Source organism: Lytechinus pictus, chromosome 8, assembly GCF_037042905.1.
Source record: "Lytechinus pictus isolate F3 Inbred chromosome 8, Lp3.0, whole genome shotgun sequence".
Taxonomy (NCBI): domain Eukaryota; kingdom Metazoa; phylum Echinodermata; class Echinoidea; order Temnopleuroida; family Toxopneustidae; genus Lytechinus; species Lytechinus pictus.
Genome location: NC_087252.1, coordinates 40958552 through 41029166, shown reverse-complemented (window position 1 = coordinate 41029166; position 70615 = coordinate 40958552). Strand labels below are relative to the sequence as shown.

At 37.2% G+C, this 70615-nt stretch overlaps 2 protein-coding genes and 1 long non-coding RNA gene across 3 annotated transcripts in view; all 3 read left to right on the top strand.

Moving 5' to 3' along the window:
• Positions 1 to 12500: 12500 nt before the first annotated feature.
• On the top strand, positions 12501 to 17481 carry LOC135154949 (uncharacterized). The gene is made up of 5 exons (XM_064103194.1): positions 12501 to 13601; positions 14050 to 14187; positions 14625 to 14972; positions 16161 to 16408; positions 17102 to 17481. Exons 1-5 carry the CDS (start codon positions 12611 to 12613, stop codon positions 17354 to 17356), a joined length of 1980 nt encoding a protein of 659 aa, XP_063959264.1. The 5' UTR covers positions 12501 to 12610; the 3' UTR covers positions 17357 to 17481.
• A 9829-nt stretch (positions 17482 to 27310) lies between these two features.
• LOC135154948 (uncharacterized) lies at positions 27311 to 38806 on the top strand. Its single transcript, XM_064103192.1, has 3 exons — positions 27311 to 27492; positions 35451 to 35511; positions 36959 to 38806. The coding sequence occupies exons 1-3, from the start codon at positions 27399 to 27401 to the stop codon at positions 37251 to 37253; spliced, it is 450 nt and encodes a 149-aa protein (XP_063959262.1). The 5' UTR covers positions 27311 to 27398; the 3' UTR covers positions 37254 to 38806.
• Positions 38807 to 67756: 28950 nt separating this feature from the next.
• LOC135155202 (uncharacterized) overlaps positions 67757 to 70615 on the top strand; it is a 6309-nt gene continuing 3450 nt past the window's right edge. The window contains exons 1-2 of the long non-coding RNA XR_010294524.1: positions 67757 to 67831; positions 70253 to 70615. The exon at positions 70253 to 70615 is cut by the window's right edge and continues 3450 nt beyond it. This is a non-coding gene — a long non-coding RNA (uncharacterized LOC135155202). The remainder of the gene's footprint in view (positions 67832 to 70252) is intronic.

Below are 70615 nucleotides of genomic sequence, written 5' to 3'. Positions count from 1 at the left end.
ATTTACCTATGCTATCTGCACTTCAAACATATTTTGTTTATTTTCAGCTCCTCCTATATGTATCATTATATCAATGTGTATACTATATTTCTGACGTTTTATTTCTGTGTTGCATGGTGAATAAATGAAACAAACAAAATTTATTGAAAAAATGAAAGAATGAAGTTCATTTTTCTGTTAATTTGCGATTTTCAATTTGCACATTTCTTCACAATGTGAAATCTTAATGAATAATTAATACATGCATCATGATCTAGCTGATGAAAAACGATCTTGTCACTTTCTGTTTTTCAAAGAATATGAAATTGTGAAACGGAAATAAATAAATTAAATTAAATTAAAAAGTAAAAAAAAATCCCCATGCGTCTGATCTTTATTACATATGTCTTTAGTAGATAGACAATGAGAGAAAGAACAAAAGAGAAAGAGAAAATGAACAGAATTGACCGGCATGTTTTTCCATTTTCATATTATATACTAGTCATATTGCAATTGACCGGCATGTTTCCATTTTCATTATACACTGCTGAAATATATAGTCAATTGACCGGGCATGTTTCCATTTTCATTATACACTTAAATATATAGTCAATTGACCGGCATGTTTCCATTTTCATTATACACTTAAATATATAGTCAATTGACCGGCATGTTTCCATTTTCATTATACACTTAAATATATAGTCAATTGACCGGCATGTTTCCATTTCATTATACACTGGTCAATTCAACGGCATGTTTCCAGTTTCATTATACACTGAAACATATATGGTAAACTGACTGGCATGTTTCCATTTTCATTATACACTGAAACATTTAGTCAATTGACCGGCATGTTTCAATTTCATTATACACTGGTCAATTGACCGGCATGTTTCCATTTTCATTATACACTGAAACATATGGTAAATTGACCGGCATGTTTCCATTTTCATATACACTGAAATATTTGGTCAATTAATTAACCGGCATGTTTCCTTTTTATTATACACTGAAACATATAGTCAATTGACCGGCATGTTTCCATTTCATTATACACTGGTCAATTGACCGGCATGTTTCCAGTTTCATTATACACTGAAACATATGGTAAATTGACCGGCATGTTTCCATTTTCATTATACACTGAAACATATGGTAAACTGACCAGCATGTTTCAATTTACATATTATACTGGTCAATTAATTGACCGGCATGTTTCCATTTTCATTATACACTGAAACATATATGGTAAACTGACCAGCATGTTTCCATTTTCATATCATACTGGTAAATTGACCGGCATGTTTCCAGTTTCATTATACACTGAAACATATGGTAAACTGACCGGCATGTTTCCATTTTCATATTATATACTGGTCAATTGACTGGCATGTTTCCATTTTCATTATACACTGAAACACATACCCAATTGACCGGCATATGTTTCCATATTTATTTTCATTATACACTAGCTGGTCAATTGACCGGCATGTTTCCAGTTTCATTATACACTGTAACATTTGACCGGAATGTTTCCATTTTCATTATACACTGAAACATATGGTAAATGTTACTGACCGGCATGTTTCCAATTTCATTATACACTGAAATATCAATTGACCGGCATGTTTTCATACCGGTTGATATACTGGCATGTTTCCATTTCTATTATACAGTGAAATATATGGTAAACTGACCGGCATGTTTCAATTTTCATATTATACTGGTCAATTGACCAGCTCCTCCTATATGTATCATTATATCAATGTGTATACTATATTTCTGACGTTTTATTTCTGTGTTGCATGGTGAATAAATGAAACAAACAAAATTTATTGAAAAAATGAAAGAATGAAGTTCATTTTTCTGTTAATTTGCGATTTTCAATTTGCACATTTCTTCACAATGTGAAATCTTAATGAATAATTAATACATGCATCATGATCTAGCTGATGAAAAACGATCTTGTCACTTTCTGTTTTTCAAAGAATATGAAATTGTGAAACGGAAATAAATAAATTAAATTAAATTAAAAAGTAAAAAAAAATCCCCATGCGTCTGATCTTTATTACATATGTCTTTAGTAGATAGACAATGAGAGAAAGAACAAAAGAGAAAGAGAAAATGAACAGAATTGACCGGCATGTTTTTCCATTTTCATATTATATACTAGTCATATTGCAATCGACCGGCATGTTTCCATTTTCATTATACACTGCTGAAATATATAGTCAATTGACCGGGCATGTTTCCATTTTCATTATACACTTAAATATATAGTCAATTGACCGGCATGTTTCCATTTTCATTATACACTTAAATATATAGTCAATTGACCGGCATGTTTCCATTTTCATTATACACTTAAATATATAGTCAATTGACCGGCATGTTTCCATTTCATTATACACTGGTCAATTCAACGGCATGTTTCCAGTTTCATTATACACTGAAACATATATGGTAAACTGACTGGCATGTTTCCATTTTCATTATACACTGAAACATTTAGTCAATTGACCGGCATGTTTCAATTTCATTATACACTGGTCAATTGACCGGCATGTTTCCATTTTCATTATACACTGAAACATATGGTAAATTGACCGGCATGTTTCCATTTTCATATACACTGAAATATTTGGTCAATTAATTAACCGGCATGTTTCCTTTTTATTATACACTGAAACATATAGTCAATTGACCGGCATGTTTCCATTTCATTATACACTGGTCAATTGACCGGCATGTTTCCAGTTTCATTATACACTGAAACATATGGTAAATTGACCGGCATGTTTCCATTTTCATTATACACTGAAACATATGGTAAACTGACCAGCATGTTTCAATTTACATATTATACTGGTCAATTAATTGACCGGCATGTTTCCATTTTCATTATACACTGAAACATATATGGTAAACTGACCAGCATGTTTCCATTTTCATATCATACTGGTCAATTGACCGGCATGTTTCCAGTTTCATTATACACTGAAACATATGGTAAACTGACCGGCATGTTTCCATTTTCATATTATATACTGGTCAATTGACCGGCATGTTTCCAGTTTCATTATACACTGTAACATTTGACCGGAATGTTTCCATTTTCATTATACACTGAAACATATGGTAAATGTTACTGACCGGCATGTTTCCAATTTCATTATACACTGAAATATCAATTGACCGGCATGTTTTCATACCGGTTGATATACTGGCATGTTTCCATTTCTATTATACAGTGAAATATATGGTAAACTGACCGGCATGTTTCAATTTTCATATTATACTGGTCAATTGACCAGCATGTTTCTATTTTCATTATACACTGAAACATATAGGCCCGAATTCGGGCCAATGTCAATTGAATGGCAGGTTTCCATGTACAGTGGACATTAATACTCTCTTTGACGTAATGGGAGAATTAATACACTGAGGAAAAAATAAAAGACCCTTTCAAAAAACTTGGAATGTACGTAGCAATTATCATTTAAATATTAAGCTTGGAAAGAGGGTCAGTTAATTAAGAGCTGTAAGAAACTTCTATCCTTCACATGCACACGCAGCAACAAAATATCCCTAATCGCGTTGTTATTAATTGTAAGGTTAAAATCAATAAAACGACTGGGTATCTAGTCTATGCCCACAAATCCAGTGAACACATGTACAGCACGCTTCGCATCACACATACACACACGGAACACACAGACACCGCACTGTCTTAACTGACCAATCAGAGAACGGCCGAGAATGGAAACCCGTCGGTCGCTAGCCAGCAGTCATGTTTGGAGCTGTTTCGCTGCAGGTTTTCAGGAAAATGAGACCGTGAGGTTTCATTTCTGACTTTTGAGTTATTGGTACTTTCCGCCAAGAAAGTGAGTAAAGCATGATTTAAACAAGATCCATTTATGTAATGTACAAATGTGAAAATTTGGAACAGAAAGTGTACGAGTCAAGTGAAAGTTTTAACGCATGTTTAGAGCGCCCATTGCAAGCGGCTAGGTTCAATGTTTGTATTTCTTTTTAGTGCGGTAATGACAAAAGACAAAAAAGATTAAAAGTCAAAGTTATAAGATACACTTTCTATTCTGAATCTGCACATTTAGTTTATGAAATAATTAAGGGTTATGATACATGTAAGATGATAAACAGAAGCAAGATGGTTGGTCTGACTTTGAGCTCCTAAATTCTATCCAGAATTCAAGCTTAGCCAGTCAATGTATGGATATTCCTACAGGATAGTATCTGCTGACTGATTCAAGTAGACATCTGACACAGGGATTTGGATTTTAGGACACATTCTCAAGCTTTCTTGGATCTTTTAAACATTCCCAATATGGTCGTCACTCGTCAAAACCAGCCAACGGCAATGCAAGATAATCCGGACCAGCCTGCTGGGAAGGGTTTTGCTAGCAAGACCAAGAAAGTTTCAAGCCCCCTAAGTCCTCAAATTGAAGCAATCGACACGAAAGAAGGTGATGGGACCGCGAACATTCCGTTCATAGCTAAGGTCACTGGAGCGAGCAAAGATGAAAAGATGGACATACCATCTATTGTTGACGCCATTGTCAAGGCTTTTACCGATAAACGACTAGTCGAAGATAAACTAGCCCCGGCCCTCGCTCCGGTCCTTGCACCGGCCCTTCATAGTTGCTTCATGTTAGAATTGGAAAAGCGAGACTCTAAAATACGTCAACTTGAATCAAATCTGTCCAATGTGGAAGCACGACTGGAAGACTTGGAACAGTATTCCCGACGCAATAGCCTCGTCATCCATGGCATCAAGGAGACCACTGGAGAAACAACGGATGATATCATCTGCAACTTAGCCAAGGAGAATCTTGATGTGGAAATAAACCATGGAAATATCGACAGATCGCATAGAATGGGTGTCAGAGGCAAGCATGACAGGAATGGACGTCCACTTCATCGTCCGATTATTGTTAAGTTTTCCGGCTACGGACCAAGGTCACAGGTATATTCGGCAAGATCTAAACTCAAGTCAACTGGTATTTACATTCATGAAAACCTGACAAGCAACAGACAACGGCTCCTGAAGAAAGTGAAGATGTCATATCAACATTTTCAGGCATTGTGTTAGATGAAGAGTTTGCATGAGAATAACAAACAAATTTCCCATACTTGGTAAATATTGTGAGAAATACACTCTTTGAATTATTGATTTTTAATAACAGATATTGCTCAAACCAAAAGTAAGGTTTTGTGAAAGTAAAGGATTTCCAAATTTAGGAAAAACAGAATTATTTCTGAAAAAGGATAAATTATGCACCAAACATTGGCATGTTTTGTTATTATAAGTGCAAACTGCACAGAGAGGAAAATACAAATAGTCTTCTTTCAGACGTTTAGATTTGTCTTTGGCAGATATTTAAATGCAACAAAGATGCATCATTTTTTAACTGCTTCAGTCGTTTTTGACTATGAATAATTAATGCCGGTTGGCTCATGTTTACGGTAGGCATTTGAGATTCAATGTTAACAACCATTGTTAATTATATTTGAGGTGTTTGTTTACTCATGATGTCACAAGTAGGATATTTGGAGTTCTCAGATTGAGATATATAACTAAAACTTTAACTGAAACTATTTAAACAGGGAAGACACCTGTTCAGACATAGAGGATTTTTACCAGCAATATTCAATTTATTTGTCAAGTAATTAATGCAAACATGACATCATGAAAGTAAAAGCAAAGACTTCAGATCTTTCGTAAACAATTTCATTCAGACTGTTTTTAAGTCAAATATGCATTAGGTTTGTGATAACTTAGAAAGTTATGTAAAATGCATAATATTCAGTTATACATTTATGGTCTTGAAACTGAGGATGTTTTTCCCTCTTTTTCTTTTAACTCCATAGATTGAATAAAATTCAGTTCCATCGGTCCTCCAGAGGCCAGCTCGGTTGACCATTGAACTTATATCCAATCCAAAGCGGAATGTGCCACCTGTGAGTCCCTTTTTTGTCAACGATCCAATAGGGTATCCATATTACCATGAAACAATAAGCCCCCTCTATTTTCTCTTTCTCCCCTTTCCCCTTCTTTTCTTCGCTCCCTTCTCCTTCTCTCATTTTTTCCTATTTTCCTTCTCATTTTCCTTCCATCCCTTCCTTTTTGCCTTTTTCTTTCATTTTTCTTTATTCTTTCTTGAATAAGCGGATGTTAATTCGGGACAAGTTTTTAATTGATGCAACGAGAGCAGGAAATTGTGAGCATGGTGAGAGAAAATAATTACAAGATTGAGCGCAAGAATGTTCAATACTTGTCATCAGCGTAAAAATGGGCAGATGCGAGTTACTAAAGTATTTTTTGAGATGAAAAACTGGAAAATTTCCCAAATTTTTCTTCCCGCTTTCTCTCTTTCCTCTACTTTTTCTTAGGTCCCACTTCTTTTGTCCCCTGTACTTCTTACCTTTTCCTGCACCCTTCCTTCTCTTCCCTTCTCCGCTTTTTTACTCCATTTTATTATGTCTCCCTTCTTCATTTTATTTAATTTCCCCTCCTTATCCTTCTCTCTTTCTCATTCTGTCCTTCTTCCTTTTCTTCCTTTGTGTCTTCTTCTCCCCTTCAATTTTCAATCTATTTTCCTATTCCCTCTTTTCTTTCTGTCTCACCTTCCCTTTTTTCATCCCCTCTGTTTTCTTCTCCATTTCACCTTTTCCTTATTTCTTTTCTTTACCCCCTCTCCCTCTTTCTCCTCTTCGCCCCCCCCCCCCCCCTCTATTTTCTCTTTCTCCCCTTTCCCCTTCTCTCACCTTTTCTATTTCTCTTATCTCTTTTCTTCTCGTCTTCAATCCATCCCTTCCTTTTCGCATTTTCTTTCATTTTTGCTTTCTTCTCCCTTTTATCTGCATCTCGTAGATCCGCGCCTGAAAGGCATGTCAGGGTATATATAAAAAGATGACCATGCAGGGAAAGAAGAGTAAATAGTTCTAGGACGACCTCCGGAATGTAGAGTCAACATCGACAAATACCTGCTCCTTTGTCAGAAACTCATTAACGATCACGACTAACCATGTCAGTGAATGAAATAACGGACACCACGGGAAGAATATTCATAGGAAAAGACCCTTTACGCTGGTGCCAGTGTGTAATCGAACACAATAAGTCATTCGGTGAAAAAGCCTAAAATCCCAGTTATCAACCAAAAACTTTGTAAGTTTCATAACAGATTTTATCCACGATAAATGATCGAAAACTTATGATTGATATGAGATAAAAATCACATGCAGTCTTGAACGAATGTGTCAAATCAGACCTACTCTTTCGACCAAGAATGCACGGCCGAAAATCCTAGGGAACCACCCTCGCATAGACGCGGGCAGCGGACGAGGGCGTCTTCCCTCGTCCGCTCCCCTCAAATGTCCGCTACGGGCTACCGCGTTCGCCCTAGGGGGCACTCCCGACCTTTCGTTTGAGGACGCGCACGCTTATTTACGACGTTAGTTGATTTTGGAAGAGACTTTTTGGGCCCGTCATCATGGTCGTTAAACTCTGTCCTGCAATGCAAATTGTGTGACATGAGATTTTTTTTTCGTTTCGCATCTGCGACGGAAACATTCAATATGCGTTTCGTGTGCAAAATTCTGGTTGCTACTATGGTAACAGCGATATATCCGATTGAGGACGACTTTCCAAAGCCACATTTGACTCATCCTAGAGCTCGAGAGGCCGCCCGGGGGGCCCACTTTCATTGATTAATGGATACCAGGAGCGACCACGCGTAAAAGGGGACAGAGTGGGCAGGTACGTTACATGTAGGCCTATGTAACGTTATAAGGGTGTCAAAACGATGTTTAAAATGCTGACAAAAAGGGATATATATCCAATACTTGTAGGGTTTCACAAGCAAAATTCTTGTTAAGAGATGCATTTTCATAATCTGGAAAAGAATTACTTCCCAGCTTGTTTAGGGTACTTTTCGAAACACCATGGTCGTGCCTGGTATCCACTCATCAATGGAAGTGGTCCCCCGGAATTTGAATCTAATCCCCCATTTCTGGGGGAAGTAAAACATAATGCCCATTACATCGTGTGCGAGAGGCATATCGTTTGTGTAGAAGGAGTAAACAAAAGAAACAAAAGAAACAAAAGAAACAAAAAGAAACGATCGAGTTCAAACGTATTGCATATGGTATGCACTCACGCGAAATGTTCGGCTGGAAAGGTTGATCTGACCCATGAATTCAATTGCCAGTGATACACCAATAATCCACATTAAATCTAATATCGATTCGATGGACTGTAATGGTCTATATCTAAGCCTTCATTCAGTAAGTTTTTCCTCACTCAATATGTACTCGATTTGTTTGAAAAACCACTTTCTTATCCATGTCATAATCTATTTTAGGTCTGCATTTCGAATATCTACAGCCATCAGTCGTAATATACATGCATGTATGGTGCGGGTGTCGCGGAAAAGGATTTTGCACACGAAAAGCAGATCTGTAGGGCCTGTAACCCCCCTGTAACACAAAGCTTAGCATTGATTGTAGAGCAGTTTTCTACGTTTGATTCTATTGACTATAATGCACAATCAATCTTAAAAATCAATTGTATGATTAAGCGTTAACTTTTGTGTTAGGGGACCCTAATATTAGCGTCCGTGAGGATTGCGAAAGGTCCCAACTGTGACGTTTCCCGCGGTCGGCGCTGTACATTGCGCGCACTTGCGCAATCAGCGCGTAAATGCGCGAATTGTCTAAAACTTTCGATTATATCGCGCGGATATTTATGGTGTCCGCAATCACCGCAGAAAGCAACATTTTGCATGCAATCAAATGGGGATTTCATCCAAATTTTGCTATGCCCGTTGTTAAGGGGTGGGTCAGGGGGCAACGGGCAGAAATCTTGTTAATTATGCCCGTTGCCCTTGGTTACCACCTTAGTTTGTTGTTTTGAAGGCATGGTCGTTTACATGACCTCAGTTTTGACCAATCAGAGGAACGGATCATTCAACATTCTGAAAGAGAGGTTTATAATACAACATATATCTCATGCATGGAAAACATGTTTTTGGACATTATTTCACTCGGTGATCATAATTACATGCATCCTATAGTTCTTACTCTAGTGAAAATTAATTTCTCCAATCGCATTGTACATAATGTATAACTGGCCTATGGCGGCCATTTTGAATGTCAAAATACAGCATTTATCACATAAATTGCATTCATATTTCGTTAGAAATTATGTTTTTAGCCAGTATTCAACTCGCTTATCTTAATACTAGTAATATACGTTTTAGTACTCATTCTTGTGGTTTTTTATTGTCCCCATTAACATTGTACATAATACTGTCAGGGCATTTGGTGGCTTTTTGAATATTAAAATGCTTCCTTTATTACATACATGACATACACAACCGATACATTTTCTTAGCAGTCATGTTTTCAACCCTTATTTCACTAAAAATCACAATGACTTGCATTTAGTGCTTACTTTTGTGAATTTTAGTTGTCCTCATTCTTATTGTACATAATATAAAAGGCTTACTGACGGATGGGCTATTATCACTTGGTCTAATCATCAGATGGGCTAACAACATTCAGGCTAAACCCACTTAGTCCAATTCTCTTTTGGTCTAATGACCACTTGGTCTAATAGCCAATTAGTCTAATGACCACTTCGTCTAATAGCCACTTGGTCTAATGAACACTTGGTCTAATAGTCACTTGGTCTAATGACCACTTGGTCTAATAGCCACTTGATCTAATTTTCATTTGGTCTATATTGCAGTTGGTCTAATGTGCAGTTGGTCTAATTTCCATTTCGTCTAATGTATTTTATTGTCACTTAGTCTAATTGCATTTGGTCTAATACCAATTGGTCTAATGACCACTTGGTCTAATAGCCACTTGGTCTAAAACCAGTTGGTCTAATCCTCACTTGGTCCATTATTCATTTGGTCTATATTGCAGTTGGTCTAATGTGCAGTTGGTCTAATTTCCATTTCGGCCAATTTCCACTTGGTCTAATTTCCAGATAGTCTAACATTCATTTCGTCTACATGCCATTTGGTCTAATTTGTAAAGTTACTTTCTGCGCGCCGGCTTCGAATCTTCACACGCGCGCCCCTCGATATTGGAGAACAGTTAGAGTGATGTATATTTTGAAAATATTGGGATTGTCGAAAGCCTTTAGGAACGAAAAAATATGGGGATTAAACAAACTTTGGGGATTTTTTTGTCTGTTTCAGGGGATTTTTGAAGGTTTTTGTGAAAAGCAATCGATTATTTTCAGTAAAATAACGCTAATATAGAGGTGGAAAAATATGATATTTATTTATCCACCTCTATAGTATATACGATCTACTGTAGGTAGTTAACGCTGGCTTAACCCAATCATGGTTCCCAACTTTTCAAGAAAACAAAAATCCCTGATTTTTATCTGATAAAGTTAAAAAATTACCGAATTATTTGAACCTATTCCCAGTTTCTCATGTTTTATAAGTTGTTGCTGTGAATTACATGTATTATTATTTTTTTAGTTATGCATGTATAATGTACCACTAGGCCTATACTTGTATTTTAGTTAAAGAGGCTACACTGAAAAAAAAAACACCATAACATGTCATTCAATAAATGTTGTTTAATATACAACAAAATATAACAGAGTCTGACTGACTTGCGTGCTTTCGACTTTTGGGCCGATCAAAATTTCCTGATTTTGCCCTCAACTGACGCATTTTCCCCGGATTTAAGGCAATCCCTGACTGGAGAAGCGTCTAAGAAATTCCTGCTTTCCTTGATTTCCCTGATAGGGTGGGAACCTTGCCAATCCATTTTAAAGAGGAAGCTAAGAAGTTGAACAAAAAAACAGAATGAGAAGATATATAAGATGAATGACTACTGTGGTAATAACTGATAAAGGTCTGCAAGCGTAGACTATACCGTGTTATTATAAGGTCATGATGTGGCTGCTACCAAGATGGTTGCAGTGATGTTGTTGCAGCTAACTCGATAGACCTGTATAGTGTTATCAAACTATATCTAACTGGTCTGTTATTTGCCTCCAAACTATTGAAATAACTAAACAAATTAACAAAATTACATGATCTAATGGCTTTGTAGTTTTGGAATCCCCCAAACTGCATAACTAGACCATCAAGTTCAAGTATCGTCCGTAATGGTGCATCACAATGATTTAAAAGAGGCATAAACATGTTTCCGAAATAAGTATCCACACAATCAATATATTTTCGTTCCTTTCTCCATAATAATTTTATTCTGATGAAACCCCGCCATTCGACCATTATAAGCTACAAGGTCCCGAACTTATTGTTCTGTAAATGTGCATGCGGTGATGTAATCATCATGAGTAGGCCTATGATTGAATTTTTATCATCATCTTATAATCGATATACAGGCCTAATTGTAAGAATTATTTGATTATAATAATTTATTAGATGAGCGACTATCTCATCATTGATGAGGTTTTGCGCCCACCAGCCCTACCCCGGTTCTACCCCTCCGGATCCTGGCGATATGTATTAACTGATGCATGGTATTTATCCCTTTCGTACTATATTTGCTAATTCTAGATAAATTAATAATAATGAATGATGCTATGTTAGAATAAATGGACATTAGACCAAGTGTGAATTAGACCAAATGAAAATTAGACCAAATGATGATTAGCCCAACTGGTCATTAGACTATTTGGCTATTAGACCAAGTGGTCATTAGACCAATTGGATATTAGACCAAGTGGAAATTAGACTAAATGGAAATTAGACCAAGTGGAAATTAGACCAAACTGTCATTAGACCATGTGGCAATTAGACAAAATGATAATCAGACCAAGTGGAAATTAGCCGAAGTGGAAATTATACCGAGTGGTGTTAGACCAACTGGAAATTAGACTAAATTGTTTTAGCCCAACTGCTCATTAGACAAATTGGATATTAGACCAAGTGGGAATTAGACGAATTTGATATTAGACTAAGTGGAAATTAGCCCAACTGGTTATTAGCCCAAATGGAAATTAGACGAATTGGATATTAGACCAAGTGGGTATTAGTCAAATTGGATATTAGACGAACTGGTTGTAGACGAAATGAGTTTAGACTAGGTAAAGTTGGACGAACTGATAAGTAGACCATGTGGTATTAGACCATCCGATAATTCACCATATAAAATTAAGGGGTCTATGGCGGCCATTTTGAATATCAAGAAAATATATTTTTGTCAAATCGTTTGTTTTCAGAGAGTATTTCACTCCTGCAATACAAATACTACATTATATAACCAATGTGTGATCAATTGCATGATTTTCATGGGTAATTTGCATATTTTGGCGGCCATATTGGATTTTGCCGATTTGCGGGAAATGCTCAAGGTTACACGAGTGGCATCATTCAGATTCGTATTCAGCACCCTCGAATTGACAAGAAACTTCCAGAAAATATTGTATATATGAAAAAAAAAAGGTTTCAAAGGAGATACTCCTGATAAATCCTATTTCATGAATTTCTTTTCAGCCGAGGTTTCTGTTATTAGATATGGAAAAGAATATCGTCGGCGTATATCTTGGAATAACGATGACGATGGAGCTTGGATAGTATTTGAAGATGAATTACCACTATATCTCCCAGAAATGATCTCTGCACTGGCTCCATTATGTCAAAAAGTGGATCATATTACCATTGGCTTTGACCACGATCTAGATATTCGTACACATGGATCACAACCTGTCATTCCAATGAGATCTGTCATCGCCGTTTGCCTTTACCCATTTTTGGCACAACTCCATGACTCATTACAGACCATCAGTAGGTGTTTTCCAAATGCAAGGGGTCTTGTGCTGGATTATGAATTCGCAATAGAAATTGGTTTCACTTCTAGAAACTTTTCCGGCATTCTGCTGTCTTCATTGAGAAGATTGGAATTACGAATCGTACGTAACTTTAACACTCTTGACAACCTCATTTTCTCGCTTTCTTATTCCTGTCAAAACATTGAATCCCTCACCGTCACAAGCGATACAACTCTCAAATGGGATAAGTCAAGCAGAGCCAATAGAAGATGTAAATTGCATCATCTGACTGATATCCATCTTCAATCTCATCGGCCTGGAGAGCACTATACACTTCAATTGTTAGCAGACTTACTAAATGAATGTCGTGTGATGGGTTCTAGTTTGAAATTCGTCAAAGTAGAACGTGTACAGCTAGGAGATGTAGTATTGAAGAGTGTTGAATGGTCCCGAACATCTTCAGATTGTGGGTTGCAAATTAAAGGTGCATCAGCGGCTGTACCCATAACTGACTTAATTGGTCTTACAACTAGTGACCTTAAAGCGGTTACCGTCTTTACATTTGTCAGTTGCAAGATTGATTTCGGTCAGTCTGACAGTAAGTCCCTGCAAAGCCCGAAGGAGCTTGGTACACTGCGGGAAATCAGGTTCGTTGGTTCAGAAAATCCACTTTCCGAATCTGACAGGAACAAGCTTTCGGAGTTGTATCCTAATGTCAAAGTGACTGAAAAACAGGAGAGTCAGGAATCATCTGAAGAATCTCAGGAGGGTGCAGGGATACCTTCCAAGCTGGACAAAGCCTCCTCTCAATCACTCAAGACATCTGCCATAGGTGGGTTGATATTGATTGTTCTTCATCATGATTACCAGATGAATAGTGATTCATTCAAATTTACCTTCATGGAAATCATTTATAATTACAATGCTTTATAATATGTATAGAAAAGAGTTAAATCTTACAATAGGCATAATGGGGTTATTTGGAATTTACTTCTGCAGACATGGAATTTTTTGCAAGAATTTCCTCATGCAAATTACGCATATTTATTGAGGTAGGCTAAGTTATCCCCCGTGCACAATCTGATATTTCCCCATAAATACCATGATTCCGATGTTTCGTTAATATCTTCCCTTGTCTAAATAGATGATTCATTGTTGAAAGACAGGTAGATATAATGATCTATTAAGGGCACCTAACGCATATCGGAAATAAATGAAATTCATAATCCAAATTTTAAAGAAAGTAATATTCCTTTAAACTAAATTTTTTTGATATACAGATAAACTTTCTGAGGTAAAGGTTGAATTTCATGAAGACGCAAGCTCACAGAACCCTGAAGGTGGAGAAGAAGAAACATCATGGCAAGAAAAAGAAGAGGAATTTGACGTCAACAAAGGAAGCCTGTCAAATGAATCAGGTTCTGTATGAGTAGTAATTAGGAAATAATTTTCTAGTGGTACACAACAAGGATTTGTTTGGTATTGAAACATGTTTTCTAGTTTGCATGTCATTGAGGATTTCTGGACGTACATAATGTTTACAGCGCGAAAGATAAAGAGGGAAGATAATATATAATTGTGGATTTTTCCACATTAGCATGTTACTCCAATAGAGCGGTTTTTTTTTATTTGATTGTAATAAATACATTGCACCAATGGGGAAATAGATTTTTCAAAAATTGCCAAAGTTGGAAAAAAATCTTGTTCAAAGACTATATTCCTCTTATCATTTACAATGGATATTTCAGAATGTCCCCCAGTCGTGGCAGTGTTTAGCGACAATGATTTATTACAATTTTGAAGTAAAAGTTTTGCAACAAAGAAGTGCAATATAAATATTTTTAATAATTTTCAGTACCCGATGAAGGAGATGTCGAACCAACCAAGAAAGAGTGCTACAAGAGAGTTGGAGCTGATGGGGGCAAACTTCAGCTAGAATCCTTTGGAATTGAACTTGAGATACCTCCTGGTGCAATCAAAAGCAAAGAGCCACAGGAAATCTGTCTACGTGTCCTGACCGATACTCCTAATCTTGGTGACTCCAAAGACGAGATGTCAATCTGCTTTGGTGTACAATGCTTAGCTCCTGATGACTTAATTCTGAGGTCACCGGTGACTTACACATTACCTCATTGCGCTGTTGCAGCACTTTACTCCAGTTTACAGGCAGTCCTATACTCAGGAGAGGGGAAATACTCGCCACGTAAGAACTTTACCGTGCAAAGCTTATTTTATTATTTTGTCTATCATGGAGGTTATAGGTGTCATCCAGATGTTAACTTCGTTATGTCTGTAACCCTCCGAAAAAATGACGATGATGACGAGATCTTGCATAATTCATTTCATTTGATTTTCATAAAAATCGCGATGTCTAATGATTAACTATCTACAAAATATTCAAAAGTTATGCAAACGAGAAGAAGGTTCAAGGCCACGGCCTCATTCTTTGCCTTATCGAATGATTTTGTGTGTGTGCGCATGAGTGTTACTGTAAAACCATGTGCGAAGTTTCATTAAAGAAAACCTGTTGGCAGAAGTAACCAATATCGTCCATGAAACAAACCCTTACTTCACTTTTGTTAAAATTTTGATTTACTCTCATAATGACATTGTGTACATTGGGAGTGCATAAGTTTAATAATAAGTGAACCTTTATTCAATATGGTGGAACTTTTTTTTTCCAAAACTGTCTTTAGCAATGTCATTAGGCAGTAATGTTTATCAACCTATGGGCAGGATTCTGTCCAAACATGAAATCGATTTGCTTAGTTATGGATTAGTGAGCACGCATCAAGGAGGGGGGGGGGGGGGTGGCATTTCTTATGGCACAGACTTACTTTGAGGGGTTATAAAGAAATAATGGGAACGGATTTAGTTTCAAATATGACCGAATTGATGCTGTTTTTTACCATCCATCAACCTTTGCCCAAATTTGTAGTTACACAACTTGAAAAAACTTCAAAAATTGTCACTTTTAATTCAATCTTTGATTAATCATGCATGACGCAACCCATCAATCTCATTTTTCCCACTCCCATGAGTGTAGAAAAACCAGCTAAATATAATATATCCAAATTATTCCGTTCGAAAGCTACAGTATTTTGATTTAGGGGGACTTTGTCTTTGTTTAGTATTTATCACACGACATTATGTGGAGGAGCTCCCTGTTTGTTACGTCACAAATAATAACTTCAACATTATACATTGTTATTTATGTTGATCTTTGAAGGATTTTCATCAAACCCTCACCAACATTTGTGTTTTATTGTTATTAAAACGAATTCACTATCCCTTTAAATGATATCTTGTCATTGATTCTCTTTCGCAAATATCATGCCCTTCCATCAAAAATTCCATAACAATCTTATTATTTTTCAATATGTATTTGCAGATGCAGTTATTAAAGAACGGAAAGTACTGTCACAATCAGGAATCCCCAGCTGCAAAATCAGGAAGGACGTACTCGAACTCAAGATGGATCATTTTTCGTGGGCGAAGATTAAGATCATGATCAAGAACCTCTTCTTTCGCGGAAAAAGGATGTGCTTCGTGCCGTTTAAAGAGAAGAACTTGACCTTGACAAAGACACCTCTTATCTTACATGCCAACTTTTATGATGATGTACAAGGGAACAAGGAGGTAAGCTTTATGGTTTCCATGTTTCAATGAAAAATACTCTTTTGATGATCTATCCGGGCACGGTGGCTCAGTGGTTGAGTGTCCGCCTCGTAAACGCAGGTCGTGGGTTCGACCCTCGACCGAGTCATACCAAAGACATAAAAAATGATATCTTCTAACTTCTTGCTCATCGCTCAACATATTATGTTATGCATATGGCCCGCCAATAGAGCAGTTTCCTAACTGAAGTGACTTCCCAGGATAAATGAAATGCAATGAATGAAGCACTACATCTTTTTAAACGGTCATGAAGTGTGATTTTCGCTTCCACTACGCACAACGTATTAAACAAAGAGTAAGGGTATTGGAAATGCCCGTCACATGTTATTGAACAGCTAAGAAGTTATTGTCGAGAATTGGTGAACAAGAACAGCAGTTTCGTCGTCCAGCTTCCGCGCTGACAAACGATTTCGAATGTATCGTTTGTCCAGAGTTCAGGACTAAACTGCTATTTTGATTCACCAATTTTCGACAAAAACTTCTTGGTTGTATATTGTCATGAATGATATTTGACAAAATATTTCGTATGTTATTGAATCCGTTGTGCGTTTTGGAAGCAGGTACTGTCTAATATTGGATAACGAAGAGGGAAATCTTTGCATATTATATTATTTGATCTTTGTGTAGCAGTATGATTTTATATTTTGGTGACAGACGGTTAAGAGCGATCAAGAGGAACTAGGATACAAACCGGCTTATGATGAACAACATGTGCTTATTAAGAAGGCAGAAGTTGATCTTAAGGTGACATATTGTGTGGACGGCAACGAAGAACGAAGTGCGGTAAGGCCTATTTGTCTCGCCCACCGAGGCGAGACTTGGGGATCCAAATGTCGTCCGTCGTCCGTCCGTCACAAAAATCCCGACTGTTTGCTGTGCAACGCATACGGACTTTACGACGTATATTGATTTTGGAAGAGATCTTTGGGCCCCTCGTAAAACACTGTCCTGCAATTAAAGTTGTGTGACATTATATTATTTTTTTTTCGTTTCGCATCTGGAACGGTAACATTCAATTTGCGTTTCGTGTGCAGAATAAAAATTCAAAAGTTGCAAAATATTGAAAGTCACTGTTCTTTTTTCCGTGGTGATGAGTGAGTTTCTCAGCGGTTTCTTTTGTTTTCATGCACCTTAACATCAACATTAACATGCAATTAAACACACCTTTACACAAGCAAACACATAAGAAACAAACAAACATGCATGGCAGAGGCGTACCTGGCATATTTCGTCAGGGGGGGGGGGGCAAGTGACAAGAATGAGCAACGTGGGGGGGGGGGGTAGTAGGCATGGACGTATATAGGCACAATTTTTCAAGGGGGGGGGGCTGATAATAATTGCACAAATATCAACTTCACAGTTTTTAATTTTCGAGCGAGCGAAACGAGCGAACATTTTTTAAATTAGTAATTTGCCTGTTTACATGATGTGAAACGTGCAGAAATTATACATTCGGTTATAAAATTACCAATACACGAGGATAGTTGGGCACCTCGCAGTCCTCATTGCCCTGCATTTTGCAGCCCACCCCCCATACACGTTTGGATGTGTAGGTCTGGCAGTGGCACTGAAGATGGGAAAGGTTACCCAGGGTGCTCAACAGTTTGGATCTTGCTTCTACTGATATTTGCTATCGGGCGATTGCACTTTATTGTCGAAATTAATTCTTTTTTGTATATCATTACAGGAATGAAATGTTTTGGATCGTGATCGATATATTTCTAATCAAGTGCTAATTGTAATGTTTATGTAAACATACTTCTTTTATTCCTCTTTGAATGTGTTTACATTATGTTCCCAATTCTGCTGATTTGGAGACGCTATAAAAAAGGTATTTGACATTGAAATCAGTTAAAAATAATAATATAAAAATAATCATTGCGAGCGCGAAGCGCAAGCTGCTTTTTTTTTAAATAAAGACCTAAAACTAAACATTTTGTGCCCTTAATTATTAATACGATGGGTATCTACCTTAGTAAATCATGCGAGCGCAGAAGCGCGAGCTAAAAAATTTGATATTCCTAACTGGACACTTGACATTCTAAGTAGTTTTACATGATGGGTATCTAAACAGTCGTGCGGGCGCGAAGCGTGAGCTAAATCTGTTGATATTCCGACTTAAGAACTTGATATTCTAAGCACTTTTAGAAACCATAAACAAATTGGTTTCTAACTGAATAATTAATAGATGCGAGCTGAAAATTTGAGATATTCCCCCTGAAAAGTGGGCATTCTAAGCACCTTTTTTTTTTCTTTTTTTTAAACTGTGAACAAGATGGTAGTTAAAAACAATTTATTGGTGTGAGCGCGAAGCGCGAGCTGAAATTTTTTGATATTTCGACCTGAAAACTTTACATTCTGAGCACTTCATCTAAAGGTCAAGTCCACCTCGTAAAAATGTTGTTTCGAATCAATAGAGAAAAATTAGACAAGCATTATGCTGAAAATTTCATCAAAATCGGATGCAAAACAAAAAAGTTATGACATTTTAAAGTTTCGCTTATATTTCACAAAATATTTATATGCACAATTTAGTCACATGCAAACGAGAGAATCGATGATGCCCCTCACTCACTATTTCTTTTTGTTTTTCATTGTTCGAATTATACATTATTTCAATTTTTGCGAATTTGACAATAAGGACCAACTTGACTGAACCATAAATGTTAAGCAATGGTAATTCAACATGTTCAGGGAGAAATTCATATTTCATATAATAAAATACAAAAGAATTAGTGAGTGAGTGATGTCATCAGTTCCCTCATTTGCATACCGACCGGGATGTGCATATAACTTTTTTGTGAAATTAAGCGCAACTTTAAAATATCATAACTTTCATATTTTACATCCGATTTTGATGAATTTTTCATTGTTATGCTTGTTGGATTTTTCACTTTTCATTCATATCAAAATTTTGTTGGGGTAGACTTGTCCTTTTAATTATGAACAGGATGGAATTTTATGCGTTTGCGAAGCTAGAGCTGATTTTTTTTTTATTCCGACCTGAAAACCGGACATTCTAAACACTTCATCTAACTATGAACAGGATGGAGATACCTAAACAGTTATATGTGAGCACGTAGTGCAAGCTGAAATTTGTGATATTCCGGCATAAGAACTGGATATTATAAGCACTTTTTGTAACCGTGAACAAATTGGTTTCTAACTAATCAATTGACGCGAGCGCAAAGTGCGAGCTGAAAAGTTTGGACATTTTAACCTGAAAACCAGACATTTATTTTGAGGTGTCCAACTAAAAAGTTGATGCGAGCGCTTAGCGCGAGCGAAATTTTTACTGTTTTAATTGCATTAACTAAAAGTTGTTCTGTACCTTTTTCCTGTCCCTGGTCAACCCAGTCCGTACTCACTATCGGTACAGAGAGCTCTTAAAGTCGCATTGCGTAAAAATCACAATTTACCGATAAAAGTGTACAGTTTAATTGACATTTACCGACAAAGATGGTTGAACTAAAAAAAACGAATCAGTTGGAACAGCCCCTTGTGCCCGACAGTTTAGCACAGTCTGCAGTTCAGTTTTTGTTTTCCCCTTTCTCTTAAACTGTTTCTTTTTTCCCCTTCCCCCTTTTTTCTCTCTTTCCTTTTTCCTCTTTTCCTTTTTCTTTCCCTTTTTCGCTTCCTTTTTTTTTTGCTTGTGACTCGTCAGGGGAGGGGGGGGGGGAGACTGCACCCCCCTTAGGTACGCTAGTGATGCATGGGTATTTCAAACAACGACTCAAACCATGTTATCTCACAGAACCATCACTACATAAACCACAACAATTGACACAGACAAAAGAATCATGTTCTGTATTAACCCTTCATGACTATTTCTGCTCGTTTTGCAAATTTTCAATTCATACCACATCCAACATTTTTTAATCCTGCTCTTTTCTTGATGGCATTATCATAACAAACATGGTATCATTTTAAAGGGAATTAAATGATCTTTTGAAAAATATCAAACATGCATTGTGTAAATTGGGAGTTTGGAGAAATAAATGGCCAAACTCAGATTTTCAAACTTGTTTTGCTCGTTTTGCAGCTTTTCAATTCAGACCTCATCCTACACTTTTGAATCCGGCTCTTTTCGTGATGGCATGATCATAACAAGCATGGTATCATTTTAAACATGTTAAAGAGAATTAAATGATCTTTTGAATGATGTCAAATATGCATTGTGTAAAATTGGGGGTTGGGAGAAATTAATGGCCAAACTCAGATTTCCAAACTTTTTTTGAGGGGTTTATTTCCAATACCTGTTAAGGGTAGGGTTTCACAAGCCAAATACTTGTTAAGGGATGCATTTTCATAATCTGGAAAAGACTTGCTTCCCTTGTTAAGGGTGCTTTTCGAAACCCCAAGGTCGCGCCTGGTATCCACTCGTCAATGGAAGCGGGCCCCAGGAAGTTTAATCTAATCCCCCGTTTCGGGGGAAAGTAAAACATAATGCCCATTGCATTGTGTGCTAAATGGCTTACCGTTTGTGTAGGAGGAGCAAAAGAAAAAAAAACGCAAATTCGGATGTTTTTCAGACGGATAGGCCTATTGCATATATGCTGTGTATATACCAACGCATGCGAAATGGTTTAGCTGGAGAGATGATCTGACCCATGGAATCAATTGATCTACCAATAATCCACATTAGATGCAACATCGATTCGATGGACTGTAATGATTTATATCTAAGCCTGAATTCTGTAAGTTTTTCTCCACTCAATATGTACTCGATTTGTTCATTTAGAGGTCAACATTAAAGTTTACATGCAAGACTCTTATGAGAAATGCTACTCCATCCCAGTTATTTCACAATGAAGTATTTATACAATTTTGTTGTGTGCCCTCGCAAATCACGATATTTTTTGTTATTTTTATAAGACGTCGAGACACAAAATCGCTTATGCCTTGTTTATGTTTGAAATACTGATCTAAGCTAAAGAAAACTAAACAAATTATTGTATTATTTTTATTGAACATATTTCGAGTCAAAATTGAAAATTGTGGTCTTTAATTTATGTTCAAGATTTAAAACATAACATGATATCCAAAGTCCGATGTTCTTTAACTCTGTGTACATCAAGCTTCACCCATTTCACAACTTGAAGCTAACAACTCAACTCTAGCGAAAGGGGCAGTGTGTCCTCCCCTTTTTAACTGTCTAGAGTTTGCTGACCGGAATCTCGGAATATTCTAGTGGAAAACGTATGAAATAAAAATAAATTATCATCTATAAAGAGCGTTTTAGCCACACATTAAAAACGCTTATTTTGGTCTGTATCAATTGCCTGTGCAGTATCAGAGCGTATTCCTTAAATGACCGAATTCCGACAAATAGGCCTATCCGATAGGCTCCTGTACAAAAGTTACCGGTCAGTATGAGACCATAACCGTGTTTACATGTGACGGCTTTTGGTTCAGAACCAAACGCTGATGCAGAATCGGCTTTTGGTTTATCTTGCACCGCGTTTACACCCTGTCACAGTTCGCAAGTCCAAAATGCGCGCTGTTGATTGGTTGAAAATGAAGTTGCGCATGATTTTTAGAGATGCGTTTGATTGCAACTGTTTCTGCAACGGGCCCCCAAAGGTTCGTAATTCCAAAGGTTCTTTATTCCGGAGGTTTGTAATTCCGAAACACGTAAATTGCCTATACCTCGATGTTCGTTAATCCGAAACGTAAAAGGGTTCGTTAATCCGAACATTTGTGGCGTTATTCCGAAGGTTCGTTAATCCGAAAACGAAATAAGGTTCGTTGTTTCGAAGGTTCGTTAATCCGAAAACCAAATAAGGTTCGTTGTTCCGAAGGTTTGTTAGTACGAAAACGAAATAAGGTTAGTTAATCATTTAGTTTTCGGACTATCGAACCTTCGGAATTACGAACCTCATTTCTTTTTCGGATTAACGAACCTTCGAAATTACGAACCTCACTTCGTTTTCGGACTAATGAGCCTTCGGAATTACGAACCTTTGGAAATACGAACCTTCGGAATAACGAACCTTCGGAATATCCGAACCTTCGGAATAACGAAGCTTCGGAATTACGAATGTATGCGATGAACGACATGTAAGTCGCATGTCAATGACCAAATTGATCCTTAAGTGATGATGCCATAATGTGATAAGTGATATGACTTGTTAAATCAAAATTCTCCCGGTTTTTTTTTTTGGGGGGGGGGTTGTATAGGTGATAATTATATTGGATGGCTTTATTTCATAAAATACCAGAAATATTCCACTCGTTAGGACAGTGGGCCTACCTGGCATATTTCGTCAGGGGGGGGGGGGGGGAGGGGGGCAAGCGACAAGGATGAGCAAGGTGGGCGGGGGTAGTAGGCATGGACGTATGGTCACACTTTTTTCAAGGGGGGCTGATTATCATTGCCCAACTATAAACTTCACAGTTTTTTTTCGAGCGAGCGAAGCGAGCGAATGTTTCTATTTTTTTCCAATTATTATTCAGCCTTTTTACATGATGTGAAACATACATAAATTATATATTCGGTCATAAAACTATCAATACACGAGGATATTTGGGCACCTCGCAGTCCTCGTTGCTCTGCATTTTGCAGCCCACCCCCTCCCCCATACACGTTTGGATGCGTAGGTCTGGAAGTGGCACTGATGGTGGGAAAGGTTACCCAAGGGTGCCCAATAAAACAGTTGGGATATTGCTACTACTGATATTGCGCCTTATGCACTCTGCAGATAAGAGTGGATTTGGCGCATTACAAATCACATTTATCATTATTATTAGGTGATATGTCAATCGACAGATCAACTATTAATTTCGTACGAATTTTCTTTTTTATTTCTTTATTATCTATTTTTATTTTTCCGCCCTTTTCTTGTTAGCGCAAAATCTCAAAATCCACATCAGCAGTTTTCTTTACAAAATCATCAGGTATGGGGACTTATCATGTCATCTGTATGAAACAAGTTCAAGGTCAAAAGGTCATCGTGACGTCATCTAGACGCCATTTTGTAAAATCACATTATCAATCATATCTTCATTATCAATTATAAAAAATTAACCATATTTACATCACATTAACTTCAGGTCAAGGGTCAACTGTCCGTGTCATCAAAGGTCATGTAAAGGTCACGACGTGCGCGTACGCGCGTGTCAAAATTTTAAAAGGCTCAAAATAACTTTTTACCAAAGTAGAGTATAAATCAGGTCATTTTAAGCATTTCAAAAATTTGCGCGCGCGCACGGTTACGCGCGCGTTCTCACGCGTAACGGCACTATGCAACATAAGATCGCCATTTTTGTTATATCAATGCACCGATAATATAATTCTTAACAATTTGATACCTTGATCAACCTTCTACGACAAGTAATAACGGAATTAGCCTCCATCAAAGTGTACAGCACGCGCGCGCGCGCGCACTAACCATAGACCATATACGTGCAAAAACATGCCTATACAAAATTCATTTTAGCTCTTCAGGAAGTCCGTTGACCACCAATTTTTTTCATATTCGAATAGGGTATGAATGGGAGATATGATTTCATGTCACATTTGATCCGAAATTTTATCATGACGTCATCAAAATGGCGTCGGAACGCAAAATTCCCATTTTGCTACTTATGACGTCATCATAATTATGCTTATTTGACTTTGACTCCGTAAATATTGGCCAATTTTCGCTCAGTTTTCAATATGTTGTAGCTGAGGACATACTCTTTCTCATTTGATGACTGTATTTTCATTTAAAGGAACGAATCACCCCGAAAAATGGCAAGTTATAGAGACATCATTTTCGCTCATTTTGTGTGCAATCTCTATGGGAAATGACTTTTTCTCAAAACTGGATTTTACATTCCTCTATTTCGCGAGCCATATCTCCATTTATATTTGACGGTTTTCTCTGAGCTTGGAGTATGTTGTAGCTGAGACTGTAAGCTATCGCAAATGTAGTCTCAATTTTCCAATCAGATGCCGGGATCATGCTTGTATTTCACTTGCAAAATTGGATTTGAGATCCTCTTGTTTTGCTTATGTGTAAAGTCTATGGGAAGTGCGTAGCTCAATGGGTAAGGAATGAGACTTGCTTCCTGAAGGTCGAGGGTTCGAGCCCAGCGGGCAGGGGTGAAAATCAGATTTTTTTTTTTTTTTTTTTTCAACATTTCACAAATGGTCCTTTATGACCATTACAATGTATATAAGATAAAACATTGGACAATAAAAGAGATTAAAATCCCTTTTAATGTACAATGTTCCTGTACAATATGTGTATGACCTACACTTTTTCACACAACTTTTTAATTTCCCTCTTTTTCAAGATTATTCAACACGTTCTTTTCATAAGAGAAGTTCAGTTTTCATCATGATGATCATCATACTGATCTCAATGAACATGCTGATTGTCTCCCTGATCATGAAATCACAGACAGACACCTAATTCGTCCTCATGACGAAATAAAATTCTAGTTATTAATATTATTACTTTTACTATCGGGCGATTGCTCATTTGGAGACGTTATAAAAGAGGTATTTGACATTGAAATCAGTTGTATTCATTTATTGATTTGCACTTTGTTTCATTTCCACATACACAATTAAAACAAAAAATAAATGCATCCATTCACTCATGAAAAATAAATATGTGACAGTAACATGATATATCACTAGGAATGTCAGAAGGTTGAGGGATTTGAAATTGGAGAAAGATACATGGGCGGACGAAGGGATCGGGTACATAGGATAGAAAGAGAGACGGTAATAACCAGAGGAATGTGTAAGCAGGCCTTTTACAGTGGTGGGGGGAGGGGGTGGACAGATATCAGTACCGATTACCGACGTCCGACGACCAATACTCATTTATATCCAATCCAGGGGCAGATCGAGGATTTTATAGGGGGACATTATTGTTTACAACAATTTTGACAAGCCCCACCCCCAAAAAGTCTTCACTTTCACTTGCACGTGCCTGCACTTTACATTAAAATAGTATAAAAATAATTATTGCGAGCGCGAGTTGTTTTATTTTATAATCTAGACCTAAAACGATACATTTTGTGCACTTAATTATGAATGGGATGGGTATCTTAATTAATAAATAATGCGAGCGCAAAGCGCAGGCTAAAAATTCTGAAATTCTTAACTGGACACTAGACATTCTAAACAGTTTTACAGGATAGGTATTTAAACAGTCGTGCGGGCGCGAAGCGCGAGCGAAAACCTTTGATATTACGGCTTTAGAACTGGATATTCTCAGCACTTTTAGTAACCGTGAAAAAATTGGTTTCTAACTGAATAATTAATTGGTGAGTGCGAAGCGCAAGCTCAAAATGCTTGATATTTCGACCTGACAACTTTACATTACAATTATGAACAGGATGGAATTTTATGCGAGTGCGAAGCTCGAGCTGAAATTTTTGATATTCCGACCTAAGAACTTGATATTTTTAGCAAATTTGTAACCGTTAACAAATTGGTTTCTGATGATATATTTTTTATTTTTTTAATATTCCGACCTGCACACCGGACATTATAATCACTTCATTTATAACCAGGATGGATGTGCCTAAACAATTATATGCGAGCACGAAGCGCGAGCTGAAATTCTTGATATTCCGGCCTAAGAACTGGTTATTAGGTAACCGCGTACAAATTGGTTTCTAACTAATCAATTGACGCGAGCGCGAAGTGCGAGCTGAAATTTTTTGATATTTTGACGTGAAAACTAGACATTAAGTTTTATCTTATGCATCCAGCTAAAACCTTGATGAGATCACGTAGCGCGAGCGAATTTTTTATTGTTATAATTATATTACGTAAAAGTTGTTCTCTACCCTTTTTCTGTCCCTAGTCAGCCTAGTCCGTCTGTACTATCGGTACAGAGAGCTCTAAAAGTCGCTTTGCGTAAAAATCACAATTCACCGATAAAACTGTAAAGCTTAAATAACATATACGTACAAAGATGGTGGAACTAAAAAAAACCCGAATCAGTTGGAACAGCCCCTTGTGCCCGACAGTTTATCGCAGTCTGCAGTTCAGTTTTTGTTTTCCCCTTACTCTTAAACTGTTTCTTCTTTTTTCCCTTCCCTCCTTTTTTCTCTCTTTGGTTCTTCCGCTTTTCTTTTTTGCTTTCCTTTTTACGTTTCTTTTATTTTTTGCTTGTGACTCGTCAGGGGGGGACTGTCTGCCCGCCCTGCCCCCCTTGGAATATTTTCCCAAACTCTTGGAATATTCTGGTATTCCATTCTGAGCCATCCAATATAATATAAATATTTGGTTTATTAAGGCCTGTCCCACTGGCCGATGGACAGAAAACGTATGCATAAGGGAGTAAGGGACGAACTGACTGAGCAATACATGTACTTCGGGGTGGCTCTATACGTTCTCATAATAATAGGCTATTTTTATATAGTGCTTTTCCCAGAACGACCCAAACCGCTTTGCATCTTATTATTATCCCGATCATTGGATTCATTGCAATCCCGCACGAGATGTGCGCATTTTCCACTTCCCTGGGAGCATTCCTTGCATTATTCGCAGCTTCATATTGGCGCTGGCGAATTCAAACATACGGTACAATCAAGGAAGCTCCTTGGTACAATAACTTTCGCATCCTACCGGGTACCCATTTAGCACCTGGGTCGAGAGTGGCAAAGTGTGGCTTGACGCCTTGCCAAAGGTCGCTACACCGCGGTGGGATTCGAACACACGACCCTCTGTTTACAAAGCGAGAGTCAGAATCACTAAACCACGGCTCTTCATTGACCCGTGATTGTAATAACTTAGCTTGTTGATGATACCCATGCCCCTTTCTTAACCAAATAGCTTACATAAACACAAATTGAAAATAATTTAAACTATAATAATAACAGTGGTAGTGATTTTTTGTTTATGCAGATCATTTCTTTCTGTAGACTAATACACGGACCCAAGATTTGTGAACCCGTCAAATTTGATGTCCCAAAACAGCCAGATAATGTTCAAATATCCATGAGAGCCGGACAAACCAAGGAACTGGAGGTCAATTGTTCATTCAGGTTGGATTTCCCAATTCCTCGTAGAAAAGAGAACGTTCCTCCACAAGGTAATTATCTGAGTATGAATTGTTCAACCCATACCATGTCAACATGCGTACAGACCCGGTTATAGTGTATACACTACTAGTCAACATGTATCTTTTGAGGAATGGATAATGGCAACATTTCGGCTCGGTTTTTACTACTATTATGCTTGATATGAGATTAGTGGAGCGGCGTAACAGTGGTCGGTGGCCAGGGGGGGGGGGGGGGGAATGGGGGTTGGGGGCAAGAGCAAAAAAAATCCCGGGCATATCATGGTATGAACAGGCGTAATGGTGTAATGAGGCGACGATTTTGAGAGGGCCAGATATTGCGTATCGGGCAGAATTTATCTTAAAAATGTTGCGAGTGAGCGAAGCAAGCGATCAAAAATTTTGATACAAAAATTCCATGTTGTGATAGATTTATACATGGTATCCAGAGAATAATATATATCACTCTTCTCTCTTTCCATTCCTTATTTTTTGTGGTCTGTACGCCACTGTGAACATGGTTCTTTGCGGCAGTGGCGTGAATAGTACAAAAGAAACGAGGGGCGTAGTATGGCGCATGTGCTAAAAAGCTGCTTAATATACAGTAAGATCTGCGCGAGCGAAGCGAGCAAGAAAAAAATCACCTTTTCATGAGAATCTGACTTTGAGATATTTTTTGACACTATATTCAGTAAATAGAATCATATCCTAAACTTTTCATTTGCTTTTCTTTCCTCCTTTTTTGCACTTGGTTGTAGAACTTTTGGGGCCATGGCCCAACCAAAAAGCGCAACCATTATACGGCAGTGCAATGCGGTTGGCGTCTTGGTATCAAAGCCATTTAAACCTCGCAGATTGCCGCTATTTTTAATCAAATCGCGGGTATGTACAAAATATACATCTTTAAACAATACATTTATTCAACCCTATTGCGTACTGAACAAAATATTTTGAGGGGGCAAAACATAGCAATGTGGGAAAATTTGTAACGAGTCGCCAGTGTGCAAAGCGAGCTGCAAATAAGTGCCAATTGAAATTAAATTCTAATTATGTGATAAATTTTCCTTTTCATTGTTTCCATTAAGTTCATCATACGTTGTCTCCTCTAATTTCTTTTATTTCATATTGGGTGTGGAACCAATACCCCCTCCCTACAGGGGGGGGGGGGCGTTATAGAGCAATTTGAAGGTTATAGATGAAGAGCCCCTACTGCGTGAAGTCTGTTGCAAAGCCCCGGTTGCTTATTTGCATAAAATTTAGCAAACTTATAGCACAATGTTGTATGTTGTCTATCTTTCTTACCGCTCTTTACTTTCGATCCTCGGCAGCCCGGTCGTGTTATTACTTTTTTCTCGTCCCTTTTCTTTGTTATTACATTCGTTTCCCGCTATTGTTTGCCACTTTGTCATCTTTTAATTAATATTCCACCGTGCTATTACATGACATAGGCCTATTACAGAATAAATTGTTCTTTCTCAAATGTTTATCTTTCGTTCCTTTTCCAGCTTTCCTTCCTTTTTCATTAAAAATATATTTTTTTCCTCGTTTTCTATTCACTTTTCCCTTTCCTTCCCATTTCCCTTTCTTTCTTTCTCCCTCCCTTTTATATTTTCTCCGTTTTTTTATTCCCCAGGTGAAATCCGCCAGGGGGGGGGGGGACATCTTCCCCCCGCCTGTTACGCCATCGGTTCAGTGTTAGACATGGTAGATCAATTGCAGATCACACTTTCATAATTTAAAGGCTTAACTTATTAGGTATCAAGGGAAGACCGCCCTCGATTGCTTTATTTCATGTATATCTGAATGATCACAATATGCAGGCCTTCTGATTTCCGGCTTAACTACTCGGAAGTTTGGCACACCCACGGTTCCGTAGGATGCCCACTTCTCCTTCCCATCTAAACTCCTCAAAAAAGTTTGGAAATCTGACTTTGATCGACAATCCGTCCTCGGTTTTAGTGAATATTAATTTGTGATTGATAATAATGAATAAACCATTTAATTGTCTTAAAATTATAGTTACACTTCGTAATTACGAAGATTCGTTATTTCGAAGTTTCGTAATTCCGAAAAACGTAAATTGCCTATATCTCGATGTTCGTTAATCCGAAAACGAAATAAGGTTCGTTGTTCCAAACGTTCGATAACCAAAAAACGAAATAAAGTTTGTTGTTCCGAAGGTTCGATAATCCGAAAACGAAATAAGGTTCGTTGTTCCGAAGGTTTGTTAATCCGAAATCGAAATAAGGTTCGTTATTACGAAGGTTCGTTCATCCGAAAACAAAATAAGGTTCATTGTTCCGAAGGTACGATAATCCGAAAACAAAATAAGGTTCCTTATTCCTAAGGTTCGTTAATCCGAAAAATGAAATAATCGGTGGCGTAGCCGGGAGAACCGGAATGGGAAGCAAAATGAAGGGGGCGGAGCAAAGTAGAATCAAGTAGAGCAAAATATTTTTGAAGTGATTTCTGATTATGGTAAGATATATATTTAGGCTTTATTTTTCGTGAGTAAGTGCAACGGGCGAGCGGGTCGGAAAAATTTTCAAATCTGATGTAAAACCCGTTTTTTGGGGGGTCAAATACTATTAAACGGGCATGCTTGGGAGCTGTTGCGAGTGTGAATCGCAAGCTCAAAATTTTGGAGATGTCAATAAGAAATATAAAAAAATATTCTGAGCAGTAATTCCAATCATTAAAGGGGAATCCAACCCAAATAAAAACTTGTTTTTATAAGAAAAAGAAAAGTCAGACAAGGTGATTGGTGAAAGTTTGAACAATATTGGACAAACAACAAGAAAGTTACGAATTTTTCAAAGTTGTAAATATTGGAAATCACTATACTCATGGAGACTTCAAATTGGCCGCATATGGGATGTCAGTGATGTAAGGCAAGGACTACTCTTCCATGTACTCCACTACATATTATGGCTAAAATGTCATTTTTCCTCAAAGTTTTATTTCAAATTATATTTTTCTTTCACTAGGACATTAAACAATATACTACCTGGGTTATATTTAGATTACTGCCCCAGGGGAATGGGTACTTAGGAGAAAACCACAAATCCCTGATAATAAAGTACATGGCCTATGGGAAAGTTGTCCTTGCCCCTTGTCATAATTCACTTACCGAGTTGCCAATTTGAAATCTACATACTATTAGTGATCCCACTTTTAAAGCAGCTATAACTTTCTTATTTCTTGTCCGATTTCTTTCAAATTTTCACCATTCTGTTTAATTTATTTTTCTCCTTCCCAGCACAACATTTTATGGCCAAGGCTGGATTCCCCTTTAAACAGTTGTGCATCTAACTGAAGAATTAACACGAGTGCGAAGTATGAGCTGAAGTATATTGACCAGAAAAGGAACTATTTAAGGACTGTGTTTAGTGACTCATGAATAGGATATATGCATGTAAGCGCGAGCTAAATAGATATTTCAGCCTGAAAAATTGATATTCTAAGTCTTTTTATAACCAATAGCGGCGAGTACCTTACTAAACTAATAACAATAGCCAAACAAATTTTGGATTTTCTAATCTAAAATATATACTTTAAGAAGGGTAACGAACCTGTGGATTAACGAACCTCATTTCGTTTCCGGACTAACGAACCTTCGGAATTACGAACCTCATTTCGTTTTCGGACTAATCAACCTTCGGAATTACGAACCCTATTTCGTTTTTGGACTAACGAACCTTCGAAATTACGGACCTGATTTTATTTTCGGACTAACGAACCTTCGGAATTACGCACCTTATTCCGTTTTCGGACTAACGAACCTTCGGAATTACGAACCTTATTCGTGTTCGGAATAACGAACCCTCGGAATATTCGAACCTTCGGAATAACGAAGCGTTGGAATTACGAATGTATGCGAAAATTATACTCTACATGATATGATTATGATTCACATAGAGTGCAGTGCCTTGAAATGTGAGGCATTCAAAAGTTGCAAAATAACACAATATTGAAAGTCACTGTTCTTTTTTCCGTGGTGATGAGTGAGTTTCTCAGCGGTTTCTTTTGTTTTCATGCACTTTAATATCAACATTAACATGGAGATCCGTGAGATATCATGGTTTGATACCGGTGTGTTGGCTCAATTGGTAGAGCGTTCGTCTCACAACCGGGAGTTCAAACCCCGGCCGCGTCAGACCAAAAGACGTCAAGAAATGGGAGTTGCTGCTACCCTGTTTGGCGTTCAACGATTAAAGAGATAAAGCCACGTCGAACTGGCGCTGCACAGCGGCTGCCGGGCCCACGATTAATTGAGCGAAGCAAATTTTTGGAGTATTTCATTTCATGTCTATTTCGAATGGTAAAATATGGATTTTCATCTTTTCTTTTGAATTGTGGTTTGAAATTCCCATGCATGTTTGTTTGTTTGCTTGTGCAGAGGTGTGTTTGATTTCCTGTTAATGCTGATATTAGGAGCATGAAAACAAAAGAAACCGCTGAGAAGCTCACTCATCACCACGGAAATAAAAGAACAGTGACTTTCAATATTGTATAATTTAGCAACTTTTGAATTTTGACCTTGCCAAACATTTCAACGCAATGCACCTCCATGTGAACCATAATCATATCATGTCTCCATGTGAACCATAATCATATCATGTAGGGTATAATTCTAAGGAGAATTAAATGATGTTTTTAATAATATCAAATATGCATTGCTTGAAATTAGGAGTTTAGAGAAATTAATGGCCAAACTCAGATTTCCAAACGTTTTTGAGGAGTTTATATGCAACCAATCAGTAAATATTTCTTAAATGCGGCGTAGGTTACCATTGTTATTGCTGATGACACACATATCTCTTTGTCCTTTCAACCTAAAATTCCGTTACTGTTCTTGGCTATCACACAACTTGAAACATTGTCTACGAAACCGTAAGACTTGGTTTGTACCTAATAGCCTGAAACTGAATGATGATAAATCTAAAATTTTATTATTGTACCAAACTTTTGTTATAAAGGAAAAATTGATTATCAGTCGTGTCACATCCATATTGGTAGTACTTGTATCACTCGGTCAAAAAGAAGTATTTAATTTCTTTAAGCACGAAGGGTTAACCTATGCGCGATTAAGTAGGCACTTTTATATAAATTTAGCGTACATTTCTATAATCTGCGCCCACTTCAAAAAGTCATACAACCACAGTGGAAAAAATAAGTAATAAATCACTCATATCACATAGATATTAGTAGCACTTCTATCGATCCGTCACAAACAACCCGTAATTTGGGAGTTATATTCGATCATGAAATGACTGATCACAATACATCTGAATTGTAATGACAATTAGAAAAAAAACTCCACATAAGTACATACGTTATATCGGGGCTCCAAGTTTAGCGATTATTCCTAAATGGAATGACCTATCACGATCATCATTGCATGCGCATTTTGTTCAGTAGACTGAAGAGGAACCAATCAGAACTATTCTTTTAAAGCAACAATTAATCGCCAACCTTTGTCATGTTTGTATTACGGGGCAATGAAAACCAATTACAGATCAGAAACCTTTACGCTTCATTTTTTGTCTCACCTGCATAGCAGAGTGAGACTATAGGCGCCGCTTTTCCGACGGCGGCGGCGGCGTCAACACCAAATCTTAACCTGAGGTTAAGTTTTTGAAATGACAGCATAACTTAAAAGGTATATAGACCTAGTTCATGAAACTTGGCCATAAGGTTAATCAAGTATTACTAAACATCCTGCCTGAGTTTCATGTCACATGACCAAAGTCAAAGGTCATTTAGGGTCAATGAACTTAGACCATGTTGGGGGAATCAACATCAAAATCTTAACCTAAGGTTAAGTTTTTGAAATGTCATCATAACTTAGAAAATATATGGACCTAGTTCATGAAACTTATACATACGGTTAATCGAGTATCATTGAACATTCTGCATGAGTTTCACGTCACATGACCAAGGTCAAAGGTCATTTTTAGGGTCAATGAACTTTGGCCGAATTGGGGGTATCTGTTGAATTACAGCCATAAATTTGAAAGTGTGTTGGTCTAGTTCATAAAACTTGGACATAAGAGTAATCAAGTATCACTGAACATCCTGTGCACATTTTAGGTCACATGACCAAGGTCAAAGGTCAATGAACTTTGGCCATAATGGGGGTATCTGTTGAATTATTATCATAACTTTGAAAGTGTGTTGGTCTAGTTCATAAAACTTGGACATAAGAGTAATCAAGTATCACTGAACATCCTGTGCGAGTTTCAGGTCACATGATCAAGGTCAAAGGTCATGTAAGGTCAAAGAACTTTGGCCATGTTGGGGGTATTTGTTGAATTGCCATCATATCTCTATAAGTGTATTGGTCTAGTTCATAAAACGTGGAAATAAGAGTAACCAAGTATCACTGAACATCTTGTGCGAGTTATAGTAGTTTTCAAAATCAGCACTGCTGCTATATTGAATCGCGTGATGCAGGTGAGACGGCCAGAGGCATTCCACTTGTTTTAATTTAATCTTTCCTTAGCTTTAATGTTGTCGTCTGTCCATTGTTATGTATATTCTTGATAAGACAAGTGTATTCAAAATATTAAAAAACCCAAGTCTTTATTTAATGCCTTTTTGAGATTTTGTAGTATTATTATTATTATTACTTATTATTTGTACTGCGCTTTTCCCATTAGGCCCAAAGCGCTTACAATGAATTAATTAAATGTAATATTTTAAAAAACTACAAAGTACGAAAGAGATGAGTTTTTAATGACTTTTTGAAAATTGCTAATGTTGGAGACTGTCTAATTATTAGTGGCAGGTCGTTCCAGGATTTTGAAGCCGACACTGTAAAAGTTCTGTCACCAGCTAATGTACGAGTTAATGAATATGTGAGGCGAAGGTGATCACTGGCCGACCTAAGTGCTCTCGTTGGTGTATACAGATTCAAGCAGTTACTTAAATACTGTGGAGCCTGTTTATTCAGTGTTTTGTAGACAATCAAGAGTAATTTGAACGTAATTCTCTGTTTAAAAGGAAGCCAGTGAAGAGAATTAAAGAGTGGTTGGGAAGGAGGATCTCGGGAAACCTGTAAAATTAATCGTGCTGCCCAATTTTGTAGTCGTTGAATACGAATTAATTGATTAATGGGAATTGTAGAAAGGAGCCCATTGCAATAATCAATACGAGACAGAACCAATGAACGAACAGCATTGTGACAGGCAGACTGGTCAATGAACCTTCTGATTCTAGAAATGTTCCTTAAATAAAAAGTGACTGTGCTACAGATATGAGAGATATGGTACGACATTGACATGCGGGAATCAAATATGACACCAAGGTTTCTTATTTTTTCTGATGGTCTAAAGAGTGTACCATGAACATCAAGTTGAACATTTGGAAGATTGCGCAAGTTATAAGTAGAGGCCGCAACAAAAAATTCAGTTTTTTTGTCATTTAATTTTAGCTTATTCACTATCATCCACTGTCTTATATCTGATATACAATTCTGGAGTTTAACCAGTGCATTATTGAGAGCTCCAGGAGTACCAACATGAATTTAGATCAACATGAATTTAGATCTAAATAATTACGTCATTTGTTTATTCAACTATTATTCTTTAGATATATGAAATGAATTAGAAATTTAAAATGGAAGATACGAAATAAATCCCACATCGTGTTTGATATCAAAATTGATATTTTGAACTAATGCATAATGTCATCTAGTCACTTGTTATAATAACCCATATTCATGTTGACTTTGAATGGTAAATTTTATTCCCAATTAATCCGTTCATTAAGACATAAGTAACTTATTTTAGAAGTGAATAAAGATATATGATTTAAACGAGACGAAACCTATTGTTTCACAAGCAAATGTTCACACTTGGTTTGAATGGATATGTTTTTTTTTATGTTTCGTTTTCTTTCTCTTCAATCCCTTCTTAGAATTTGAAAAAATATGATTATGCACATGAGAGAATCAAAGTTATCGAAATTACTTTTTCTGATTTTTTTAGTAGGAGTACAACACGGTGCAACAAGTTTACCGGCGCAGCAGACATCAGATGAAACCTTACGGTACGTTTTAATCATTAAAATACTTCTAATAATTGCTAACATTGCCAATTGATTTACGCAGAAAAGAGTACCTTTGGTATTACTTTTCAGAAAGATGGATGGGAGCTTTTATAATCTCAATAAGTTGTTGAAAAGGGGAAAAAAAGGGGAAAATAATACAAATTAAGTAATTGATAGCTTCTGAAAGATACATATATTGGTTTGCTCTTATTAATCCCCTGTTGAATTAAAAACACGAACAATATCCAAGACAGCAGGACATAAAAAGAACGAAATATTCATTTTGAGGGTAGAAACGTGAAACGTGCGTGACGCACTTAAAGGACAAGTTCAGCCTGTGAAAGAGTTGATTTAGTCCAGGATAGGTCCCATAGAAAATTGACCAAACCTTGTTTTTTTATATATACAATATTTTTTTATGGTTTCTTGTCATTACTGTTTGGGCCAGTGGCGGCTATTTTAGATATCAAAATAGAGCAATGTTCCCTTATATGACATAATAAATGATATATCTCGTTAGTAATGGTGATTTGCATATATTACTTCGTTCATACATCGCGATTTTTTTGCAGTTTAGTGCTCATTCTTGTGAAAATTAGTTTTCCCTATTCATATTGTACACAATAGAGTATACAAGGGCCTATGGCGGCCATTTTGAATATCAGGAAAATAAATATTTTGTCAAAAATTATATTTTCAGAGAGTATTTCACTCCTGCCACACAATTTCATGCATTTCACAGCCAATGTGCAGACAATTTTATGATTTTCATGGGTAATTTGCATATTTTGGCGGCCATATTGGATTTTGCCAATTTGCGGAAAATGCTGAAGGTTACACGAGTGGCATCATTCAGATTCGTAATCAGCGCCCTCGAATTGACAAGAAACCATCAAAAAATATTGTATATATGAAAAAACAAGGTTATGCCTCTTCTATCCTGGACTAATTTGAATAAAAAAATGCAAAACCAATAGGCATAACGCTCAAAATCACGACATTTAAAATTGCGCCTGATTTTGCGCCGGAAATGCACATCCTTGTCAGTATCCAAATGATGATGGCGTCACCCACTCACTATTTCATGTTCACCTTATTATTATGTGAAACAAAGCGTTGCTCCTCCATTAACATGTTGTTTCAACATTTTGTGGTTCAGTCAAGTTGGTCCTTTAAATCAGTAAAATTTGAAATATTGTATAATTCAAACAATAACAAACAAATGAAAGAGTGAGTGGGGGACATCATCGACTCTCTAATTTGCATTTCACTTAGCTCTGTTGATTCAAATCAATGTTTTTCAGGGGTGGACGTGATTGTTAAGAAGTGAAAAAAGCGTAGAATAATCTGATTAGAGATAATCTGGGAGATTAATGGCAGTAATAGTGGAAATCAGCAGTGTTAAAAGGTTTACACTTTGTAATAATTTATCAAATCAACAATCTAGGATCAATCCAGCTCGAGAGAGGGACTTTGATGACATTCTAGAAACCGTTGCAGAAAAGGTTGCCTCACGTCAAGATATACATGATTTGGGAAAGGCTCTTGGCTTTGGACCAGAGGATATCGACCGTTATGTTGAGGAGAACAAGAAAGAGACAGGCGTGTCGTGCATGGGAACTCTTTCAATGCTCCGTAAGTGGAGAAAAAAGCAAACAAAGAATACAGAGCTGAAAGCCTTGCAGACTGCTCTAGAAGAGGCTGGTGAAACCCGTCTCGCTGATGAACTATTTGGTGAATGATTGAATGGACCTCATGATTTTTGTGAACTATGAACTATGTTGTTCAATGGAGGATTAGATAGAGGCAGTCAGTTGGCAGGTCCTCAAAAAGTAGCTTCTTTTATCCTAGTGATATTCATGATTAGAGGGTGTTTGCATTATGTTCATGCATTATTTTAATTATTTCAAGTTGTTGTTTTACACTTAATTTCTGTTTGAGCCAGAATGATCTTTAGATTATGATAAAGCTAAAGATCTTAGCTTTAATATGATATTAGTTTTATAAGAAGAAGTATTTTAGATGGGTCACCAGCCAGCTTTTCATAGGCCAAGTACATTTAGCAGCTTATTAAACAAGAATACTTCACTCCGATTTGTCAAAGAGACCACACACCCACGCAAATTCCAACGTTTCCACACTGGTCATCTGCAAGGTCACACGCACAATGTGGTTACCTCTTCGAATTACCCGCGCCTGTTGTTTTAAAAACATTATTCACCCAATAAGAACTCTGGATTTTATGCTACTCAGAAATTCCAGAAATTTCCTCTCGTATCTTGATGGAAAAAGTTTGGTGCTGACCCATCTAAGAGGTGCCACATACAGAAGAAGAAAATTCCGTTTGAGGCATCTATTCAGGCCTGAAATTCACTTATCAAATCATTTTATTCAAAAGAAACGACCAATATAAAAGAGTAACATTTACCCTTTCCTATGGTACAAGAATAATCAATATTATTTGAATAGAAAGAGGTTAAATTCTTTGAGATTTGAAGTCTCACAATTCACGAGATTGTGCAGGAATACCTTGCTCAATTGCTTACTAGCATAGGGAAAGAAACAGATAGAATGAGAGAAAGATAAACAAGATGAGTTTAATATGACGTTTGTAGCTGAGAAGGGGTGTGCGAACATGCACGGATGAGGATGTGTCTGTGTGTGTAAGATCAAATGTTATTGATTCGTTGCGTTTATTGGAGTATGTGTGTGTGAGGGTGTGTGCGGGTAAGTGTGTGTGTAATTGACGCAGCTGATTGCAAGGTGTTTATTTGCATTTTATGAATATTGTATCATAGAGTCAATGCAGTTCATTGAAATAATCTGATCTGAAGTTTTTTAATATGTATTTGGTTATGTTAACGAAATTCTTGGAAACTCATTAATTCATGATTTATGTACTGTATTTCAAAATGATGAAATACACATTTTTAATTATTTTCTTATTTGGATATGTACTAAAATTTGATACGCAGAGAGGCATTGCAAGTTGTCGTAATATATATTTTGTACTGTATTTATTGATTTTCTGTACATAGTGAAATATATCACAAAGGATGCCAATCATGAAAATTGATAACAAAATAGAAAAGAGAACAAATTTGAACTTTATCAAATGGTCGAACTGCCTTTGCGAACGTACACGGATGAGCGTGTGTCTGTGTGTGTAAGATCAAATGATATTGATTCGTTGTGTTTATGGGAGTAGGGGTATGTGAAGGTATGTGAGTGTGTGTGTGTAAGGGCAGGCATGTTTTAATTTAAATTTAATTTAAAGCTGATTGAAAGGTTTTTATTTGCATTTGATGTATTGTATCATAGGGTCAATGCAGTTCATTGATAAAATCTGAGCTTAAGTTTATTTACATGTATTTGATTATGTTAACGAAATTCTTGGAATCTCATTAATTCATGATTTATGTACTGTATTTGAATTAATAAATATAAATTTGTTATTATTATCTGATTTGGATATGTACTAAATTCGATAAAAGTAATAATATATCGTTATTGATATAAACGACTTGTTATCAAAAGTACTACGCAGAGAGGCATTGAAAGTTGTCATAATTAATATTTTGTACTGTATTTATTGATTTTTATGTACATAGTGAAATATACCACAAAGCATGTCAATCATGAAAATTAATAACAAAATAGAAAAGAGAACAAATTCAAACTTTGCTCAATAGATCGAACTGCCTTTGTCCAAAAATCCCAGAAAAGCTGCATGCTTGTATGAGAGGCAAGCCCTGAAACTTAGTGTTAGTGTTATAATATATAGTAAAACTTCAAATCTTTTTCAAATCAATTTATCCACCTGTTTTTAAATTGATTTCATTTCATCGTTAAAAACAAATAAAAATAGTTACTAAATGATACATGTGAAATTGACAAATAAAAATGGGAGGATAGCCGGGCTCAGCAGTATCAATCATGGTGTTGCTGGTCTACGGAGGAGTCCTCAGTGTCAATTTGACTCCATTGCAATGCCTTATCCAGAGTCACATGTATGCACGTTGAGATTGTTCAGAATTCATTGCCTGCGACCCCCCCCCCCACCATCATTTAAAGAACTAAATGTTCTATCCAAAAAATGACAAAGGGGTTCTATTTTTTATAACTTGCAGCTGTTGAAATGAAATTCTTTCACAGAAATAAAAATGTTTGGTTTGTTTAAGATGTTTCGGTATAATTTATATTATGCGTGCATTGGATGCTGTGTCTGAAATATGTAATAAACATGCTTCCATACGTTACGCATGTGAGGGAAACTTATTACATGAATAAGTAACTTGTTGCATTATGGATTATCCATTATGAATATTTCAGAATACATTTTAAAATTAAGATGTACATAAGGCTTAGTATTTTCTTTACTCAATCTGCTTTTATTTTTTTTTATACAGCAACAAGTCATTTCAGCTTTGTATTATTATTTTACATATTTTTCATGTATATTTCTCTGTTATTTACAAATTACCTCATGTTCTTGTTTTAAAATAATGATATTAATAATACATTGATATATAATCTTGTTTTTTAATAATGATATAAAACCACCATACGTCAATTAAATTCGATTTCCCTAAGAGGGATTAAGTGAAAATATATACATGTATAGGTTATATATTCTAGAATATTGTGCTCCAGTCTTTCATAGCAGTCTTTAATACAACAAAATAAAATAATATTACTTAAAGAATTTGTAAAATTATCTTAGGCATTATGATATATACACAAATGCATGTCAAATATGTACTAACCAACACTTGAAGAGAGAAGATTGGCAAGGGGTAAAAAAAATTGCCAAAAAAAAATCAATTCATCCTTTGCGTAAGACATGGTTACTTCGAAAAAAAAAATATACCAACATATTTCTTAGTTCTAAAAACATCAACAATTTCAAACAAGAACACAAGATTTGAAAATAGTCAACTGCCTTTTCCGGTTGACATACTTTTACTAGAAAAGGCAATTTACTATGGTCACCCCTCCCCTCATACAGTCACTTTTGTCATCATAAATATTGTGTACAAAATGCCAGTCTCCTCTCATTCAAGTCGTCTCTTTGTTTAAATGTTCGATTCATACCATGTTATATTCATTTATTTTTCCTAAATTTGATTAACTTTTTAAATGTGCGGTCTTAATATTGTTTTTTTTTTTTAAAGTTTTTACTGTGTCATTTTATTGTGCCTGTAGAAACCTGTAAACATAAATTTTCCATCTTCAGCTCTTTTTTCATGTGCGGCAGATATAATCATATTTCATAATCACAATAAAGACCATTTGTAATTGAATTGAATGAATTGTTAGAAGATATATAAAAATTGATAACGCAAGAATTGTATTTTAACGATGTCTCAGATATAGACATATTAAATGCCATACGCTACAGGGGGGGGGGGTGCATTTGGGCAGTTGCCATCAGAAACTTATACCTTATACTGAAAATCTAAAATTTCACAAAAAATGTTAACGAAATTCAATTTCACTATACGAAATGCAGAAGTGCCACCAACCCGAAAAGCTCGGTTGTTTTAATCCATCGCTCCCGACTTTCTTTGAAAATGTTTACGCATCTTGCCCCTCCCTCCCTGAAAACATATCTGCGTACGGCCATTGACCTTTGCCTCGTAAAGTGACTTTTTTGTTTAATTGCAAGCTGCTCCGTCAAATAAAGAACACATAAACACGTTGCATTCGGTTATGTTGATATTTAATGTAGAAATCTCGTTTGTTTGGATTTCACAGAGATTATACATAAAATGTTATGGCAGTACTTTGGAGAAGGTAGATACATGACTAGGGGATGTGACATTATTTTTAAAAGAATTTAATCCATCGTGACATTTGAACTGTGAACGTTTGATATTGTGTATAATCAAGGTGAAATTTGGAAACTGCACTTTCTGTGAACTGTTGAACTTGAAACTTATATCATCATGTGAATTTATACCTAAATGCTTACTTGTCATCTCAACTTAATGGATACTCCGGAATGGACTCTCTACCATGTTTGATTTGAAAGTGAACTGAACTTGTGTTTTTTCTGGATGCCAACTGTGCTCATGTTTACACTATATCTTGGATCAAGTAATCTGAACCTACTGTGAATCTTCATGAACATTCAATGAACCCTAACTGAAGCGATGATGTTGAACTTCGTTGAACTGAAACTATAATTGGAAGAAGATATTGGAAATCAGAAGTTTGAACTTACATCTTGAATGATTTTTCATATTATTGACTTTTGGACTCAGTGAAGCAATGCTTTTTATATTGCTTTTCTCATAACACTTGGAAGTAATATCATGTATTTCTATGTTGATTATTCATGTGAAATTTCTTATGACTATGTTTATTACGAACATACATGTATTTCAGAACATGCGTGTACCTTTTGATGAATACGTTTTACTACATGCATGCGCTATCAATACATGTCTGTTTTACTCATTTCATATATACTATGTTTTATATTATGCTTATCTTTTGCCAAAGTATGCAAAATTGCTGCACAAAGAGCGTGAAATTAAAAAAAGGAATTTCGATACGTTTTAATGCATTAACTGTGTTTGGTTAAGCGCTATATTCATTGTGATAATGTTCGTTTATATTAACAAGCAAAATTCGAGTTGCGAACATACTTATTGCAATTTCTTTGAAAAATTTTAAGCATGTTTTTATGAAAGGGAGTGTGACGAGATAATAATACAAGTTTAAGTCTGGAGTAGAGACTAGTGAAAGTATATATCTCTATGTGAACAACGGACCTGTGAGTCGGAATCGTCATGGGTATATTTGTAAATAAACTGTTTTTAAACGATTTGACACGGCGTGGCTTGTTTTCTAGTTCATGAGTGTCTGAATGGAGAACAGGATTCAGGAGGTTTACGTGGGAGTTTGTCCAGGACAGGTAACGTAACAATAGCACAAAAGTGCAAATACTTTTTTCCAGACCCGGTTAATTCAAAGATTATAATATTAGTCCAAAGTCTTTTTCCACACCCGGTTATTTTACAAATTATAATAAATTATAAGTCCAAACTAAGATACGATAATGATATTCCAGTGGAATAAAATGAGAATCGAGCTTAGTCTTTTCTCCAGACCCAGTTAATTAAAACTGGTGGAATAAATGTCTTTGTTGTTGTTTTAACTTATACGGCGCGTATTGTGAATATATGCGCTAAGAGAAAATTAAGAACCAAGCGTAGTCTTTTCTCCAGACCCAGTTATTTAAACTAAAAACTAAAACCCTATAGTAATGCTATCATATAGCACAAAAGTGCAAATACTTTTTTCCAGACCCGGTTAAAGGTCAAGTCCACCCCAGGAAAATTTTGACTTGAATAAAGAGGGAAAAATTAAACTAGCATAGTGCTGAAAATTTCATCAAAATCGGATGTAAAATAAGAAAGTTATGACATTTTAAAGTTTCGCTTATTTTTCACAAAACAGTGATATGCACAATAAGGTGAGTCAGTCGATGATGTCCATCACTCACTATTTCTTTTGTTTTTTATTGTTTGAATTATACAATATTTCATTTTTTATAGATTTGACAATAAGGACCAACTTGACTGAACCACATAGTATTAAACAATGCTAATTCCACATGTTCAGAGAGGAATCAATCGTTGTATCACTTGACAATGAGGAGAAAATTAGAATATTTCATATAATAAAATACAAAAGAAATATTGAGTGAGTGATGTCATCCGTTCCCTCATTTGCATACCAGCCAGGATGTGCATATTACTGTTTTGTGAAATTAAGCGAAACTTTAAAATGTCATAACTTCCTTATTTCACATCCGATTTTGATGAAATTTTCAGTGCTATGCTTGTTGGATTTTTCTCTTTTTATTCAAATCAACTTATTGTTAGGGTGGACTTGTCCTTTAATTCAAAGATTATAATATTAGTCCAAAGTCTTTTTCCAGACCCGGTTATTTTAAAAATTATAATATAAGTCCAAACTAAGATACGATAATGATATTCAAGTGGAATAAAAATGAGAATCGAGCTTAGTCTTTTCTCCAGACCCAGTTAATTAAAACTGGTGGAATAAATGTCTTTGTTGTTGTTTTAACTTATACGGCGCGTATTGTGAATATATGCGCTAAGAGAAAATTAAGAACCAAGCGTAGTCTTTTCTCCAGACCCAGTTATTTAAACTAAAAACTAAAACCCTATAGTAATGCTATCATATAGCAAAAAAGTGCAAATGCTTTTTTCCAGACCCGGTTAATTCAAAAATTATAATATTAGTTCAAAGTCTTTTTTCCAGACCCGGTTGTTTAAAAAATCATAATATAAGTCCAAAGTCTTTTTCCAGACCTGGTTACTTAAAACTGAAAGCTAAAACCCGATAGTAATGTGTTCATACAGAACAAAAGTGCAAAGTCTTTTTTTCAGACCCGGTTAATTCAAAAATTATAATATTAGTCCAAAGTCTTTTTTTCCAGACCCGGTTGTTTAAAAAATCATGATATAAGTCCAAAGTCTTTTTCCAGACCTGGTTACTTAAAACTGAAAGCTAAAACCCGATAGTAATGTGTTCATACAGAACAAAAGTGCAAAGTCTTTTTTCCAGACCCGGTTAATTCAAAAATTATAATATAAGTCCAAAGTCTTTTTTCCAGACCCGGTTGTTTCAAAAATTATAATATAAGTCCAAAGTGTTTTTTCCAGACCCGGTTATTTCAAAAATTATAATATTAGTCCAAACTAAGATACCATAATGACATTACAGTGGAATGAAAATGAAAATCGAGCTTAGATTTTTCTCCAAACCCTGTTTTTCCAAAATTATAAATAATAATACAACAACAACAAAAACAGTATAAAGACCCCATAATCTTATTAATGCTGGATAACATGGACATATAGCGTAGTCTTTCAGCCAGACCCAGTTATTTCTTTTCTTCAAAAATAACGCTGATAGTAATAATAAAATAATGATAAAAAAGCTCCCAATCTAAGACCAAACAATATTTCAACCTAAGAACCTGTTTTAAAAAGAGGTTTAGAGCATTGTCTTTATTCCAGACCTAATCATTAAAAACAAATAATAAAAAAAATCTTCTAACGTAAGACCCTATCATGTTCTTATTCTTGTGGAATAACACGAGTTTTAAAACGTACTCTTTCCTCCAGACCCGGTCATTCAAAAAATGAATAAAAAAACTTCAAATCCAAGACCAATCTTCAAAAGTTACACCCAGTAAAAAAAAAAATGTCTTTACCCTACACCCATTTTTTAAAAATAATACTAAGACCCCTACAAACATTGTAATAATGCATGGGTAAAGCAAACATCCTTTCTCCAGACTTGGTTATTATTTGAAATAAACAAAATAGTTTTTACAAATATTCTAAAACGAATACCCAATAATCGAATTACTGTGGAATAACATAAAGATCGATTGCAGACTTTCCTCCAGACAAAGTTATTTCAAGAATAAAAAGCAATAAAACCCAACAACGAACAAATATTGAGAAAAAAAAATCAAAGCTAAGACCAATCTTCAAAATTAAACCCAGTTAAAATGCCTGGGTTTAGAGTGTTGTCTTTACCCCACACCCAGTTCTCTTAAAAATACAAATTAAGCGAAACATTAATCTTAAAACTTAGACCCCAGCATCTTCCAAACTATAAGAACCCTGTGATAACGCGTACCACAAAAATCATAGGCGTAAATATTCATATCTGAATGATACGCGCCTTAAAACCCAAGATAACAACAACAACAACAACGTTATTCTACATCAATTATATTGTGGGGTCTTTGTTAATATTGCTTGTTTATTTTTATTGTTTCTTATAATTTACTATTTTGAAATAACTGGGTCTGGAGGAAAGACTACGCTATATTTCCATGTTATTCAACATAAATAAGATTTTGGGTCTTTGCTTTTTTTTATTATTAATTTATTATTATCATTATTATTCATTTGTTATTTGAAAGATCTGGGTCTGTATTAAAGACTACGCTATATTTACATGTTATTTAACATTAATCAGATAGTGGGGGTCTTTGTTACTTGTTGACTCTTTAAAAAATTATTTGTAATTTTGAAATAAGTGGGTCTGGAGGGAAGACTACGCTATATTTCCATGTAATTCAACATCAATAAGATTGTGGGGCCTTTGTTTTATTATTATTATATATCTTTTTTATGATTTGTTATTTTAAGATAACTGGGTCTTGAAGAAAGACTACGCTATATTGTCAAGTTATTCAACATCAATGAGATTGTGAGGTCTTTGTTAATATTGTTCTTTATGATTTGCTATTTTGAAATAACCGGGGCTGGAACAAAGACTACACCAAATTTCAATGCTATTCAATGTTGAAAAGATTGCGGGGTCTGTTTTTGGTTGTTGTTGTTGTTCTTGTCGTTGTTGTTTTGTTTTTGACTGATTTTTTTATAACTGGGCCTGGAGGAAAGACTATGTTATATATACATTTTGTTCAACATTAATAAGATCGTGGGGTCTTTTTTTATTATTATTATTTATTATTTTTCATTTGCTTTTTTAAATATTTGGGTCTGTAGGAAACACTACGCTAAACGTCTGTTATTCAACATTAAAAGGAATTAATTTTGGGATCTTTATTTGGAAGATTGTTTAAATGTTTTATATAAACGGGTCTGGAGAAAAAAGACTGTGACTTTGCGCTATATGAACGCATTACTATAGGGTTTTAGTTTAGAACAGATCCGCCAAAAATTTCTTCGAATTTATAACATTTGTTGGTAAAGTCATTATTACATTTGTGGGTGAAATTATTACATTTGTGGTTAAAGGGTTTTAGTTTTTAGTTTTAAGTAACCGGGTCTGAAGAAAAGACTACGCTTGATTCTCAATTTACTTTTAGCGCACATATTCACAATACCCGCCGTATAAGTTAAAACAACAACAAAGATATATATTCCACCAGTTTTAATTAACTGGGTCTGGAGAAAAGACTAAGCTCGATTCTTATTTTTATTCCACTGGAATATCATTATCACATCTTAGTTAAGACTGATATTATAATTTTTGAAATAACCAGGTCTGGAAAAAAGACTTTGGACTAATATAATTTTTTAATTAACCGGGTCTGGAAAAAAAGGCTTTGCACTTTTGTGCTATATGAACGCATTACTATAGGGTTTTAGTTGGAGAAAAGACTACGCTTGATTCTCAATTTACTCTTAGCGCATATATTCACAATACGCGCCGTATAAGTTAAAACAACAACAAAGACATTAATTCCACCAGTTTTAATTAACTGGGTCTGGAGAAAAGACTAAGCTCGATTCTCATTTTTATTCCACTATATACAATAGACAAATGACCTACCATTGTAATGCTTAGAATCTCCACTTTTATCTGAAATTACTTAGATTATTTCTCATTCACGCATGAGTGAGCAAAAACAATTTGAAGAGGGGATACCAAAAATTTATTTGGCGGGCTGTATCTGGGTTTCAAAAAGAAAACCACATTTTTAAAAAGTTCAACATCTGCTCTTTAATTTGATACCTCAATTTTAGAAAATGGTCAAGAAATAACAAAGTTCTAGTTATTTGAAATAAGGCTTGAATTTCATTAATTTCATAAAATAAAGAGGTTTTACAGGCTAGCGTTCAAACTCACTCGACACTCCGTTTTGTTGACGATCAGCCATGCATTAAGCCTTTTGTTAACCGTGCGATAGCTTCTGTGGGAAACCGGTGAAAACACGTTTATTTAATGAAATTATGGAAATACAAGCATTGCTTCGAGAGACCATAACTTTCTTACCTCTTGACCATTTTTTGTGATTAAGGTATCAAATAAAAGAGCAGATATTGAACTTTTAAGGCATGTGATTTTCTTTTTGAAATTCAGATACCCCCGCCAAATGAGTTTTTGGTAACCTTTCTTGAAATTGTTTTTTCTCACTCATGCGTGAATGAGGAATAATCTAAGTAATATCAGATGAAAGAGGAGATTCTAAGCTTTACATTGATAGGTTATTTGTCTATTGTATTTATGATTAAGTTATGATAAATCATGGCTAAATCTCGGTTTCGTTTTTTGTGGGACGCACTGTACATACTTTTTTTTTACCTCGCATGTGAATAAGTGTATAAATAAATGCTGGTGATATTTTTACATGATTGCTTAGAAAGCATGAATGCTTGTACGGGGGAATTAGAGGGCCTAAGGTCCTCTCTGAGGGACGTGGTAATGTGGATTAATGCGTTACCAAAGGATACTATTGCACTGGTCTACAAACGAAGATCCACATCTGCAGCGTGTGTATCACGGCTGATTAAAGGAGTCTGCATAGCAGATTGTGGTAGTACGCTCAATATAAATTAAAAACACATGTTAAAATTTGAAGATGATAGTATTGCTCGCTTTGCTCGCCCTTTTGGACTGAGCAGCACGAGCCATTTAGAGTCTGCATAGCAGACTACTAGTGCACCGAGTGGGAATCGAACCTGGGTCTCCAGAATCCGGGATCCCGGTTCTACCGACTGAGCTATCGCGAACTATTTTTGTATAAATTAATAGATATATAAGATTTGTATAGGATTAATAAAATTTAGGCTGCATGCTCTATACACACACTACACGCACTTAACGTATCACTTTGTCATTTTAACATTGCAGATGCAGTAGTCAAGGAGAGAATCCTTTAAAGAAATACAGGACTTCCAAACTGCATCACCGAGAGGGGTGTACTTAAATTGCAGATAGATCACTTGTCCTGGATTTACATCAAATTCATCAAGAATTTGTTCTTCAGAGGGAAACAAATGTGTTGCTTGCCCTTTGCAGAAAAGCCACTACCAGAAGAGAGAATGTCTGTCATCGTGCGTGTACATCTCTTTGATGACCTTACGGGGGAAAGGTATCAGTTCCCAAGAACGTCAACATTTCAAATAGCTCAAACTTGATTTTGTTGCATGTTTGTTAATCATATTGAAAAAGCAATTATGACTAATGGAATGCATCTCATATTTTTCTTTTCCAGAAATTTAGTGCAATCACATTCCGGTTTCAGATATTATAAAGAATATACGTGTAATAATAGTACTTCCATACCACTTTAACAGTGTGGGGTATTTGATTGTGTTATATGAAGAACACTGCCACCATGAGATGCTTATAATAGATCCTACAAATTCCTGATAAAATTGACCAACGCCTACTAAAATTTTCCCCAAATTTTCAATTGTTTGAAGAGAAAATGCAATGCATGTGTTAGAAGAAAAATCTGTTGAACTTTTAGTAGATCGCTTTCAGATAATAGCCAGTTCATGTTGATTTTAGTGGTCAATTTATAGATATCAGTGAATAACTTCTTCAAATTGTTCAATATTTTGATCCAGTTGTTTATGAGATGGATTCAGAGATTTCAAAGATAATTATTAAGAACAAACATATTGAGAGTGTAGGGGGCTTCACGGTACGCCATGTATTATTTTGTGTGCATGTGTTGGTCCTCAAAAGGAGCGCTGTAACTTTACGTTTTGACAATGTGTTCTTGTCTTCTTTAGAATGAGCAAAAGTTTAAGCAGGTTAATACTCTGCCACGCTATACTCTTCCAGGGCCGCACGCACAATGCCTTGCAAGTTAACGTGTCAGTATCAAGACTGCTTTTTTTCTCATTTCGTTAATTCTCTTGCCCGGGTTCTCTTGATGACGACAAGAACACACTTGTCGAAAAGTCGAGTTTGGATGGCGACTTTTGCTTTTTAATTATTTACATAGAATAAACAAAACAAATAATACATCTCACGTATCAGTTCTGAGTTATTGTAAATTATTTTTATTTGTATTTATCGAAGTTGGCTGGCAAAGGTACCTTTAATTAAAGTCCACAATGCTGGCAATGATGAAATTGATGTTGAAACACGATGAATAATACGAGTCACTGTAACGAATTCAAATGTCCGTAAAGACAAATTTGATGATGATAAGCAATCCATGGGTTGACAAATGTTCTGATTTGATATTCTGGTTGATGATCTCGATGAGAACTGAGAATTCATCTCTCAAAATATATGCAAACAGTTTATTGATGGTGTGCAAATAATTCCACAGAAGATAGATAAACTATGATCTGACATAAAGTCTGGTGCGAAAATCTGAGTTCTGATCTGATATGATGATGATGAAACTGCCAGCTTATACACGTATATCTAAATTCTAGAAGACTCTTGAATGACCTCAGTGAAATTAACAATATAAACAACATAGCTAATCCTAATGTCCTTTTCCACTACCGATAGGAGGTCCTATCGTCTGCCAAGACTCATTGTTAATTGCACAAATACCAATCATTAATCTGCCCAATGCCTACATACCGAAGCTTAACTAAAACATTCTGGAATGTTCTTATTATGCAATGAACTTCCTTAGAGAAAAAAAAAACTAAATTGATAAATATACATCTAATTTCTTTAACAATTCTTTATATATATAACAATATAAGGAACATGTATTTAGACCCACATGCACAGTACAATTTTAATGTTCGAGTCACATCCTTATTCCTAACACTTTCATCTATCATGTCTATAGTTTTCCAATATTTATCCTCATTTTCCTTCAGATGACAAGTGGACCTACTAGGTGTAGTACTCGTTTTCGCTGTTCTAGCTGTCATGGCTGTATGATCGGCACGTCCAAAACAGAAAATATATATTATCTGTTGTGTCTGTCTTTTATAGATTGTCGAATACGACGACTTATGGAGAGGAAAATATAGGATGGCGTCTTTCAAGTTAGACCTAACCAATCAACCCGATAGAGTTATTGTGGACCTGAAAGTCGGTCAGAGTGGGCAACGGCAGAGAGACCTACTTTGCTTATTAAAGTTTGCATCACACTGCAGATCCTCTAGCTGTCAACCCCACGACATAGGTATCAACTGCTTCGTTAGCCTTATGTCTAATTCTAATCTATATTCTTTGCTTGATAAAACGATTTCCATTGGAAGACTTATCACTGCAGTAGGCATTCTCATCGCATCGGTTAATTGCTCTAGAAGTAATCGCCTAACTGTAGCAAGTATAAAGACATCTGTTGTGAAAAGTGCCCATTTTAGAATAGAAAATACGGAAAGAGAGGGAGAGAGTGGGTGGGGAAGGACTCCGAAGGAGGACTGCTTTGGTATATACAATATCATATCTTTTGATATAAAGGGGAAATAAACCAAAAATTCCATTAAAATGTTAAGTGATAATCCACTTTTCTCCCATTTTTTGTAGGACAACCAGAAGGTGCTACAGGTCAAACACCACTTCAACAAACAGAAGCAACTCCAGAGTAAGTTGTGATCTAATATTTCCATTATAATAGTACCATCATACCTTTACCTTTTTCATGAGGTTTTTAGATTTCATTTTTAAAATAAACATCGATACGCTCACATAAAAATCACAAACAAGAGGGAATGAAACCACTTGAAATGATAATTTACAAGCTCAGTCAGCATATCAACAACACACGCTCATTTGACATTATACCCCATTCACAATCAATTGCCACCGCACCCTACACACAATAAGACAATAGCAAAGCTAACACGCACAGTCATCATCACACACTCCATCAGCATTACATTCCCAGGCAATGTCAATCATCATAACACCCACACACGCTCAATCATCATCACACCCTCACATGCTCAATCATCATCACATCCACACATGCTCAATCACCATCACATCCACACACTCTCAATCATCATCACACCCACACAAGCTCAATCATCACCACACCCTCACACGCTCAATCACCATCACATCCACACACGCTCAATCACCATCACACCCTCACATGCTCAATCATCATCACACCCTCACACTCTCAATCATCATCACACCCACACATGCTCAATCATCATCACACCCACACATGCTCAATCATCATCACACCCACACATGCTCAATCATCATCACATCCACTCACGCTCGATCATCATCACACCCTACACATGCTCAATCATCATCACACCCTCACATGCTCAATCATCATCACACCCTACACATGCTCAATCATCATCACACCCACACACGCTCAATCATCATCACACCCACACATGCTCAATCATCACATCCACACCCGCTCGATCATCATCACACCCTCACACTCTCAATCATCATCACACCTACACATGCTCAATCATCATCTCACCCACACATGCTCAATCATCATCACACCCTCACATGCTCAATCACACCCTCACATGCCCAATCATCATCAAACCTACACATGCTCAATCATCATCACACCCACACATACTCAACCATCATCACACCCACACATGCTCAATCATCATCACACCCTCACATGCTCAATCATCATCACACCCACACATGCTCAATCACCATCACACCCTCACATGCTCAATCATCATCACACCCACACATGCTCAATCATCATCACACCCTCACATGCTCAATCATCATCACACTCTCTCACGCTCAATCATCATCACACCCTCACATGCTCAATCATCATCACACCCTACATATGCTCAATCATCATCACACCCTACACATGTTCAATCATCATCACACCCTCACACGCTCAATCATCATCACACCCACACATGGCCAATCATCATCACACCCTCACATGCTCAATCATCATCACACCCTGACATGCTCAATCATCATCACACCTACACATGCTCAATCATCATCACACCTACACATGCTCAATCATCATCACACCCTCACATGCTCAATCATCATCACTCACTCACATGCTCAATCATCATCACACCCACACATGCTCAATCATCATCACACTCTCTCACGCTCAATCATCATCACACTCTCTCACGCTCAATCATCATCACACCCTCACATGCTCAATCATCATCACACTCTCTCACGCTCAATCATCATCACACCCTCACAAGCTCAATCATCACCACACCCTCACACGCTCAATCATCATCACACCCTCACATGCTCAATCATCATCACACCCTCACATGCTCAATCATCATCACACCCACACATGGCCAATCATCATCACACCCTCACAAGCTCAATCATCACCACACCCTCACACGCTCAATCATCATCACACCTACACATGCTCAATCATCATCACACCTACACATGCTCAATCATCATCACACCCTCACATGCTCAATCATCATCACACCCTCACATGCTCAATCATCATCACACCCACACATGCTAAATCATCATCACACCCTCACATGCTCAATCATTATTACACACTGACATGCTCAATCATCATCACACCCACACACGCTCAATCATCATCACATCCACACATGCTCAATCATCATCACACCCTCACATGCTCAATCATCATTACACCCACACATGCTCAATCATCATCACACCCACACATGCTCAATCATCACATCCACACACATGCTCAATCAATCAGGGTACTAATGGATAATTCGTTTTTCATTCCCGATCATCGCCGAGCAAAAACGGAAGTCAACCTCATGTTTCGGTCTTTGAAAACACAAAAACGAAATCACAACGAGAAAAACCTGTTGTGATTTCGTTTTTGGAGATCAAAAACAGAAGAATGAAATCAGAAATACTTTTGGGCTCGGCTCTTTCTGATACCTCATTCTATACTTGTGTTTGTTATATATCAAAAACAAAATCAGAACACGCTTTCTACCCCCTGATTCTGTTTGGAAAAACGCAGACAGCGAAAACGAAATCGGGTACTCGCTTTCCACTTCCTACTCTGTGATATTGTCTTTCGCACAGCCAACAGCCATACAGTGCGTCCCAGAAAAAACGAAACCGAGATTTAGCGATGATTTATCATAACTTAATCACTATCAAAATAGACAAATGACCTACCAATGTAAAGCTTATAATCTCTTCTTTCATCTGATATTACTTAGATTATTTCTCCTTCACGCATGAGTGAGCAAAAACAGTTTGAAGAAAGTATACCAAAAACTCATTTGGCGGGGGGTATCTGAATTTCAAAAAGAAAATCACATGTCCTAAAAGTTCAATATCTGCTCTTCAATTTGATACCTCAATTACAGAAAATGGTCAACAAATAACAAAGTTCTGGTTATTTGAAATAAGGCTTGAATTTCCATAATTTCATTAAACTGTTTTCACCGGTTTCCCAAAGAAGCTATCGCATGGTTAACAAAAAACTTACTGCATGGCTGATCGTAAACAAAACGGAGTGTCGAGTGAGTTTGGACGCTAGCCTGTAAAACCTCTTCATTTTATGAAATAATTGAAATTCAAGCCTTATTTCAAATAACCAGAACTTTGTTATTTCTCGACCATTTTCTGTAATTCCGGTATCAAATTAAAGAGCAGATAATGAACTTTTAAAAAATGTGGTTTTCCTTTTGAAAGTCAGATACAACCCGCCAAATGACTTTTTGTTATCCCCTCTTCAAATTGTTTTTGCTCACTCATGCGTGAAGGAGAAATAATGTAAGTAATATCAGATGAAAGAGGAGATTCTAAGCTTTACATTGGTAGGTCATTTGTCTATTTTATTTGTGATTAAGTTATGATAAATCATCGCTAAATCTCGGTTTCGTTTTTTCTGGGACGCACTGTATATCGAAATACACCGGCAGGAAGTTGGTTGGATGTTCGATATTCGATATTCAAACTGTGAAGTTGGTTTGATATTCAGGTTCGATATTCAAACACGTGTGAAGTTGGACCAATATTCGATATTCGATATTCAAAAATTATGGGTCTTGAAAGCTAACTAGCGGGTTAAACAGGTACAGCACGTCTCGGGCATCCATAACAACACTTGCCTGCCCTAGTAGGAGGACATTTAGGGGACAAACGTCAGTGAATAAAAGGGCAGAAAATTTTATTTTTTTTATTTTTCTTTTCGAGGGGCCCCCAGGGATATCCCGACGGCCTACCCAGGGCAACCATGAATCCTATCTTGCAGAACTCGACTTGGGCAATCAGATAAACACTAGCTTGACCCGGCGCATGCACATTTAGGGGGCTCAAATTAACAAAATTAAAGGGAATAAAGGGCTATTTATCGCATTTTTAAAATTAAAATAAAGTATTTTTTCAAAGGGCCCCCAGGGATATCCCGACGGCCTAGCCAGGGTAACCACATATCCTAACTTGTAGAACTCGACTCGGGCAACCAGATAAACACTGACTTGACCCGGCGCATGCACATTTAGGGGGCTCAAATTAACAAAATTAAAGGGAATAAAGGGATATTTATCGCATTTTTTGAATTAAAATAAAGTATTTTTTCAAGGGCCCCCCAGGGAGATTCCGACGGCCTAGCCAGGGTAACCACGTATCCTAACTTGTAGAACTTGACTCGGGCAACCAGATAGACACTAGCTTGACCCGGCGCATGCACATTTAGGGGGCTCAAATTAACAAAATTAAAGGGAATAAAGGGCTATTTATCGCATTTTTTTAAATTAAAAAAGTATTTTTTCAAGGGGCCCCCAGGGATATCTCGACGGCCTAGCCAGGGTAACCACGTATCCTAACTTGTAGAACTTGACTCCTCGGGCAACCAGATAAACACTAGTTTGACCCGGCGCATGCACATTCAGGGGGCTCAAATTAGCAAAATTAAAGGGAATAAAGGGCAATTTATCGCATTTTTAAAATTAAATAAAGTATTTTTTCAAGGGGCTCCCAGGGATATCCCGACGGCCTAGCATCCTAACTTGTAGAACTCGACTCGGGCAACCAGATACACACTAGCTTGACCCGTTGCATGCAGTGGCGTGACAGGGGTCGGTGGCCGGGGGGCGACATTATTTTTCCAACCGAGTTCTGGACCGACATATGAATATTCATGACTTGCGTCTTCGGATTGAGAGTACGCATGCGCGTGGACTTGGCCTCGACCAGTGCTGATCGTAAGCATTCACGTTGCTCAGAATGAATTAGCATCGTCAAATTACCGGTACCCTTACATAGTTACATAGGCCTTATAGGCTTAGATCTATATATACAGTACATCCAATTCTTAAACACTTATCAAACGAGCTGCCATTAATGGCAAGACATGTGCTAGGGTAGGGCTAGCTTAGGCTAGCGCATTAACTTTACCTCAAATCTGGACCTGTCTAATGCCTAATACTAATAGGAATAGCCGACTAATGCCATGGTTAACTTCGAACTTGTTAATTCCGAACTTTACGTTTGATTAGGTTTGGATCAATATTAGCGTATTTGCCATGGTTTAATATGTCTAGTCCGTATACAGAACCAGTCCTAGATCTAAAATAAATATCTTAGTTATAGTCTAGTCTCTAGATCTAGACTCTGATCTACGCGCTATCAGCATGGAACCACTAGTGTACCAAAGGGGGGGGGGGGCAGACTGCCCCCCTGACGAGTCACAACTGATCCAGGGGACGTGCCCCCCCCCCCCCATTGAGAAGCCAAATTAATAATTTGTAATTAATGTCAAAATGCAACGAAAAAAGACGTATGTCCCCTCTTTTGAACGTGAAAATCTTTTTTTTATTCTCGTCAATTTTTTTTCAGCTACGAAATCCTTAATTTTGGGTGAAGACGGGGATCAAGATCACTGACGTTAATTTGTGCCTGACGTTAGAATAGGTTCCATGCACGCACTGGTGTACCTAGGATTTTCCAAAAGGGGGGCAATTTTTTTAGAGGATATTTCGTCCGCGAAAAAATGTGACAAGCCCCCCCCCCCAAAAAAAAGGGTATTCACCCCAAATTATGGATTTCTTAGCTGAAAAAAAATTGACAAGCAAAAAAAAAAAAAAAAGATCTTCACGTTAAAAAAAGGGGACATACGTCTTTTTCATTGCATTTTTACATCACAAATTATTAATATGGCTTCTCAAAGGGGGCACGTCCCCTGAATCAGTTGTGACTCGTCAGAGGGACAGTCTTCCCCCCACCCTTGGTACACTACTGGTTCCATGCTGATACAGCGTAGATCAGAGTCTAGATATAGAGACTAGACTAGAACTATATAAGATATTTTTTTTTTAGATCTAGGACTGGTTTTGTATACGGACTAGACATATTAAACCATGGCAAATAAGCTAATATTTGTCTAAACCTAATTAAACGTGAAGTTCGGAATTAACCAGTTCGAAGTTAACCATGGCATTAGTCGGCTATTCAGTGTTGTAGTCAAGGCTCAAACCTCCAAGGCCAAGGCTTTAATACCCAAGGCCAAGGCTTCAATACCAAAGGCCAAGGCATGGAAACCCAAGGCCAAGGCCTGAAAACCTCAAGGCCAAGGCATTTCAAACTTACGATATACAGAACTATGAACTAACAATGTTTAGGCGGCAGACATCACACATGGTAAAATGTATGTGAGCGAGGGGACTGAGCGAGAAAAAAAATTAACCTTTGTACATTTAAAACAAAAATAATTTCATGATAGAGACATATTAAAATAATGATATAGTTACCTGTGTACACATAATCCATAATTTTTCTATAGGCGATTTACATTGCAATAATTATTATTACCACGGTCATCTGATCCTGGCATTCTCAACGTATGTTTTTCTCCACTCCCTGGGACAGGGGCAGCAGAAAATTATTATGGGGGGGGGGGTCAACGCCAAAAAGGCACCCATTTATCAAAATGAGTTTTTTTGTGCAAACAGATACATGTATTTTCAAAATGAGATTATGAACTGCGTGAAGTAATTGTGTGTTTTATAGAAATTAAGTTGAGCAAAGGCCTTCTAAAATGATTTTTAATTATAAGATAGATATTTTGCTTTAGGTTTTACTTCTCAGCGAGAAAGCATTGCGAGCAAGCGGTTTTGAAAAAAAATCAATTCTGATGTTGTAAAACTTGATTTATGGTCAATTATGGGGCTAATCATTGTTGAAATTTCCTTGCGCGGTGTTGCCAGTGCGAATCACCAGCTCAAACTTCTTGACATGTCGTGTAATAAGACATGGAAATTATTTTATTCTGAGCTGGTTTTGTAATCATGAAAAAGATGTGTATCTAACTAAAAAATAACTTTGCGCTCGCTAATTCTTTTTATATACTGACCAGTAAAGGAAGCAGTTAATTAAGCAGTTAATTACTGCATTTTAAATAAGATACATAACTCACCAATAAAAAATAATGCGAGCGCAAAGCGCGAGCTCAAAAATTTGTGATATTCCAACCTAAAAACTGGACATTCTAAGCATTTTTTTGTGAACGGGAAGAGAACGAGTACAATAATTGATGCGAGTGCAGGAAGCGAGCCAAATATTTGTGATATTTCAACCATAAAGCAACATTCTATACATTTTTGTAACCATTAGCAGTACTGTACTAAACAATAATTGATGCAAGCACGATTCAAAATCTCTGATTTTCGAACCTAAAATGTATTATGTTTTATTATTAAAGAAGGTATTTCTTTTTTAAAAAGGGCATATTTCATTTGGAAAACAAATCCTACAGGGATTTTTTTTTTTTGGGGGGGGGGGGCAAGAGAGCACAAAGCGCAAGCTAAAATTTTCAAATGCTTAAACTGAAAATGAGTCATTTTTAGGACTCTTGTCAGTTTTCATATTTTTTTCTGCTTACAACCACTTTTATTAAACAGTTAATTAATCATTAATTATTAATACTTATTGAAAATATTAATTATTATTAATTATTAAATTATTTTTGTAAATTATTATTTCTTGAAACCATATTGACACAAAAACAAATACGTTGTTTATTTCCTTAAAACTGTAGAGAAATGAGATTCAATGTTGAACGATATATGATTAAAAAGAAGTAAACGTTTTTTCCCCTTTGTTTTGTCAATCTGACCCAAAACAAATATAAAATTTAGAAGAGAGATAGAGAGAAGAAGTCCCACCACCAAGAATAAACTTAGACAAGGGGGGAAAGGGAAAGGAAAAGATGGAGTAAATGTGATATTATTTTTTACACAATCTATTGCAAAATTAGCTTTTCTTATAGAAAGAGGGGGACAAATTTTGTTCACTCGCTCGCTTCAATCGCTTTCTTCTTTTTTTTGACAGAAATTTTGCTCTATATATGCCATGCTTGGCCCCTCAAAGTTTCTGGCTCATCATGCCATTGACATAACCCATTTGGATATGACAAAATTGGAGACTGTGTTCAAGTTTACCAAATCTTTTCAGAATATCATTAAGACTTAAAACATTCTTGTTGGCCAAAGAAAATAATACAAGGAAAATCCTAATGGACTAGAAATCAACCTTGTTATCGTTCTTTAGAGTTAGCTATGTTTAAAGTATGAAAATTGTTGTCAAAAATTGCAGTCAGATGTAAAAATTATTCTTGTCATCAAAGCACTATTATCTTGATCATGGCCATTATTATTTATTGTCATTATCATCATATGATTACAACACATTACCAATACATAATGCTATTTATCATAACTGATGTATTCTTTGTTTGAATTTCTTGATAATGGTGACAATTACAATTGATGACACTGCTAGTACACTTACTACTGCTGCTGCTACTGTTACTGGTGATTGGTAGTATTGACCATTAGTGTTATTAAATATATATATAAAAAAACAATTGAAACATTTATAATTACTTATTTAAAACAAATGAAAGTACAAAATACAAAATGCCTTGAAAAAGCCTTGAAAATGCCTTGAAAATGCCTTAAAATTTCAAGGCCAAGGCCTTCTCGATGCCAAGGCTTTGAAAAAGTAGCAAGGCATTAAGGCGCCTTAAGGCCAAGGCCGAGCATCAAGGCACTACAACACTGATTAGTGTAGTAGGTTTCACGACACACCATGTATCTTTCTTGGGCAGATGTTGGTCCTGAAAAGGACCACCCAATCTCGACGTTTCGACAAGTGTGTTCTTGTCGTCCTCAGGAGAAAACGACAAGAACACACTTGTCGAAACGTCGAGATTGGGTGGTCCTTTTCAGGACCAACATCTGCCCAAGAAAGATACATGGTGTACCGTGAAACCTACTACACTATTCTTCTTCGCCATGGAAACCTTCATAAATTATAACACTGATTAGTACTAGGCATTAATTAGACAGGTCCAGATTTGAGGTAAAGTTAATGCGCTAGCCTAAGCTAGCCCTACCCTAGCACATGTCTTGCCATTAATAGCAGCTAGTTTATTAAGTGTTTAAGAATTGGATATATATATATATATATATCTAAGCCTATAAGACCTATGTAACTATGTAAGGGTACCGGTAATTTGACGATGCTAATTCATTCTGAGCAACGTGAATGCTTACGATCGGCACTGGTCGAGGCAAATTCCACGCGCATGCGTACTCTCAATCCGAAGACGCAAGTCATGAATATTCATATGTTGGTCCAGAACTCGGTGGGAAAAATAATTTCGCGGCCGGCGGGGGGGGGGGGGGGGGGGCCAAGAACCGATAATTTCCCGGTCACATCATAAAGCAGGCAATGGAGTCATAAGGCAAACATTTTGAGGGGGCGATATTATGGAGTATCGGACAAAAATATATACATGCGAGCGAGCGGAGCGATCGAGCAAAAGTTTTGACATTTTAATGGCAAAAATCCAATTTTGTGATAGATTTGACATAGTGTTAAAAAGATAATATGATATCTTTTGTACGCCACGGTGAAAAGGATTTTTGTTATGATTGTGCCCAATAGGGCGAAGCCCTATATGCTCGAGGGTGCCCAGTATGGCGCTTATGGCAAGAAGTAGCTTAATATAAGTCCGGAGCGAGCGAAGCGAGCGAGATAGAAAAAAAATCCTTTTCAAGAGGATCTAACATGAAGATAGATTTTGACGTCATATTCAGAAAAATATTAAACACTTTTCCTTTGCTTTTCTTTCTTTCCTCTTTTTTTGTTTGGTTGTAGAACTTCTGGGGGGCATGGTCCAAACTCATACAACAATGCTCTATGAGTGGGGTCCGGGGTGGAGCCCTGGAACCTCTTGATATTAAAGCCATTTAAAACCTTACAGATGGCCACTAATTCTAATCAAATTGCGTGTATATTTATATAGCTTTCACACTACACATAAATTCAGTGCTGCAGTTGTGTACCGTAATCATCCAAATATTTTTAGGGGGCATACCATAGCAAATGTGGGGAAATTTGTAAAAAGTCGCCAGCGAACGAAGCGAGCCAGAAGAAAAATGGCCTTTTGAAATAAAATTCAATTGTGTGATAGATTTTTACATCATAGCAAATATCATGTCTTATATTTTTTTTATTTCATTCATCTCATTTCGCTGCCTCCTTCATATTCTTTTATTTCCCCTTGGCTGTGGAACCAATCACCCCCCCGTACGCCAGTGCTTCAACGCAAAGGTTAATGCAGGAAGGGTCCATATAGGGGGCCGTTATAGAGCCCTTTAAAAGTTACAGGTTAAGGGCCTCCACTGCACGGGGTCTTGACTCTTGGACAGAGCCCCCGGTAGCTTTGGATATTTAGCAAGTTTATAATAGACTTTCATACGAAATTATGCTATATACCATCCATCTTTTTTTCCCGCTCGTTATCCTCAATCCTCAGCAGCCCGGTAGTAATATCTTGTCCCTTTTTTTATTTTCCAATTTAGATTTTGCCTCATTCCATTCTACCTTCACTCGCTTTTGTTTGCCTTTTTGTCATCTTTAATTTATTTCCCTGTCTTTTAAAATGATTTTGAAATCAAATTCTAATTATGTGATAGTCGCTTTGGAAATTTAGTCGATCAATCAATCAATCAATCAATCAATCAATCAATCAATCAATCAATGCAGTTGTGTACCGTAAACATCTAAATATTTTGAGGGGGCACACCATAGCAAATGTGGGAAAATTTGTAAAAAAAAAAAAGTCGCCAGCCAGCGAAGCGAGCCAGAAGGAAAACGGCATTTTGAAATAAAATTATAATTATGTGATAGATTTTTACATCATAGCAAATATCATGTCTTGTATATTTTTTTAAATATTTTATTCATCTCATTTCGCTGCCTCCTTCATTTTCTTTTATTTCCCCTTGCCCCCCCCCCCGGGAAAAAAATCCTAGCTACGCCACTGTCTGTGAAGGTCCGAAAACGCTGGAAAAAGCCACACGTGAATTTATGTTGCATGTGGTCGTATCATGCATGCACTGTACTGCGTGCACGTGTGTATAACGTATTTCGATATATGGCTGTTGGCTGTGCGAAAGACAAAATCAGAGAGCAAGAAGTGGAAAGCGAGTACCCGATTACGTTTTCGCTGTCTGCGTTTTTCCAAACAGAATCACGGGGTAGAAAGCGTGTTCTGATTTTGTTTTTGATATATAACAAACACAAGTATAGAATGAGGTATCAGAAAGAGCCCAAAAGTATTTCTGATTTCATTCTTCTGTTTTTGATCTCCAAAAACGAAATCACAACAGGTTTTTCTCGTTGTGATTTCGTTTTTGTGTTTTCAGAGACCAAACCATGAGGTTGATTTCCGTTTTTGCTCTGCGATGATCGGGAATAATAATAATAATAATAATAATGGTGGCTACTTATATAGCGCACAGGTCCACCTTTCGGTGCTCATGGCGCTTCAAGGAAAATAAACACAAAACACAACAACTATAGAAAACAAACAAGAATGGAATTTGAATTCTCCTGAATAAACACAATATTAAACTGTTAATGGGAGATTAAGTAAGTTTTCAACTGGGACTTGAACGTTTCTGTTGATGAAATTTGGCGTAATTGGATAGGCAGTTGATTCCATAGTTTTGGTCCTATAACAGAGAATGTATGGTCCCCCCATTTGTGTTTTGTTCTGGGTGTCTGGAGCAATAGAGTATCAGATGATGAGCGAAGACTACGCGAAGGCTGATATTTTGAGATAGACCTGCTGAGATATGTGGGGAAGAGAGAATAAATTGAATGATGTATTAGTAAAAGAATTTTGAAAGTGATTCTTTTACCAACAGGCAGCCAATGTAAGGACTGGAGGATTGGCGAGATGGAGTCATACTTTTTAGTGTAGGTTAGGAGATGGGCAGCAGAGTTTTGTAGACGTTGAAGTTTCGTCAAATCTTTTTGTGGGAGGTTACAGAACAATGAGTTTGAAAAATCTAAACGGGAGGAAATTAAAGCATGGATAAATATCTCGGCTGCAGGTTTAGACAGTGACTTTCTGATGAAACTTAAATTACGTAGTTGATATCTGACATTTTGTTGGACTTGAGTGATATGGTTGCGAAAATTCATTTCCTGATCAAATATAACACCAAGATTACGGGCTGTTTTAGACGGAGTGATACAAGAGCTACCAAGATGGATATGACATGACTGAAAGTCAATTTTACCAAGCATAAACTTTGATCCAAGTATTAAGAATTCTGATTTATCATCATTCAGTTTCAGACAATTAGATACAAGCCATGTCTTAAGGTCTTGTAGACATGCTTCAAGTTTTGTGATAGCAGAGTTCAGTGATGACATTGAGGGTTGAAAAGACAAATATAGTTGTATGTCGTCGGCATAACAATGGTATTTTATGCCATGAGTGAGATGTTCTGGTAAAGGAGATTTTTGTTTCCTGTTAAGCAAATCATTGGCAACTTTGTACAATTTTTTTGTGTCTTTCACACAATCCTCAATCTTTTTCGAATGGTATTGTAGCTTAGCATTCTTTATCAAAGTATTGACACGTTGCTTTTGGTCACGATATATCTGCTTGTGAATCTCCAACCCTGTGGACCTAAATCGTCTTTCAAACTGTCTTCGAATCAATTTTTCTTGAGTAATTTCTGGGGTGTACCAATCAGTATTAGGGTGAATTGTAACCTTCAGCTGCTTCTCAGGTGCCAACTTATCAAGAGCAGAGCTGAGTAAAGTATTATACATATCCACTTCTTCATCGACACCATTAACATTTAAACAACCTGATATAAGAGACTTAACATGGGTGTCATCTGCAAACTCTTTCGGGTCAACAGATTTCAGATTTCGTGTTGTTACTATTTTCTTCTGGTTGGTTTGTTTTGGAAGGCCTAAATCGCACATCAGTGCTGAATGGTCAGATATGCCTTCTACAACACAAATATTACATAGGTTAACAGTATTCTCATTGTGGGTCATGAGCAAATCTAGAACATGGCATCGGTTATGGGTTGGCTCATTAATATGTTGAACCATGTTGTAGGCTGTTAACAACTCAGAAAATGATTTAGAAGTAGGAGTTGACAAGTCCATTGGTATGTTGAAATCCCCTGCAATCAGCAAGTCAGAAGAACACAGGAGCTGCCCATCAAGAACATTGGAGAATTCCTCCAAGAAAGTCTGAAACTGTGTTGGAGTAGGTGGACGATACACATTTATCAGATGCAAGACTTTCTGTTTGTGATTGAGTGACATTTGGATCATTTCAAATGATGTTATATTCGGAGAGTCCAGGATTCTGACATCTAGTTGACTCTTGAACAGCACAGCTACCCCTCCTCCTCGTTTACCGGCTCTGGGAATGTGCTTGAAGGTAAAGCCGCATGGTGTCAGCTGACCAATCACAGCAGCATCGTTCGGTGTGAGCCAGGTTTCACAGACAGCAACAATGTCCAACTCATAGTCAAGAATGTAGTCGACAAGTTCAGCAGTTTTGTTCTTCACCGATCTTGCATTTAACATAGCGAATTTGATGTTTTTACTTGAAAAGTCTGTATTCAAGTGAGTACTTTTTAATTTCATGGAGAGTTTCTCTACTTTATCCCTATGCTGTCTTCCTGCCCTCTTTCCTCTGTGTGTCTTCTTAACTCTGTTAATCCGCAGTGCAGTAATTTGCTGCCAAGTCTCATCATCAATCCGAAGGGTCTTGCGAGGCAGACTTATGTTGACATTGTAGGGGTTAAGTTGTAAAAGTTCTGTAACACTATACTTGTACATACATTTTGTATTGTTATCAATCATACATGTATGATCCTTAGATACATTAGGAGAAGGGCCAGGGTTAATTTCAATATCCCCACTGGTAAGTAGTGTTAGTTGAAAAGTGGGGCTTGCATTCTTATAATACAAGATACATGCTTTTGAGTAACCTTTTACCCTAAAAGACATATCACTACAATTCTTCACATTAGGATATGCATTATAAGTGCATGGGGCTGTATAAATGTGACAGGCAGCCCTACCTGTACATGGAAGAAGAGTCAGAATTAGACTCATAATAAACAAACACCTCATTCCTTCCATTGTATTTACCTTTAGTATCACTTAGTTGTGAATAGAATCTGAGCTTAAGATACTTAGTAGCTCTTTCAGATACAATAGGGAAAAGGCCTATTCATAGTGGTGCAGTTGAGTGCACAAACATATACTGTACATGAACATGAAAGCTGTAGTATGGCTACTGTACAATCAAGAAGTACTCAGAGAGTGTACAAACCTCAAATCCAAATTACTGATTTTCGTCCAAATTTCTGAAATACATGACACCAAAATTGTCCAGGAGATTCACAAAGCATATACAATCAGGTAACACACAATTATAAGAATGATATTCCAGAATAACTCAAGAAAATGACAAAACTTAGAGAGCACAGAGTGAAAGGCAGCCACGCAGGGCGCTCACTCTTTAAAAAAAAAAAAGAAAAAAAAAAAGAAAAAAAAAACGAATTATCCATTAGTACCCTGATTTCAATCATCATCACACCCTCACACGCTCAATCACATCCACACACGCGCTCAATCATCATCACATCTACAATTATTACACACCCATACCCACTCTCCATCACCATTAAATCCCTCACACATGTTCCATCATCATCATCACACCCCAGACAGGCTATATCAACATCACACGTACACACAAACGAATAATCAGCATTGCATCCTACACACTGTCAGTAATCATCACACCAATACACGCTCAATCATCATTACATCCACACATGCTCAATCATCACACCTACGCACACACGCTTAATCATCACACCAACATACCCTCAATCACACCCAACACATGCTCAATTATTACCACACACCTCATACGCTCATCAGTCATCATTACACCCACACACGCCCAATCATCATCATCACACCGCACATGCTGAATCATCATCACACGCACACACGGTTAATCATCGTCACACCAATATATGGTCGAGCATCACCACAGCCCGCACATGCTCAATCACAATCACACCCCACACAGGCTATATCAACATCACACCGTACACACTCAATCATCATCGCTCCCGCAAACACGCTCATTCATTATTCCACCATCACGCTCACACATGCTCAATCAGCATCACACCCCAGAATCACTCAATAAGCATCACCATCCACACACCATACATACGTCATCACACTCACTGACTCTCAATCATGTTAACCCATACACCGTCTTATCCCACTCATTGTCAATTATCACCACTCCTCATATCTGTTCCTTTGTCATTCCCTCCACACATACACATGATAACATCCCACAGACACTCAGTTTTTTCTGCCCCCAAAAAACTTCATAACCGTTTCTCTCGCAAAAAACAAAATAAAATCATGCAAAAAAAAACACAAACAAAAACCCAGTTACGTTTATTTCTTTATCGTTAAGCAATTATTTGTATGGCCCCTCTTGTTTTGGTTTTTGCCTTAAAGCAAATTAACGTATTGCTATCCTTTCTCATTAGTCATGACATCACTTGCGGGCAAGAATGCTCTGTACAATGCAGAGCTCGTAGCTTATGTGTTATTGAAAGTCCATAATTGCTCGATGCGTTAAACATTTTAAATTGAGGTAGACAAGTTGAACAAATATCATAATGATGATTAAATGAAAGACACTGATCTATCTCCCTTTCATCTAAGGACAAAACGAAATCACAAATCTATGTTTTCATCCGTTTTTTTTAAATCAAACCTGAACATAACATTTGATATTATATCTTACATTTGTAGAACAATCGGAAGAGTAGTTACGAATGGAGAGATCACAAAGTTATCTAGGCTTCTACCTGAAGGAAAATACAGCGAGTTTTGCGAAGAGTTGGGCTTTGATTATAACTACACACAAAAGATAAAGACCAAACATTTAAAGGACTCGACTGCTGCTTTCAAAGAAGTATTGCAGGAATGGAAAAATAGAGGTGGATTAATGGTGAATCTTGATACAGCTCTAAAAAACTCAGACCTTGGAGGACTCATATGTGAATATAAGAAATGAAATTTTAAAGGTCAAGTCCACCCCAGAAAATTGTTGATTTGCATGAATAGAAAAAAAAAATCACACAAAATTAACGCTGCAAATTTCATCGAAATCGGATTTAAATTAAGAAGGTTATGGCATTTTTTAATTTCGCTTATTTTTTTTTTACAAAACAGTTAAATACCCAACTCAGCGATATGCAAATGACATAGTCGATGATGTCCTTCAATCACTATTTCTTTTGTTTTTTTAATTGTTTTGAATTATACAATATTCCATTTTTTACAGATTTGACAATAAGGACCAACTTCACTTAACCATAAACTGTTAAAATAATGGTAATTCCTACATGTTCAGGGAATAATAACATTTTGTTTCACATGACAATACCTCTTAACGCGCGAAGCGAGTTAATGAGAGGTTATCTCAGGTCAGACTAGCTGGACAACAACATAGCCCGCCAGCGGTACGTAACAGGTGTTTTACAAGGAAGGAGCCTGGTCAGGCGAATTCCTTTGCCCTGGCGGAGATATGTTGCGATGCCAAATATGGTATTTTGTCGGACTTCACGAGGAGGCGTGGCCAAAAAATGTTGCGTTGCGAATTTTGGTATTTTTCGGACATTACAAGGAGGCGTGGCTAAAAATGCTACGTCGCGTTAGCTGACGTGGTAATTTCGGGAGGGGGCAAAAGCCAATTTCTAACAAGTTAGCATTCTTCTTCGTGGAGTCGATTTGAAAGCATCTTCCATCTCAATTCACCTGTCTTGTGCAACATACTTCCTGTATTTTTGTTATTCGTTCGTTGAACTCTTTAGTTGTGATCCTTCTAATTGTCTTTCTTACCCATTCATATATCTTAAAGAACGCTTCGCAGTTGAGAATTTATTCTTTTATCTAGGAACATACCTGTATATTTGTGTTATATCCGTTTGTTGGACTTTTGAGCTGTTAGGAGTCACAGTTTGCTCTAAGGACTTTTCAATTTCGCCACCCCTGCATTATTCAATCATGCCCAAGGTTAAGCCAGGCAAAAAGCTAAGTCAGAGGAAGTCTACTCGTCGTTCGGTCCGAGATGCCGCCAGCCAGCCTTCTCCTGTCGACCTCGAGACAGACGTCGGCCAAGTTTTTACTTCTACGCAGAGCCCAGCTGCTGGAAGTTCGGCGTCGACAACCAACGGTGAGTTCGGGACAATGGGGGGCTCCTGGCCTCTTGTGACTTCTCCACAAGATCCGGTCATTCCCCAAATTCAATCCCAAGCTTCTCCTTCTATCCCTCCTGCCCATGTAGTTGAGGGGCTTAATAGTCATGATAATTTTACACCAGCCCCCAACCCTCCTTTTCCTACGCTGTCTGCGCAGCCAGATATGCTTAGCTGTGTGTGTGATGATTTGGGCGGAGGGGTGCCTTCCAGTGTTAAGGAGAAGATTTGGAAAGGTGAATTTGTAGAGTTAGGTGGATTACTAAAAAGGGAAAGCTTAAGTGAGGAAAGTTCCCAGTTGCAGGCCTTCAGCCTTTGTGCCACCGGGTCCGCTTTAATGATTCGCCCCCAAAGCAAGGCTCCGGTGATCGCCAGCATAGAACAGTGGACATCTGCGTTCATTATTTACGCGTCTATATACTTGGAGCGACACTGTATGCGTGCGCGCGAGCTCCTCAAGTATATGGATATCGTTCGCTCTATTGTGCGTTTTGGGGGTTTCAATTGGCGGGCCTATGACATTCAATTTCGGTTACGTCAGGCCCGTCATCCACATCGTTCCTGGGCTGTCATAGACACCGAGCTATGGCTGACAGTAGCTTCGACGCCCGGTCGAGCAGCGTTTTCGTCTTTTGGGGGTAACCAGCCCTTTCGGCAATACGACCGGTCGTTTCGGCGGGGTAGTTTCCCATCCTCAGGATATGCCAACAGACAAGGGGCAATTCGGGCCCCTGGCGCCGCGCCTGCCCCCTTCCGCTCCTCACCAGTCTGTTTCGCCTTTAACGCTGGGTCATGCCAACGCACCGCCTGTCGTTATGCTCACCGGTGCGGAAAATGCTCCTCAGCAGCGCATGGCTCACACGCCTGCAACTCTGCCGCTGCAATCGCCAAACAGAAGCCTAGCTCCAACTCCAATTAAACTTGGCAGCATGCTCCCATTTCTTAGACGGCACCATAATCAACATAATGCAGCTTTTCTGATTTCTGGTTTTAGGTTGGGTTTTTCATTGGGTTTAACAGGCGAGCGTCGCTCTGTGTTCTCGCGTAATTTGAAATCTGCTAGGGAGCATAGGGACATGCTGTTGGAGAAAGTTGGTAAGGAAGTTAGTTTAGGGAGAATGTCAGGTCCTTTCCAAGACCCGCCTTTCGATAACTTTCGCTGCTCCCCGGTAGGGCTCGTCCCCAAGCGAAATCCGGGAGAATTACGTCTAATTCAGCATCTATCTTCTCCTCGGGGGGCTTCGGTTAATGACCACATTGATTCCGATTTATGTTCCGTGAATTACACTTCATTTGACAAGGCGGTTGATCTCGTTGCTCGCTTGGGAGCTAGTGCTCTCATGGGAAAAACCGATATAAAATCCGCTTTTCGCTTACTACCAGTGAATCCCTCCGATTTTGACCTTCTGGGGTTTTGCATTGATGGCGCGTATTACTTTGATAAATGCTTGCCAATGGGCTGCTCAATTTCATGTGCCCATTTTGAGCGTTTTAGCACTTTTCTTGAGTCATGTTGCCGTGAAATTGCGAATTCAGAGCAAATTTTGCATTATTTGGATGATTTCTTTTTTGTTGGCGCAACACGGCAGGAATGTCGTTCCTTAATGTATCATTTTAAGGCGATGTGCGAGGTTTTTGGCGTCCCGATAGCGGAGGAGAAGACTGAGGGGCCCGTTCCCACTATCATATTTTTAGGGCTTGAAATCGACGCGGCTGAGCAGAGAGTTCGGGTACCCAAGGAGAAAGTAAACGTGTTACAGGCAATGCTCATTGATTTTGTTAAGAAAGATAAGCTCTCGTTGCGGCAGTTGCAGTCGCTAATTGGCAGCCTTAATTTCGTGTGTAAAGCCGTGGCTCCCGGAAGAGCCTTCCTAAGGAGACTTATCGATCTTACTAAAGGGGTCCGCACCTCAAACCACCGGATAAGGCTTTCACGCGGCGCAAAAGAGGACATGCAGGCCTGGCTTACGTTTCTGTCCGATTTCAATGGCACAGTTATGTTTTCACACTCAACATGGGTAACTAATGCTCATTTTCAGTTCTTTACTGACGCTGCGGGTAGCATTGGCTTTGGTATATCCTTCCAGGATAAGTGGGCTCAAGGGAGATGGCCAGCTGAAATACTGGAGAAGAATTATTCCATTGCTTTTCTAGAGCTTTTCCCAATAGTAGTCGGTATACGTATGTGGGGGGCTCTTCTAGCTAATTCTAAGGTCTTATTTTGGTCAGATAATCAAACAGTTGTTCATGTTGTTAATTCCTTAACTTCGAAATGTCCTAGTGTAATGAAACTGGTTCGTTTGCTTGTAGTTCTTTGTTTGGAACATAATATTATGTTCAAAGCACGTTACGTGCCAGGCTCTCGCAATGAAAAGGCTGATGCCCTCTCTCGTTTTCAGATGGACAGGTTTCGCAGGTTAGCACCAGGCGCAGATCTGGCTGGCAGCAAGCTTCCCGCCCATCTTTGGAGCAGCTTCATATAGAGAAGAGCATCTGTTGTTTTCTTCGCGGGCGCCCGGCACTCATCATACTTATAGGAACGCTTGGTCTGTGTTTAAGCAGTTTCGGCTGCAATATCATTATGATATAAGTATACGTCCTGACGTTGAGCAGGTCGCTCAATTTATTGCTTATCTCTCCTGGAATGGGTATGCGGGGGCAACAATAAGTACATATATATCAGGCCTGGCTTTTACGATGCAAACATTGGGTTGGCCTGATGTGACTGACGCGTTTGTAATCCGGCGGCTGGTAGACGGGTG

Bases quoted from the DNA above. Each gene is read 5' to 3' on its own strand.
- LOC135154948 (XM_064103192.1), top strand. From the start codon at position 27,399: ATGAGAGCCGGACAAACCAAGGAACTGGAGGTCAATTGTTCATTCAGG. The intron at 27,493-35,450 runs GTAATTATCTGA...TGATTTTTTTAG, and splicing joins AGAGAACGTTCCTCCACAAG to TAGGAGTACAACACGGTGCA. The intron at 35,512-36,958 runs GTACGTTTTAAT...TCAACAATCTAG, and splicing joins ACATCAGATGAAACCTTACG to GATCAATCCAGCTCGAGAGA.
- LOC135154949 (XM_064103194.1), top strand. From the start codon at position 12,611: ATGATCTCTGCACTGGCTCCATTATGTCAAAAAGTGGATCATATTACC. The intron at 13,602-14,049 runs GTGGGTTGATAT...TTTGATATACAG, and splicing joins ACTCAAGACATCTGCCATAG to ATAAACTTTCTGAGGTAAAG. The intron at 14,973-16,160 runs GTAAGAACTTTA...ATGTATTTGCAG, and splicing joins AGAGGGGAAATACTCGCCAC to ATGCAGTTATTAAAGAACGG.